A 72,089-nucleotide genomic window follows, 5' to 3' on the forward strand; every position below is an offset into this window, starting at 1 on the left:
TTGTTATGTAACCTAATACTTTAATTAATGATTTCATAATTTATTTTAGGACAGTATATTCTTGTCAAATTGCTTTTAAACATATATGGTAAACAGTAAACCTTCACATTATTATCTCAGTAAAATCTGTGACTCTTGGCTTATACAGCCCCCTACCATGACCCCACCCATCGCTGTCTTTGGGGAGGAGCGTTCCGATCCTTTTAAAAACGCTGCTCAAACGAAGACCAAGTGTATATGATTCCTTAGCCTCTGTGAAAGAAACTTCAACAGCTAGCAACATGGTTGAGTGGACAGACTTTGAGCGCGCCACCATTCAGAGCATCTTCGGGAAGATGGACTACGATGACGTGGGCCCCGCGGCTCTTTCCAGGTAGGCTACAACTTTTATACCTTACACGTATTTGATTTCAGAATGATGGTGCGTTTAACACTGTGGTCTACAAATTATTGGAATTAGTCATGTTATTATCAGATTAGTATGCGCTTGTTATTTTGATTTTCAAGAGGGATTCGTATTTGACACAGGCGTGTAATTAACGCATAATTGACATCTCCAAATGACACATTAATTGATTTCCGTAAATTGTGTGTATGCAGACATCACGTTTGTGTAATTATTGACTGTTTATTATTTCTACAGGTGTCTGGTCGTGTACCCCTGGACCCAGAGGTATTTCGGTAACTTTGGAAACCTGTACAACGCAGCTGCCATCCAGGGAAACCCCAAGGTCGCCGCTCACGGAAAGACCGTCCTGCACGGACTGGACCGGGCTGTCAAGAACATGGATGACATCAAGGCCACCTACGCCGAGCTGAGTGTGCTGCACTCCGAGAAACTGCACGTAGATCCCGACAACTTCAGGGTAAATTAGTTATAATTTTCTACTTCACACAAGGTCACATTCTACTTGCCTATCTATTACAATAGTGTGTCCATTTTCTCCTTTCTTTTGCAGCTGCTGGCTGACTGCCTGACTATTGTCGTTGCTGCGAGGATGGGTGCTGACTTCACCGCTGATGTCCAGGGCGCTTTCCAGAAGTTCCTGGCCGTCGTGGTGAGCTCCCTGGGCAGACAGTACCACTAGAGCCCCTCCGCTCAGAGACCGACGACCATCAGAGTACCAACAAGCGCTGATCATTTGTTTAGAGGCACATGTTGTTCCTTCTACTAAAGCAAATAAAATCTTCAGCAATTAATATTTTTATCTATGTCTTTTTTTTTCTTGGATGAAGATCAAGATAGTGGCACATATGGTAGACTAATGGATCTAATATGGTAATATGATAGGCTATGGGTGCGAATATTGCAAAAACCTTGTTAACCAGATATGGATCATGTGCAATATATACAAATATTTTGCAAATAATAACAATTTTTATGCAATTAACACGGACATGTTACATTAGCTGTGCATGAGCGAACCAATGCATATAATGAAGACAAACGTGTGTCCAACGATGCAGCATTGATACATTGAGTCAAATGAGAGCAGAGCTTCAATGATGAATTCCTGTTTAATTACACACAATCGTCATTCATAAAGGTTCAACATAACTTTCAGAACAGATCTGTTATTCAATGTTAGGTTGATGTATTAGTGTGGCAAGGAATTGTTGAGTGGTCGAGAGTTTAACCAGATCAAAATGACATACATTTTCATTTATTAATAATAATAAATCAATTGGTCAATAGAACCCTATAAAATGCAAGATACATTTATCAGAGGCACCTCCTGTCATGGGCCAGCTTTGGAACCATGATAACCTTACATAAAGTGTTCAGATAGGAATCTATTTAAGTCATTAATAATAGACTGATTAATCAATTAATTAATCAACCAATATTCTTAAGAAATTAAACAAGATATACTGTGTATTTCATTTTAAATAGTTTAAAATTCGTCATTTAACTGTTGACATTTTATGAAAACTGAACCACATTGATCAGCCAATCAGAATCATTAGGCTGTGTTTTACGTTTTAGTTTTATTTAGGAAATTGAATTTATAGATAATATCTGCTTATAATCCATTCACAATATTAAGAAATAATATGTTGGTAGTCTATCAAATCCTTTTTTCGATGTTGTTTATGTATTTGTATGTCAAATTGTTGGTTCAATCTTGTTTTTCAATAGCAAGTTCGAAGAGGGCTATTTGATTAATCTATTGCCGGTATTTGTACTTTGAGTTCCTCCTCACCCCTTTTATCTTTTTAGGCTACCTACGAAATCTTTTCTGCAAACCTCTTAGAGGACTGCTCATGGGCATGCGGCAATGTTTTGCATTGTCTAAATTTTCTTTATGAATACGTTTTTGCATTTCTTCAACATTTGGAGAAATATTTATTTCAGCCTTGCAAATAGCAACGTATTTCATCATATCAAGTCCATGCGCTACAACACAACTCGTTAAAAACCAAAGTAAAGACCAGATAACGTAATTATGTGCGTTTGAACATTTATTCATTTAGAACAAGACAGCGCGTTGAGCACATGTTGCCATATGTCTGGTCTGATGATGCCTTCTCTGCTCACAGCTTATAGGGGGCCCACAGTTTATCTGTACTTTTCGGCCAGAGCCAGGGCCAGGGCGGCCAGGAACTTGTCCACGGACACATGAACCTCTGGGGTGAAGTCAGCGGGGAACAAAATGCCCAGCACCACCAATATGTTGTGGGACAGAATCTACAAGAGGAAATAAATGGAAATTAGATCGTATGCATCTTTAATGTAGGGTATTTTAGCCTATGTTGTCTATTTTACTGTAAAAAGTAGCCTACTGAAATGTTACAAATGCATTTAATTTGGTGTCAACATAAAACAAATATTATGCTGTTCTCACCTTGAAGTTGGCTGGATCTATACGCAGCTGGAAGGCGTGCAGCTCGCTGAGGGTGAGGAGACCTGCGGTGAGGTCGTCGATCTTGGCCACGGCTTCACCGACGCCTCCCATGACAGTCTTACCATGCTTCCTAACCCGAGAAGAACCGGGGCTCAGGTCCGGCCAGTGGGAGAAATATGTCTTGGTTTGGGGGTACACCACCAGCATTCTGCACGGGAGGAAAAAGACATGTCGATATTTAAGGCTAGCTAACACCAAAATGTATATTCTAAAACAGCAATAGGATAGCAGTTGGATAATTCCATTACCTAGAAAGAGCATCGCATCCGATGTCCTCAGCCTTGCCGGACACCTTGGCCCAGAAGGCCCTGACCACTGCCTTGTCCTTAGCGGTGAGACTCATTGTTGTCTTTAGAGAGGATACTGAAGTAAAAGTTCAGATGAGCTATTTCAAACGAACGCTTTTTATATTAAACAAGCCGCAAGGCACACCCCAGACCCACCTCCAAGATGCGTGCCAACTTGAACGCATTCCAATTTTTGTTGAAACTGGAGTGTTGCCAATTTTCATAGATAACAAGTTGAACAACATGTATAACATGTTTAAGACACTTAGAAATTGAGATGTAAGGGGATGGGCCTCGTTTCCCAGGTGCGATGATCCTACCAGATGCATTGTTATTTACGAGCCAACTTTTTAAGTGCTTGTTCTTTTTCAAACAAGAACGTAGAGAACATTTTCGCTAAGTGCGTCGATACTGATAGGAAGCAGCGCTGCTCTAGGATCAGCTTTCCTCATTTAAATGTTACCTTAATATTAGAATTATTTCACAAGAATAATGACGACGGATCAGCTCCTAGAGAGAAATTGCCACCTGCGGCTGCAAATAGGCTATTGAGGCGGCTTATTAGCCCATGCTTACCCAATAATAATGCACTAAATTACAGATTGGGCACATCATTGCGCACATGTTGTCACACATCATGAAACACATTGAGACAAAAATTACAGACAGTAGCCTAGTCGCAAAATAGAACTCAATTGATTGAACATTACATTGATTTCAATATGATTTCAATAACCTATATAGGCCCATATAGCCTATGTGTCTTTTAATGCAGTCATCTCGGTTTTCATTTGAAGCATCACTTTATCCTTCACTTGTTTGAAACAGTACTTTGGCAACTTTGTATTTTTAGTCGACTTCGTTCTGAAGTTATCTGCAGTCTCAGTCAGACCGATAGCCTAAACATATTGATTCTATGTTTAGCGGACATCTGGGAATAAAGTGACGCGGAAGAGCAAAAAAAGCATCTAACGATGCACTTTGGCTGCTCTACGAGTGGTCTGGATCATTGGCAGATTGGGTGAAAAAAATAATACTATAATGTTACCCATTTACTTGGATAACATAATAGTTATCGAATATGAGCTCAGCATGTTTTTTATTAAATTAGTTTTCTAACCTCGTTGTTAGATCGTAAACAAAGTAATAAGTAGGTTGTGGAGAAAGTTCACATGAGGTTAGGAGGTACGTGACTTTGCAGATCTTGAATAACCTACATCGAGATCACTCAAACGTTTTTCTTTTGTTACAATCTATAGAAAAGCTTTTGCGTAAAATTACATGAAATGGAGAGAACCTAATTTAATTTAAACATATACTTTGCGACATATTATAGGTATAATTAGTAAAATAACGGATTTCTTCTTATTTTTTTCTTTTTTTTACTATGGTGTAGTTATTTATTTGGCCCTATTTGGGGACAGGCTTATGTATGATAAAGGTTTCATTTGGTGTATTTCTTATTTATTTATTTGATGCATAATGATCGTGCGCAATGGGTAATGATTGGAAAAATACTTTTTTATGACATTATTTGAGCGAGACTGATTTAGATTGACTAAAGTGAATACATTGATTTTTTATCCTGACCCCGCAATTAATTAATATAAAAAAATGATTTACTAATCAGTTAATACCATGTTGCCCAATACATTCAACGTATGGAGATGGTTGTGGCCAAGAAAGTAGGGTGTTTCTAATGGCTTATCAGAACAAGGCAACCAATTGGAGCTTTTACTCAAAGGGTGGAACTCATTCAGAATGTCAAGATAAAACTTGTGCCTATACTTCTACTGATAAACAGCCCTTTAGCTGGGACCCTTGCCGGTGTGAAACTTTTCCATAAGTCGAACTCAGTTGCCGTTTGGGCATTTGGTCGAATTATGATGATATGGTGTTGCTCGATAAGACCAGCTGGTTGGCTAGCCGTTAAGCAATGATAGATTACCATTAACCTTTTGAGGACCTTTGATGTCGTTTTTGGCATGACTCCTACAAATTTGATTCGTCCACTGGGGCGGAGGGATTACATATAAATGAAAACACCCCAGTGCCGGACACCGACAGATTTTCTCACAGGATCAGAGGACACACAACACCTTGAACATGGTTGACTGGACATTTGAAGAGCGGAAGCACATCATAGAGACCTGGGGCAAAATCAACGTCAAAGTGGTCGGACCCCTTGCTTTGAGAAGGTAGGCTGATAATAATGCAAGTAAATAAAATATATTGATAATATATAATTTGACTTTTCTAGTCTTGTTTTAGATGTGTGCGCAATTCTATGGATTCATTGAATTCAATTGATTAATTTATATGATGTATCTTATAATGTAACTTGTATTTTCCAGGTGTCTTATTGTATATCCATGGACTCAGAGGTACTTTGGAACCTTTGGAGACGTAAACAGCGCAGCGGCTATCATGGGCAATAAAAAAGTTGCCAAGCATGGCATCACTGTACTGAACGGCCTCGAGAGAGCTGTGCAGAATATGGATGACATCAAGAACACCTACGCCGAGCTGAGCGTTCTACACTCTGAGAAACTGCATGTGGATCCCGACAACTTCAGGGTAAGATTTTGGAGCTGAAAAGACATGTAATATGAGTACTAATGGGCGTGCGGAAAACAAATGAACAATATGTTTTTCCTCATTGATTTACATCCAAGAGAATACTGCTGTTGCAAATAAATGACTAACGTTTCAATCGTTGCCTTTTCTCAGCTGTTGGGCGACTGCCTCACCATTGTTCTGGCCTCCCAGATGGGGCGCGCCTTCACGCCGGACATCCAAGCGGCCTGGCAGAAGTTCCTGACCGTGGTCGTCTCTGCGCTGGGCAGACAGTACCACTAGAAACATGTTCTACAGTGGAATATACCGATATATTTTATTATAGAATACATTTTGTATGAATAATAAAATATATTTTTAAGCACACGTCCATACTCTTCACTTTATTCTGTTTGAGCCAAGCCTACTTTAACTTTAATTGAGAAGCCTCTCTTTGATGCTGGGTTCACGAGAGAGAGTAGATTGGTTAAAATATCACATGCAGCAACTAGCTCTTATCAATGGAATAATCAATATATTCATCAGTATTATGTTATTATAGCAATTACATAAAAAACATTCCTTGTTTGCTAAAACACTACCGTAGGAATAGTAAGGTATTAGAAAATATGTTGCCCAGGTTAACTTTTACTTGCCTTAGGTAGACGAAATTATAGGTGAACGTTGGCATTCAAAAAGGTAAAAAATATTGTGAACATAATAATCATTGACTCACCATTCCTCGTTATCTCTCTAGTGGAGAGAAGTGGAGGTGCTGAGGTTAGAGTAGCCTACACAGTAGTTTCACCAGCGCCACCCTTTGAAAAGCAAGTGAGATATACTTAAATCATACATGTATCCTACAGGGTGCATTAGCTTACCCAAACAGTCAATATGCTTCTTGACAAAACGTATTACTCCGATTTTGTCCACTCACCCACAAATGGTGACATGCTCTCTATAAGCTGCTACTACGAAATCAGGCTAGATATTGGTGAACAAAGCCTATGCCGGATATACAGTCGTGGTCAAAAGTTTTGAGAATGACACAAATACTAATTTTCACAAAGTCTGCTGCCTCAGTTTTGATGATGGCAATTTGCATATACTCCAGAATGTCATGAAGAGTGATCAGATGAATTGCAATTAATTGCAAAGATTGTCTTTGCCATGAAAATGAACTTAATCCTCCAAAAACATTTCCACTGCATTTCAGCCCTGCCACAAAAGGACCAGCTGACATCATGTCAGTGATTCTCTCGTTAACACAGGTGAGAGTGTTGACGAGGACAAGGCTGGAGATCACTCTGTCATGCTGATTGAGTTAGAATAACAGACCAGACGCTTTAAAAGGAGGGTGGTGCTTGAAATCATTGTTCTTCCTCTGTTAACCATGGTTACCTGCAAGGAAACAAGTGCCGCCATCATTGCGTTGCACAAAAAGGGCTTCAAAAGCAAGGATATTGCTGCTAGTAAGATTGCACCTAAATCAACCATTTATCGGATCATCAAGAACTTCATGGAGAGAGGTTCAATTGTTGTGAAGAATGTGTCAGGGCGCCCAAGAAAGGCCAGAAAGCGCCAGGACCGTCTCCTAAAGTTGATTCAGCTGTGGGATCGGGGCACCACAAGTGCAGAGCTTGCTCAGGAATGGCAGCAGGCAGGTGTGAGTGCATTTGCACGCACAGTGAGGTAAAGACTTTTGGAGGATGGCCTGGTGTCAAGAAGGGCAGCAAAGAAGCCACTTCTGTCCAGGAAAAACATCAGACACAGACTGATATTCTGCAAAAGGTACAGGGATTTGACTGCTGAGGACTGGGGTACATATTCTCTGATGAATCCCCTTTCAGATTATTTGGGGCATCCGGAAAACACCTTGTCCGGAGAAGACAAGGTGAGCGCTACCATCAGTCCTATGTCATGCCAACAGTAAAGCATCCTGAGACCATTCATGTGTGGGGTTGCTTCTCAGCCAAGGGAGTGGGCTCACTCACAATTTTGCCTAAGAACACAGCCATGAATAAAGAATGGTACCAACACATCCTCTGAGAGCAACTTCTCCCAACCATCCAAGAGCAGTTTGGTGACGACCAATGCCTTTTCCAGCATGATGGAGCACCTTGCCATAAGGCAAAAGTGATAACTAAGTGGCTCGGGGAACAAAACATCGACATTTTGGGTCCATGGCCAGGAAACTCCCCAGACCTTAATCCCATTGAGAACTTGTGGTCGATCCTCAAGAGGCGGGTGGACAAACTAAAACCCCAAAATTCTGACAAACTCCAAGCATTGATTATGCAAGAATGGGCTGCCATCAGTCAGGATGTGGCCCAGAGGTTAAATGACAGCATGCCAGGGCGGATTGCAGAGGTCTTGAAAAAGAAGGGTCAACATTGCAAATATTGACTCTTTGCATAAACTTAATGTAATTGTCAATAAAAGCCTTTGACACTTATGGAATGCTTGTAATTATACTTCAGTATACCATAGTAACATCTGACAAAAATATCTCATAACACTGACGCAGGGAACTTTGTGAAGACCAATACTTGTGTCATTCTCAAAACTTTTGACCACGACTGTACTCTCATGCAAAGCACACACATATGGATTTACCTAGTTTTAGGGAAATCTGAGTGACATCGCACGACATGGTAAGGACTATAGATGTTCAGCAGCATATTACTTACATTTTACATTTACATTTTAGTCATTTAGCAGACACTCTTATCCAGAGCGACTTACAGTTAGTAAGTGCATACATTGTCATACTTCATACAGACTTGAACAATAGACCTAGGCCTAACCATAACTATAGACCTACTGAGAAAATGTATATGAATGAACCTTCAACACACCTTACCGGATGGGGTGCGGTGTCATTGTTGCCTTGCTGTTGCAGAGATAAGAAAGCAATCTTGGCACTCAACCTTTGCCAACGAGATGTCCATTATAATTTGTCTGGTACCACCCTTGACAAAACAGGGTCAGATTAATGAGAAATATCTTCTATACACTTTGTTCATTAGAGTACGCCTATTTACTGAATTAATTAATGAATTAATGTATTATCCAATTAATTAATGAATAAATCAACGAATTAATCAGTGAATGAGTCAATAAAACAATTGAACGCCTAAATAGCCAAAATAATTGCAATCAGACATATTCCAAAGACCATTCCTTGTGCAGAAAACGTCCTTCTTCTCATGAAGAATCATAAAATACATTGTTGCATCATGCATAATGTAGCCTTTAGATTCATGACAATTTGAAGCATGATTGTTCAGTTTTTCAGCACTATCGTCATTACACTTAAACATACTGTATATCCCTGCGTAAAGGGTAACATTTGTGAGTGATCATAATGAAATAGGGTTACATTGATGATACATAACTAATGGTTATCACCAAACTCTATATTGTGTACATCCAATGACTTGCAGTTGAAGGTGGAGCTAACCCAAAGAGTTCTTTAGATACCATATAAATACTCCCAGTGTCCACTCTTATGGCACCAGCAGTATCTTGTGTCATAGAAACCGCTAGAATGAGTCTCACAGCCAAGGACAAACAGATCGTGACAGCCTTTTTTGGAAAGGTGGTGCCAGGACATCAACCTCTCCCTCAACGTGACCAAGACAAAGGAGATGATTGTGGACTACAGGAAAAAAAAGAGGACTGAGCACGCCCCCATTCTCATCGACGGGGCTGTAGTGGAACAGGTTGAGAGCTTCAAGTTCCTTGGTGTCCACATCACCAACGAACTATCATGGTCCAAACACACCAAGACAGTCGTGAAGAGGGCACGACAAAGCCTATTCCCCCTCAGGAGACTAAAAAGATTTGGCATGGGTCCTCAGATCCTCCAAAAATTCTACAGCTGCACCATCGAGAGCATCCTGACTGGTTGCATCACCGCCTGGTATGGCAACTGCTTGGCCTCCGACCGCAAGGCACTACAGAGGGTAGTGCGTACGGCCCAGTACATCACTGGGGCAAAGCTTCCTGCCATCCAGGACCTCTATACCAGGCGGTGTCAGAGGAAGGCCCTCAAAATTGTCAAAGACTCCAGCCACCCTAGTCATAGACTGTTCTCTCTGCTACCGCACGGCAAGCGGTACCGGAGTGCCAAGTCTAGGTCCAAAAGACTTCTCAACAGCTTCTACCCCCAAGCCATAAGACTCCTGAACAGCTAATCATGGCTACCCGGACTATTTGCACTGCCCCCCCACCCCATCCTTTTTACGCTGCTGCTACTCTGTTAATTATTTATGCATAGTCACTTTAACTCTACCCACATGTACATATTACCTCAACTACCTCAACTAGCCGGTGCCCCCGCACATTGACTCTGCAACGGTACCCCCCTGTATATATAGCCTCCCTACTGTCACTTTATTTTACTTCTGCTCTTTTTTTTCTCAACACTTTTTTTGTTGTTGTTTTATTTTTACTTTTTTTGTTTAAAATAAATGCACTGTTGGTTAAGGGCTGTAAGTAAGCATTTCACTGTAATGTCTACACCTGTTGTATTCGGCGCATGTGACCAATACAATTTGATTTGATTTGATTTGATTTGATTTGGCAAAGCAGAGGACATCGGAAATGAGGCTCTCTCTAGGTAATGACGTCATTATATGTTGAACGGATTGTTTTGTAACAGAGTTATGCTGTGCATTTACCCACGTTAAATCATAATACATAATCCCTTAATTTTTTTTTCAGGACCCTGGTGGTGTACCCCCAGACCAAAACCTTCTTCTCCCACTGGACGGACCTGAGCCCCGGCTCTGTTCCCGTCAAGATGCACGGTCTGACCGTCATGGGAGGCGTCCTGGATGCCGTGACCAAGATCGACGACCTGGCCGGAGGTCTTCTGACCCTCAGCGAGCTGCACGCCTTCACGCTGCGTGTGGATCCCGCCAACTTCAAGGTGACTAAATAACTTACTGAATCAATAAAACGGTTCACCCTTTCTCAGTATATCACAGCGGCAACCGTGTCCAAATGTAAGTCCTATGTATGTATTTTGTGAAAATCCAATAGAATCTTCAGAATCACTATCTTTCGCATATGGACTAGGCCTAAAACGCTTAATAATAATGACTCTATTCCCTAAAAATCCACAGATCATCAACCACAACATTCTGGTGGTGCTGGCCATGCTGTTCCCTGATGACTTTTCTCCTGAGGTGCACGTGTCTGTGGACAAGTTCCTCGCGAAGTTGGCCCTGGCCCTTTCCGAGAAGTATCGTTAAAAGACAAGAAGATAAATCCTCTCGGTTTTCTGCGTTGATCATACATTTGCACATGCTGTATGATATGAATCATGGAATAAAAATACAGCCCTCAAAAACTGTTTATCTTGATAGTTTTTTATTTAAATGGCAAGCGGATTTTGCAATGTAAACAATTGTGTGGCGAAAAGAAGCCAGGTTTAGCATTACGCATCAATTAAACATGACACAAAGGCTGCACACTTCCGCCAGTTTTCCATAATTACCACCACTGTTTGGGCCCCACAACCTGTACCCCAAACGCTATACAGCGCCTTCGGAAAGTATTCAGACCCCTTGATTTTTTCCACATTTTGTGACGTTACAGCCTTATTCTAAAATTGATTAAATAAATAAAAATCCTCAGCAATCTTCACACAATACCCCATATTAACAAAGTGCAAACAGGTTTTTAGATTTTTTTGCAAATGTATTAAAAACAAAAAACAAAAATACCTTATTTACATAAGTATTCAGACCCTTTGCTATGAGACTCGAAATTGAGCTCAGGTGCATCCTGTTTCCATTGATCATCCTTGGGATGTTTCTACAACTTGATTGGAGTCCGCCTGTGGTAAATTAAATTGATTGAACATGATTTGAAAAGGCACACACACCTGTCTATATAAGGTCCCACTGTTGACAGTACATGTCAGAGCAAAAATCATGCCATGAGGTCGAAGGAATTGTCCGTAGAGCTCAGAGACAGGATTGTGTCGAGGCACAGATCTGGGGAAATGTACCAAAAAATGTCTGCAGCATTGAAGGTCCCCAAGAACACAGTGGCCTCCATCATTCTTAAATGGAAGAAGTTTGGAACCACCAAGACTCTTCCTAGAGCTGGCCTTCGGCCAAACTGAGCAATCGGGGGGAAAGGGCCTTGGTCAGGGAGGTGACCAAGAACCTGATGGTCACTCTGACAGAGCTCTAGAGTTCCTCTGTGCAGATGGAAGAACCTTCCAGAAGGACAACCATCTCTGTAGCACTCCACCAATCAGGCATTTATGGTAGAGTGGCCAGACGGAAGCCACTCCTCAGTAAAAGCCACATGACAGCCCGCTTGGAGTTTGCCAAAAGGCACCTAAAACTCTCAGACCATGAGAAACAAGATTCTCTAGTCTGATGAAACCAAGACTGAACTCTTTGGCCTGAATGCCAAGTGTCACCTCTGGAGGAAACCTGGCACCATCCCTACGGTGAAGCATGGTGGTGGCAGCATCATGCTGTGGGGATGTTTTTCAGCGGCAGGGACTGGGAGACTAGTCAGGATCAAGGGAAAGATGAATGGAGCAAAGTACAGAGAGATCCTTGATGAAAACCTGCTCCAGAGTGCTCAGGACCTCAGACTTGGGCGAAGGTTCACCTTCTAACAAGACAAGGACCCTAAGCACACAGCCAAGACAATGCAGGAGTGGCTTCGGGACAAGTCTCTGAATGTCCTTGAGTGGCCCAGCCAGAGCCCGGACTTGAACCCGATCGAACATCTCTGGAGAGACCTGATAATAGCTGTGCAGCAATGCTCCCCATCCAACCTAACATAGTTTTGTTCCAAGATGGCGTAGCAGTGCGGTCGTGTTCTCTTGTGTGTCCATGTAAATAGCCTGTTTTTTGTATTTGTATTGTATTTCCCTATCACACTTTTCATCCTTCTACTAAATATACTTTCCTGCAACCCGCCTCACTCAATGTGGAACGGATTCTATTATTTACTCACCTTTATCTAGAATCTCCAGTTGAAACTAGCCAGCCAGCTATCTAGCTAACTAGCTACTTGCTATTAGCCACCGTTAGCGGTTTTTACCCAGAACATCAGATTTTCTGCCAGAATAACTGAATCACTGGACCTTAACACCGGATCTAGCTAGCCGCAACCGAATGGATGTCGAATGTATGTTGCTGTAGGCTAATCACCACTGCCCTCGAAGCACCAGTTAGCCTTGAGCTTTGAGACAGCCTCGAGCAGGCCCATATCCCGGCTATCTACCTCTCTGTCTACCGGACGGGAGTAGCCAGCTAACCAGCTAACTAGCTACTTGCTATTAGCCACCGTTAGCGGTTTTTCACCATTGTCCGAGGCCTGCACTACCTACCAGCCAGCTCAAGCCTGGACCATTATCGGCCAGTCTGCACTGTCTGCACAGCGCGTTATCGGTTAGCTGCTCCACCTAACTCCTAACCTTAACCCCTAACCCTAAACCGTTAGCGTTTGTCACGATCGTCAGGGAGAGACCAATGCGCAGCGTTGAAGGTGAACATATTTAATTAATTAATGATCACACGATCAAAACAACAGACGATAACGTGATGTCTACGGTTTAACACAAAACCAAATAAGAACAAGAAACCACAAACACAAAGTGAAAGACAGACAGTTAAATATGGCTCCCAATCAGAGACAACCAGCTGACACTCGTTGCCTCTGATTGGGAGTCACTCAGGCCAACATAGAAATACAACATATAGACTATCCACACCCTGGCTCAACATATAGAGTCCCAGAGCCAGGGTGTGACAGTACCCCCCCCTAAAGGCGTGGACTGCGACCACGCCTAAACGTACACAAACCAGGGGAGGGCTGGGTGGGCATTCCTCCTCGGAGGCGGTTCCGGTTCCGGGCTTGACCACCACCCTTACACCATCCCCCCGTGGCGCCCCTGGTCCGGTCTGGCCCCGCTGGCTGGAGCTGGACCGGACATCGTTGAAGCGGACCGCTTAGGCTCCGGTGTGGAGCAGCTAACCGGTACCTTACCAGGCACCGGTGACCCAGGCACGGGTTGTGCGGGACTGACAACGCGCACCCCTGGCTTGGTGCGTGGAGTTGGAACGGGCCGGACCGGGCTGACGATGCGCACCCCTGGCTTGGTGCGTGGAGTAGGAACGGGCCGGACCAGGCTGACGATGCGCACCCCTGGCTTGGTGCGTGGAGTAGGAACGGGCCGGACCGGGCTGACGATGCGCACCCCTGGCTTGGTGCGTGGAGTAGGAACGGGCCGGACCGGGTGGTCGATGCGCACCCCTAGCTTGGTGCGTGGAGTAGGAACGGGCCGGACCGGGCTGACGATGCGCACCCCTGGCTTGGTGCGTGGAGTAGGAACGGGCCGGACCGGGCTGACGATGCGCACCCCTGACTTGGTGCGGGGAGCAGGAACAGACCGGACCGTACTGGGGACACACACCACTGGCCCTACACCGGGATCTGGAACGGGCCGGACCGGACTGGCAACACACGCCAGTACCTCTCGCCGTGCCTCTACATCCTCCATCCCCTCTTCGACCAGTGGCCCCCGTAACCTGGCGGCCTCCTCTGGCAACCCGCTGGGCCGCTCTATCGCGGCCTCCTGCTGGTCCGACGTCGTGAGCCCCCCCCTAAAAAATTTCTGGGAGTCTCTCTTCCCCGTGGGCCAGGCCTCGATAATTCTCGCCCAACTCTCGCTCTTCTGCTTCCAATCTCCGCCATTCAGCTCCTCATTCGGCTTGACCCAGTCGAAGCTCTTCCTCCACTGTTGCCAAGTCCACCCACTCTGCTCCTCACTAGGCTGCTTGGTCCAGTTCTGGTGGTTTCTTCTGTCACGATCGTCAGGGAGAGACCAATGCGCAGCGTTGAAGGTGAACATATTTAATTAATTAATGATCACACGATCAAAACAACAGACGATAACGTGATGTCTACGGTTTAACACAAAACCAAATAAGAACAAGAAACCACAAACACAAAGTGAAAGACAGACAGTTAAATATGGCTCCCAATCAGAGACAACCAGCTGACACTCGTTGCCTCTGATTGGGAGTCACTCAGGCCAACATAGAAATACAACATATAGACTATCCACACCCTGGCTCAACATATAGAGTCCCAGAGCCAGGGTGTGACAGCGTTAGCCTCCTAGCTAATGTTAGCCACAACAAATTGGAATTTGTAACATATAATGTTTAGCAAATTCGTAACATATTGTACTTTTAGAAAATTCGTTACATATTCTACATCTTGCAAATTCGTAACATATTACACACATTACAAAAATTATGTGTGGCTCAGTTGGTAGAGCATGGCCCTTGCAATGCCAGACTTGTGGGTTTGATTCCCATGGGGGACCAGTACAAATGAAAATGTATGCACTCACTACTACAGTGGGGGAAAAAAGTATTTAGTCAGCCACCAATTGTGCAAGTTCTCCCACTTAAAAAGATGAGAGAGGCCTGTAATTTTCATCATAGGTACACGTCAACTATGACAGACAAAATGAGAAAAAAAATCCAGAAAATCACATTGTAGGATTTTTTATGAATTTATTTGCAAATTATGGTGGAAAATAAGTATTTGGTCAATAACAAACGTTTCTCAATACTTTGTTATATACCCTTTGTTGGCAATGACACAGGTCAAACGTTTTCTGTAAGTCTTCACAAGGTTTTCACACACTGTTGCTGGTATTTTGGCCCATTCCTCCATGCAGATCTCCTCAAGAGCAGTGATGTTTTGGGGCTGTCGCTGGGCAACACGGACTTTCAACTCCCTCCAAAGATTTTCTATGGGGTTGAGATCTGGAGACTGGCTAGGCCACTCCAGGATCTTGAAATGCTTCTTACGAAGCCACTCCTTCGTTGCCCGGGCGGTGTTTTTGGGATCATTGTCATGCTGAAAGACCCAGCCACGTTTCATCTTCAATGCCCTTGCTGATGGAAGGAGGTTTTCACTCAAAATCTCACGATACATGGCCCCATTCATTCTTTCCTTTACACGGATCAGTCGTCCTGGTCCCTTTGCAGAAAAACAGCCCCAAAGCATGATGTTTCCACCCGCATGCTTCACAGTAGGTATGGTGTTCTTTGGATGCAACTCAGCATTCTTTGTCCTCCAAACACGACGAGTTGAGTTTTTACCAAAAAGTTCTATTTTGGTTTCATCTGACCATATGACATTCTCCCAATCCTCTTCTGGATCATCCAAATGCACTCTAGCAAACTTCAGACGGGCCTGGACATGTACTGGGGACACGTCTGGCACTGCAGGATTTGAGTCCCTGGCGGCGTAGTGTGTTACTGATGGTAGGCTTTGTTACTTTGGTCCCAGCTCTCTGCAGGTCATTCACTAGGTTCCCCCCGTGTGGTTCTGGGATTTTTGCTCACCGTTCTTGTGATCATTTTGACACCACGGGGTGAGATCTTGCGTGGAGCCCCAGATCGAGGGAGATTATCAGTGGTCTTGTATGTCTTCCATTTCCTAATAATTGCTCCCACAGTTGATTTCTTCAAACCAAGCTGCTTACCTATTGCAGATTCAGTCTTCCCAGCCTGGTGCAGGTCTACAATTTTGTTTCTGAATTTTTGACAGCTCTTTGGTCTTGGCCATAGTGGAGTTTGGAGTGTGACTGTTTGAGGTTGTGGACAGGTGTCTTTTATACTGATAACAAGTTCAAACAGGTGCCATTAATACAGGTAACGAGTGGAGGACAGAGGAGCCTCTTAAAGAAGAAGTTACAGGTCTGTGAGAGCCAGAAATCTTCCTTGTTTGTAGGTGACCAAATACTTATTTTCCACCATAATTTGCAAATAAATTCATTAAAAATCCTACAATGTGATTTTCCTGATTTTTTTTCTCTCAATTTGTCTGTCATAGTAGACGTGTACCTATGATGAAAATGACAGGCCTCTCTCATCTTTTTAAGTGGGAGAACTTGCACAATTGGTGGCTGACTAAATACTTTTTTTCCCCACTGTATGTCCAGAGCGCCTGCTAAAATGTGAAAAATTAAATGGATGATGGACATCCACAAATGAATACATATAATACCTTCAGAACGTATTCACACCCCTTTACTTTTTCCACATTTTGTTGTGTTACAGCCTAAATTTAAAAATGATTAAATTGAGATTTTTTGTCACTGGCCCACATACATTACCCGACATTTTTACAAATTAATAAAAATGAAAATATGAAATGTTATGGCAAGCCTAAATAATTTCAGGAGTAAAAATGTCCTTAACAAGTCACATAATACATTGCATGGACTCACTCTCTGTGCAGTAATAGTGTGTAACATGATTTTTGAATGACTACATAATGTCTTCACCCCACACATACACATATCTGTAAGGTCCCTCATTCAAGCAGTGAATTTCAAATACAGATTCAACCCCAAAGACCAGGGATGTTTTCCAATGCCTCGCAAAGAAGGGCTCCTATTGTTAGATGGGTAAAACACAAAAATAGACATTGAATACCCCTTTGAGCATGGTGTATCAATACACCCAGTCACTACAAAGCTACAGGCGTCCTTCCTAACTCAGTTGTCGGATAGGAAGGAAACCGCTCAGGGATTTCACCATGACCAATGGTTACTTTAAAACAGATACAGAGTTTAAAGGCTGTGATAGGAGAAAACTGAGGATGGATCAACAACACTGTAGTTACTCTACAATGCTAACCTAATTGACAGAGTGAAAAGAAGGAAGCCTGTACAGAATACAAATATTCCAAAACATGCATCCTGTTTGCAATAAGACATTAAAGTAATACTGCAAAAAATGTGGCAAGGAAATAAACTTGAACACAAAGCATTATGTTAGTGGCAAATTCAACACAACACATCACTGAGTACCACTATTTTTTACAGCGCAGCAATATATCTCAGTTTATTGCATAAATCGTATATGGATTGGATTGCAATGCTGGTGCGATAAAATAATCCAGTCCAGTTTAATGAATTACAGTGTAGCCTAATCCAAGTGTAGGCTATGACACAATGTAAATGGAGAAGAATGCTAAAACGTGGTCAGCGGCAGATCAAAATAGCGGCACGAAGTCTCCGGGGTGAACGGAGTTGTCCGTGGTGCTCTCGTTCAAGGTCCTTTATTACACTGTTCGAGCATGGGACGGTTGCATTTTGGCTGCTGCTCAGATGGATGAAGCCAGCGGGGAACATGCAGCATACAGACGCCACCGGCTACATACCTACCACAGATCATACTTGCAGTGGGGTACTGCTATTTTTTTAGATGAGGAAGCGCAAACAATATGTAAAAACGTCATTATTTCCTCAATCAAAGTTTGTACCGACAGATGTAGCCTATTAAATAGCCTATCATTACAGGGCTCTAGAACCCTGTTGACAATTTTGAGGGCCTTCCTCTGACACCGCCTGATATAGAGGTCCTGGATGGCAGGAAGCTTGGCCCCAGTGATGTACTGGGCCGTACGCACTACCCTCTGTAGTGCCTTGTGGTCGGAGGCCGAGTACCAGTCAGGATGCTCTCGATGGTGCAGCTGTATAACTTTTTGAAGATCTGAGGACCCATGCCAAATCTTTTCAGTCTCCTGAGGGGGAATAGGCTTTGTCGTGCCCTCTTCACGACTGTCTTGGTGTGTTTGGACCATGATAGTTCGTTGGTGATGTGGACATCACCAGAGAGAGACCTGAGCCCTAGGACCATACGTCGGGACTACCGGCCGTGGTGACTCCTTGCTGTCCCCAGTCCGCCTGGCCTTGCTGCTATTCCAGTTTAAACTGTTCTGCCTGCGGTTATGGAACCCCTACCTGTCCCAGACCTGCTGTTTTCAAACTCTTAATGATCAGGCTATGAAAAGCCAACTGAGATTTATTCCTGATTATTATTTGACCATGCTTGTCACTTATGAACATTTTTGAACATCTTGGCATGGTTCTGTTATAATCTCCACCCGGCACAGCCAGAAGAGGACTGGCCACCCCTCATAGCCTGGTTCCTCTCTAGGTTTCTTCCTAGGTTTTCGCCTTTCTAGGGAGTTTTTCCTAGCCACCGTGCTTCTACACCTGCATTACTAGCTGTTTGGGGTTTTAGGCTGGGTTTCTGTACAGCACTTCGAGATATTAGCTGATGTAAGAAGGGCTATATAAAATAAAATTGATTGATTGATTGACATCAAGGAACTTGAAGCTCTCAACCTGTTCCACTACAGCCCCGTTGATGAGAATGGGGGCGTGCTCAGTCCTCTTTTTTTTTCTTCCTGTAGTCCACAATCATCTCCTTTGTCTTGGTCACGTTGAGGGAGAGGTTGTTATCCTGGCACCACATGGCCAGGTCTCTGACCTCCTCCCTATAGGCTGTCTCATCGTTACCACCTTCAGGATGGCAGCTCTCCAGGAGCAGGGTTGGAGAGCCCTGTTATAAAATGCGTCCTCCAATTGCAACGTCTGCCTATGCCCACACATATTGTCTCAAGACAATGTTATATTTGTAATACCCTCAAACACCAAGTTAGGCATACCTCATTTTAAAATAGGCCACCATCACTGCCAATCGTGAATCATAGTTATGTATGTTTTACCGGCGAAACTGAGTCTGCATTCCAATAATTTGATTGATCTCAATCAGTTTCATGGGAATAGCCTATGCATTTCGATCTTCTTTAATGATTGTTTCGTGAGCGAATTAGAGCAGATGGTGTTAACAAGCTATTAGCCTTTCTTGTATTTTGTTTCAATTAAAGCATATATCCTGCCTAGTGGCTATGTTGAGTTTTGGCGCATGAGACTTTTTTTTGGGACTATTCAGCTTCAGCTAACCATCCTAAAATCTCATTAGAAATGAGGAGGTGTTTTTGGTGTAACAGTAACATTAGCCTATAGGTCTACTATGCTATGCTATTATGTTTGGTTCTGTTATGTAAAATACTAATTAATCGTTATGTGATCTTGCGAGACATTGATTCAGTTTTGATCTAACTTTACTAAACGAGCACCATTGTGAGAAGTGATAATCTTCTATTTGTAGTAGTAATAATAAGTGATGAGTAGGACTATTAGGCGTAGGCAACAGATCTTGATGAGTGTTATTGTAAACGATTGGAGCGCCCTTCGAGGTTCGAAAAGGACAGCGCCAAATAAACCTTGATTTGATTAGCTTGAACACATAGTTACAATATAACCTATTGCAGAATAAAATGAAACAGAGGGGTAAACTATCAATTCATATCATCTATTTGCATACATTTAATCAATAAATCAATTGACCAAGTAGTGCTCATAAATCATTACTACGTAGAATTGCAGGAAATTCGTTTTAAAACAGCTATAAAATCAAGCTTTTGGTGTGGCGTATTCATGCATTTCAATAAACTAGAACCTAAATGCATTATTACTTCCAACTTGGTCCAATTTACATTTACATTTTCCCACCCCGACATGGCCTACCAAGCTAGAAAGTGCTCTGCGTCTCAACCAATAGCCAACATAGGCTAAATATCCCAAGCAGGGCTACAGCAACTTCCAGAGGGTCAGGCTCTTGTGCTTTGCCGTAGCCATGGTTTGGGTGTCCTCGGCGTCGCTGTAACCAAGTGGTCACATATCGTTCTGGGTTCCACTGCGAAATAGCAGGTCGTTGGAGTTTTATAAACATCATGCAGACACGGTTAATTTAGATTTTTTTCAACGTTCTGGGCCTCCGCAGTGCACACATGTAGCCTATAGTTATTCATCATTCCGCCAGAGAGAAGACAGGGAAGAAACCTTCATACCTCTAGGCTGCTGTAGCCTACATATTTATTTGGATTGTCATTCTATCGTTATTTATGGAATTTTTGTGATAGTTAAATATAGGCTAATTTATTTAGAATTGATTAGAATACATTTTCCATGTATTCTCAAATTGAAAAAAAGTGAGGGAGTGCCGCTCCCCCAGCACTACACACATGCTAACTTGTGAAGCGAAGGCAGCAGCACAGCACTATTTCATCAATACATTTGTAAACTTTTTTTTTTGCCAAAATATGTTTTCTTCTTCAAAAGAATAGTGCACTGGGCCTTTTTACTAGTACTGCATTAGCGGACTGATATAGCCTTCTGTCGTGTGGCCCCTCGGCTATGCACAAAGATAGCCTCTTCCCCAAAGGGAGAAGATAAGTTGACCCCATTCCGCCCCCTTCATGTCTGTTTTCACAGTTCATATGTGTGACATTTATTTTAGGACAATATTTGTGCTTTTGGTTGGACAGAGAATTGGATGCTTTGGAGGCGTACCAGTAGAAAAAAGTTGCACAACTTTTAGGCTTGTATAAACCACAAAAAAAATATGTAGGCCTATTGACGTGGACCTTTCATTTGTTTAAAATATATGTTAATGTAGGCTACACATGTTGACAAACGAACACATAAAGCAGTGGTGTAGTGGTGCCTGGAGAAGTGGGTATACTCTAATTTTGCCAAGAAATGTCCAAACGGCCCGCCCGGCAAAGGAAAGGCCCCCTGTGTGAAAAGTTCTATGAAAAACAGTGACATACACTCTGAATGAGTCAGAAATTCAAAGGTTTCAGATTTTCCCCCATTTTTTCAGGTTTTTGCTCTCACAGTTTTTTTTACAGAAAAAAATCACAATTGTATATTCTAAGTCCATAACAATGCTTGAACAACATCAGGAGACCACTTTTGAAGAAATTTTGATTTTTGAGTGTAGATATAATTTAATTCAAGTGTGTAGGCACTTTTGTTTGGTTAGTGGTGTTTCTGTTGCACATGAGATGGAGTAGGCAACAACAACAAAAAAGGACACTAGATTGATACAAATAATCATCATATCATTCTGACAGGTAGGCATAGGCTACTTTGTAGCTAGTTAACATTTAATAAAGGAGATTTTTGGGAAAGCCTTTCCATCTACCAGAAGACAGTTAGACCTATCATTAGCAGTGCTATATTTTTCCTCTTCCTTAATTATTTGACACATGAACGTTTTACTTCATTATGTGATGCATGTCTTACCTAGCTTCAAAGTAGTAGCCTATAGCCAAAATCCCACCATAGAAACGTGGAGGCAATTATTTTTATAAAGACGTACTCATTATGCGTTCTCCTGTTCAACTTTCTTTCATTGTCTAGCAGCCAAAGGCATAGTCATATTAGCAACACATTACAGTTGTTGCATCTTTAAATCCCCCCTCTTTCTACATTTCGAACGGATATTTCCATCTCTGTCCATGAAACCACTCGTATGTGCGGTGCGCATTTTTAGAACGGTGTTTATTCCGCAATCGCGTGTTGGAACGTTCACGCGTAGGCCTTCCGCCGTGTGCACATTGCTGCGCGTAAAATGTGGAGAAATAATAGTTTATCAACATTTTAACCTAAACATTCTGATCAGTTCCATCAGCCTTATTAATTGAGATGGCGTATACCTCCACCACACTACTTTGATACACATCAGTGGGGATTAAGAAGTGAGTGTACGAAATGCCCACTGAAAAATAAGTGGGCATACTGCGTATACCTGCGTATACCCTCCACTACACCACTGGGTATACGCAATGCTGACTGAAAAATAAGTAGGTATACGCCGTATACCAGCGTATACCCTGGACTACACCTCTGACATAAAGTAAGCGATAAAAAATATATTTTGGATTTAGCACTTTATTTGTCCTTCAGAACCGATACAGCTGTTTTGATACATTCAATGAAGGGCGCCGGAAGTTGCTCTGTTTCTGTTGACGCAAGCAACGAACGCTCTAGTGGTACTGTCTTCCCAGGGAGCTCACCACGACCGCAAGGAACTTTTGGAAAGCACCCTGGACATCAGCGGTGAAGTCAGCACCCATTCTCGCAGCAACGACAATAGTCAGGCAGTCAGCCAGCAGCTGCAAAAGAAAAAAGAAAATGGACATGTAAGAAAATGCATTCTGGCGCAGTATTGAGATAGGCAAGTAGAATATGACCTTGTGAAGTATAAAATGATAACTAATTTACCCTGAAGTTGTCGGGATCCACGTGCAATTTCTCGGAGTGCAGCACGCTAAGCTCAGCGTAGGTGGCCTTGATGTCATCCATGTTCTTGACAGCCCGGTCCAGTCCGTGCAGGACGGTCTTTCCGTGAGCGGCGACCTTGGGGTTTCCCTGGATGGCAGCGGCATTGTACAGGTTTCCGAAGTTACCGAAATACCGCTGGGTCCAGGGGTACACAACCAGACACCTGTAAGTGAATACTTGCATTATGAGTGACCGCATTAATCATATAATATGCACGATGTTCAATGTAACTGTAGGCCTATTTTTAAGGAGGTATGAAAAAGAGTGAAGACCTGGAAAGAGCCGCGGGGCCCACGTCATCATAGTCCATCTTCCCAAAAATGCTCTGGATTGTTTCGCGCTCGAAGTCTGTCCACTCAACCATATTGACGTTTATGAGGTATCACTCAAGATGATATGTACTGTTCATGTTACTGACGGGACAGCTTATATACGCGTTTTGTCTCCATACCGACAGCCAACTATTGGTTTAGCTGTTTTGAGTGGGCAGGGTTAACAATGGTTAACATTCATAGCCTACTGTAAATTACAACGACCAAAAGGTACAAATCACCAAGACAGTGACGATAGTTCTCATGTGCCCTTCATGCTCATTCAATAATGATCATCATTATTTATCACCAATTCATATTTGAAATTATTTCAGTGGTGTTGGGGGAAATGTGGACAGTTTAATGTCCCTGTGACTGCCGATGTATAGCCAAATAATTCATACTTTTGTTTTCAGAAAGTCAAATTAAGAAAAAAGTTCTGCCAAAAGCCGATAAAGAAAATATTTTGCAAGCCCTTTATTTTATTTTATTTAGGCCTAATAAAACATGCATTTTATATATATATATATTTTTTTTTAATCACTATTTAATTTTTTGTAAGAATATATTTTCCTTTTGTTAATCTACAGTTTATGATGATAAAGCTTGTTTTCATTCACAATACCTTTTTTTTTATTACACTCTTTTATTGAATCATTTGGCTTAAAATTACGACATCAAGATGTGTGTGCCTATGTTTTTTCAAGCAAGTGCAAGTTTGAGCAATTATTTAAATAATGATTGGTGTATGAAGTTGTACAATATTAAATGGTGCAAACTAAGCTATATCTATAAATTACCTCCTGTAAGAGCTGGGCCATTGTCATGTGTAGCAACACCTAACATTATCATGTAAAGATTGGGTGAAAAATCTGATCCAAGACCAGTGCTTCTGGTTTATTGATTATTTCATCAAACAATAATCTGGTCTAAATACTGGTAATGTAGGCCTCCAGAAGACAAACAGTAATGACTTATCATATAAGGGTGTAAGGTCATATAATGATGGTGATATAATAATGGTAGCCTAATAATGATGATGATAATGATGATGATGATGATGAAGGTGGTGGTGCTTACCTATTACTATAATTATTGCTATTACTATTGATGGCAATGTGGACCCACAGTGGAGTAGTGGACGTTTTCAACTTTGTGGATAGTGGATATATTTGTGAAATTATTTTACAATCAATAATCTAGGTCTATTAATGAAATAAATAAGTAACTAAACATTAAAACACATATAGCCTACAATTAATCACCAAGGACAACAACGTTTCAGATTCGATCGGTAGGATTTATTTATTGCATCTTTTCATTTCAATTGACACCCTACAAAGATTGTCAAGTGGAAATCTAGCTCCTTGCTTAACGGTACTTCTCAGACAGAGCCAGGGACAGCTGGGCCAGAAACTTGTCCGTAGCCACGTGCACCTCAGGGGTGAAGTCATCAGGGAATATCATGGCCAGCGTCACTAGCAGGTTGTGGTTGAAGATCTTGGGATGTGAAGAGAGAGCAGAAACATTATTAGCAGCATATTTCATGAGTATGTTTCTAAATATTGAAATCCATTGGGTTTTTAAGCTGCATAGCTATTACAGTATTCACGCTTGGACGGTTGCTAATGGAAAAAAAGCTACTAGTGAGAAAGAAAACACGTGCATTTTTGGCTATTTACTCACCTTGAAGTTGGCAGGATCCACTCTCAACAAGAAGGCGTGCAGCTCGCTGAGGGTGAGAAGACCAGCACTAAGGTCGTCAATCTTCTCAATGGCATCCAGGACGCCTCCCATGACGGTCCCACCGTGCTTCCTGACCGGGGCAGAGCCGAGGCTCAGGTCCTTCCAGTGGGAGAAATAGGTCTTGGTCTGGGGGTACACCACCAGCGTCCTGCGAGGGTGCAAACATACTTCGGTTAAGCGTGGCATGTTTATCGTTGTATCATATGACCCCACTCTTTTTACTTGATGTGCATTGGAAAAAGGGAGTTCCATTTACGCGCGAGATCCATTTTTACGCACTTGTATGGTAAGGAATTGTCAACCATTCATAAGTAATTCAAAGGTCTAAAATAATTGTATTGATCAATTACTTGTATTAATAATTCAATAATTGTAATTACCTGGAAAGTGCCTCGTTGCCAACATCCTCGGCCCTGCCGGCAACCTTGCCAAAAAAGGCCTTGACAATTGCCTTGTCCTTAGCGGAGAGACTCATTGTTGCTTCAACTTCTTGACTTGCTGCCAACCAACTCAGTAGAGCTCACTTTCGGGGCCCTTTTTATGTATTGTCTGATCTGCCCAAGCACAATGCTGCTGCCCAGAAACCACCTCCAAAACAGACCCATTGGTTGTCTCTTATCATAGCGTGCCATCTTAGTTGTTTACAACTCATAGCACACAGCCAAGTATAGATAAAATAAGTTATGGGCGTATGGCAGGGTTATTCAAACGTTATTTTCTTATTTCTTTTAGTGAATTTGTTACTATAATTTTAATTTTAATTTTAGGAATATCGCTAGCAACAACAAAATTAACGAATTTTGAATGACATACCGACAGTAGAAAAGAGGAGTATATCTTATTTTTAATGATGTCAACTATATTTCTCAACTCCTAATATTGAGCCAATTACACTCACTGGAGTATGTGACCTATGCTTTGAAAAAGCACCTGCTAATAGTCTAGTGCCGCAAGTGCTGCTGGCTGCTGTTACGCTTTCTTGACCTCGACATTCATTTAGCCAACCTTTGCTTAACCAGCTAAACAGCTGCTTTTAGCGAAAATGTGTTTGGAGTTACTCATGTGTTTGGAGTTTACACTTCCTCTTCCAACTATAACGAGGGAGGTCAAAATAATGATAAACGATCTACCAAATTATATATATTAATTTTAAAATGCCGATTACTTCTCCTTGCCATTTACACTACATGACCAAAAGTATGTGGCCACCTGCTCGTCGAACTTCTCATTCCCAAATCATAGGCATTAATATGGAGTTGGTCCCCTTTTGCTGCTGTAACAGCCTCCACTGTTCTGGGAAGGCCTTCCACTAGATGTTGGAACATTGCTGCGGGGACTTGCTTCCATTCAGCCACAAGAGCATTAGTGAGGTCGGGCATTGATGTTGGGCGATAAGGCCTGGCTTGCTGTCCGCATTCCAATTCATCCCAAAGCTGTTCGATGGGGTTGAGGTCAGGGCTCTGTGCAGGCCAGTCAAGTTCTTCCACACCGATCTCAACAAACCATTTCTGTATGGACCTCGCTTTGTGCACGGGGGCAATGTCATGCTGAATCAGTAAAGGGCCTTCCCCAAACTTTTGCCACAATGTTGGAAGCACAGAATTGCCTAGAAGGTCATTGTATGCTGTAGCGTTAAGATTTCCCTTCACCGGAACTAAGGGGCCTAGCCCAAACCATGAAAAACAGCCCCATACCATTATTCCTACTCCACCAAACATTACAGTTGGCACTATGCATTCAGGCAGGTAGCGTTCTCCTGGCATCTGCCAAACTCAAATTCGTATGACGGACTGCAAGACGGTGAAGCGTGATTCATCACTCCAGAGAACGCGTTTACACTGTTCCAGAGTCGGCGGGCTTTACACCACTCCAGCCGACGCTTGGCATTGCGCATGGTGATCTTAGGCTTGTGTGCGGCTGCTCGGCCATGGAAACCCATTTCATTAAGCTCCCGACAAATAGTTATTGTGCTGAAGTTGCTTCCAGAGGCAGTTTGGAACTCGGTAGTGAGTGTTGCAATAGAAGGACAGACGATTTTTACGCGTTACGAGCTTCAGCATTCGGCGGTCCCGTTCTGTGAGCTTGTGTGGCCTACCACTTCGCGGCTGAGCCATTGTTGCTGCTAGATGTTTCCACTTCACAATAACAGCACTTACAGTTGACCGGGCAGCTCTAGCAGAGCAGAAATTTGACAAACTGACTTGTTGGAAAGGTGGCATCCTATGACGGTGCCACATTGAAAGTCACTGAGCTCTTCAGTAATGCCATTCTACTGCCAATGTTTGTCTATGGAAATTGCATGGATGTGTGCTCAATTTTATACCTGTCAGCAACGGGTGTGGCTGAAATAGCCGAATCCACTAATTTGAAGGGGTGTCCACATACTTTTAGTGTACTTATGTATGTATCATTCACCTGATCATAAAACAAGACATTTTGATATTTTTGGGGGGCTAACTTACTATGGGGGTCCTTGGGCCGCCGGTTTGCCTGGGAGGGGTCCCTGGGCAAGAAAAGGTTGAAGACCCCTGGCATATGGAGATATGGATATTCAATGAAAATGGGTGAACTCACATTCTCAACAGAATGAAAGCAGCAATCCACAAAATTCCTTCTCCAATTAATTTAGAGTTGGACGCATAGTCAGTCGGGTCAAAGCCTGTGTCACAATTTAAGCTTATACTTTGTCAACATTTGGCCATACCACGACAACACGAGGATTCTCTTTCGACTGTGAATATGTGGTGCTGAAAGGACAGCTCCGCTAATCGGTCAGGTAGCAGGATAGAGATAGCGATGGTCAGGGTGAACTTGGTGGTGCTGAAGAACAGCTCCGCCAGTTAGAGAAATCTCACTGATGATGAGGGCACACTTTGTCTCAGCAGCTACTAAACATTAGCCACTGTAGTCTTTTTTGTAGTGTCATCCTAATAACTATATTTGGGATTATACCCGTCAAACATTTTTCTTGATTCATCGTCAATTATTTTATTCTTATATTAGGACATCTACGTATATGTTAGGTTTACACATGGATTTTGAGTTTTGTGTGAAGGATTATGCAAAACTGTGTTTCTGCTTTTACAATTTGTGTGATTTCTTAAAGTGTAGTAGACCTAGTTTACCAAAAACAATGAAGAGTTCTGAAGGTTAATAATGTGTTTATTTGATAGGGACATATAAAAATACAACATTGCCACAGTGAATGATCAAGAGTCCCAGCCAGCACCATCATGCGTTAGCGTGCTTTCCAGCACCAGTCCCTTAGATGTTGCAGCTATTTCTAGGCCTGTGATGTGATACTTAATTTATTATTCACTCTGCCCAAATGATGACAGGGTTGCGACATAAAATGAAAGGACCACTGACCATTAAAAACAACAGATGTTTTGCATATATGAATTCGAACCAAGTTCATCCTCAGGCAGGATCCACCCCACTGCAGCTACGCAAAACCATAGTCTTCTATATAGTTCATGAACATTTTGGATAGACATATCAATGTTGTTATCATATACCTTTTTATTTAGTATAAATTGCACGTTTAGACGTTTAGTTATTGTTTATGTTTTACTAGTCTACTCTACAATTGTGCAGAAAATGTCCCAAAATGTGAGACTGAAATACATTCCCAAAAGGTGTATATTTTACAAAATGTCGAGGTATGTCAATAACCTCTCATGTAACAACGTGATAATGCCATCATGAAAGAGTATATATAGGCCTATAAAACGAACACACAATTACAAAGGAACTGAATGCGGCTTTCAACTTGTCAAGCAATGAGCTCATATTTTGAGGATTTGGTGCTCTAACAAGAGGTGGGGGGCACATTGATAAAGGGCATCTATCTATGTCACTGCTTATCTCAAAGGAAACATGTGTCAGTTTTATCACAGTGTTCTGGTTCCACCCTAGTCGCTCAGTTAGGGTGGCACTGGCATGGTATGTATATACTTCGATAATCTTTCCGTGATAGTATGCCCTACAACATACAGTGCATTCAGAAAGTATTAAGACCCCTTCCCTTTTTCCACATTTTGTTACATTACAGCCTTATTCTAAAATTGATGAAATAAATAATAATCCTCAGTAATCTACACACAATACCCCATAATGACAAAGCGAAAACAGTTTTTTTAGAAATTTTAGCAAATGTATTAAACTTCTAAAACAGAAATACCTTATTTACATAAGTATTCAGACCCTTTGCTATGAGACTCGAAATTGAGCTCAGGTGTATCCTGTTTCCATTGATCTTCCTTGAGACGTTTCTACAACTTGATTGGAGTCCACCTGTGGGAAATTCAATTGATTGGACATGATTTGGAAAGGCACACACCTGTCTATATAAGGTCCCACAGTTGACAGTGCATGTCAGAGCAAAAACCATGCCATGAGGTCGAAGGAATTGTCCGTAGAGCTCCGAGACAGGATTGTGTCGAGGCACAGATCTGGGGAAGGGTACCAAAACATGTCTGCAGCTTTGAAAGTGGCCTCCATCATTCTTAAATGGAAGAAGTTTGGAACCACCAAGACTCTTCCTAGAGCTGGCCACCCGGCCAAACTGAACAATCAGGGGAGAAGGACCTTGGTCAGGGAGATGACCAAGAACCCGATGGTCACTCTGACAGAGCTCTAGAGTTCCTCTGTGGAGATGGGAGAAACTTCCAGAAGGACAACCATCTCTGCAGCACTCCACCAATCAGGCCTTTATGGTAAAGTAGCCAGACGGAAGGCACTCCTCAGTAAAAGCCACATGACAGCCCGCTTGGAGTTTGCCAAAAGGTACCTAAAGACTCTCAGACCATGAGAAACAAGATTCTCTGGTCTAATGAAACCAAGATTTAACTCTTTGGCCTGAATGCCAAGCGTCACGTCTGGAGGAAAACTGGCACCATCCCTACGGTGAAGCATGGGGGTGGCAGCATCATGCTGTGGGGATGTTTTTCAGCAGCAGGGACTGGGAGACTAGTCAGGATCGAGGGAAAGATGAACGGAGCAAAGTACAGAGAGATCCTTGAGCTGCAGAGCGCTCAGGACCTCAGACTGGGGCGAAGGTTCACCTTCCAACAGAACAACGCAGGAGTGGCTTCGGGACAAGTCTCTGAATGTCCTTGAGTGGCCCAGCCAGAGCCCGGACTTGAATCCAATCGAACATCTCTGGAGAGACCTGAAAATAGCTGTGCAGCAACACTCCCCATCCAACCTGACAGAGCTTGAGAGGATCTGCAGAGAAGAATGAGAGAAACTCCCCAAATACAGATGTGCCAAGCTTGTAGCGTCATACCCAAGAATACTCAATGCTGTAATTGCTGCCAAAGGTGCTTCAACAAAGTACTGAGTAAAGGGTCTGAATACTTATGTAAATGTGATATTTCTGTTTTTTATTTTTAATACATTTGCAAAAATGTCTAAAAACCAATGTTTGCTTTGTCAGTATAGGGTATTGATTAGGGGAAAAAAGAATTGAATGCATTTTAGAATAAGGCTGTAACGTAACAAAATGTGGAAAAAGTCAAGGGGTCTGAATACTTCGAAGGCACTGTAAGAGTTACTTTCCTTGTTTGAGGTCAATTGGTTATTAATATATAAGCACATTCTGAACATTTTAACTTTTTGTAAGAAAGTCATGCTGATTGTGATTATCCTGTTTGTACCAAGGGCCATACATGGGGCATATATTGGCCATACAATTTACATTTCATCAATGCTTTACTGTTTCACTTACTTATTTTACATTTTTGTGTCATGATGAAGGTACATTTTATAATTTCAGTTAACTTAAAAAAATCGACATATCAATGGACCAACAAATCAATCAATCAAAACCAATCAATCAATGGAGTCAACGGTGTCAAAATGTAAAATATGATTGATTCTTCTGAGGCAAAATCTATATTCTTCGGTGACATAACTAAATCAAGAAGAACATGTAATCAACTTTACTACTTTAGTTTACAATAGGCCTATATGTCACATACAATAGGCATACAATTGGAAATTGTAATGGAACATTTTTAATGCACGAGGTAATGATTAATAGGCCAGATTCAAGTGTTTATAATGTTGATGAAATTGGCAGCAGGCTATTTGATTTTGGGAAGGGATTTATATGCAGTCTAAGCATTGCATTGCGCAGTGGATTTGGGTTATTTGCCAAAGTGGAAGTCTGCATTTTTTCTGGTTTTCTTTTTGTTGTTTTTGAGGGAAAAATATTGTGCAGAAAAAGGTCCATATAGCCTATCAATTGGGGGAAACCATAGGTTGGTCTCCAACACAAATACAGTCTACCAGTGTCCTCTGCTGGTCTGCTGCAGACATGACAGCGTGCGCGGCGTGCCAATGAAATCTACTACACTAAATGCAACAGCGCACTCCGTTGGTCAAATCATGCACAATTAAGCTACAGCTGGCTCGAGAGAAATGCTCTATTCAAACTCCTTGCCAAACGTTAATTGCGTGCAAGGTCCTGCACAATACCCACTGCAGAGTACAGTCGTGGTCAAAAGTATTGAGAATGACACAAGTATTGGTCTTCACAAAGTTCGCTGCTTCAGTGTTATGAGATATTTTTGTTGTTGATGTTACTATGGTATGCTGAAGTATAATTACAAGCATTCCATAAGTGTCAAAGGCTTTTATTGATAATTACATTAAGTTTATGCAAAGAGTCAATATTTGCAGTGTTGACCCTTCTTTTTCAAGACCTCTGCAATCCGCCCCTGGCATGCTGTCAATTAGCTTCTGGGCCACATCCTGACTGATGGCAGCCCATTCTTGCATAATCAATGCTTGGAGTTTGTGGGTTTTTGTTTGTCCACCCGCCTCTTGAGGATCGACCACAAGTTCTCAATGGGATTAAGGTCTGGGGAGTTTCCTGGCCATGGACCCAACATTTCAATGTTTTGTTCCCCGAACCACTTAGTTATCACTTTTGCCTTATGGCAAGGTGCTCCATCATGCTGGAAAAGGCATTGGTCATCGCCAAACTGTTCTTGGAAGGTTGGGGGAAGTTGCTCTCAGAGGATGTGTTGGTACCATTCTTTATTCATGGCTGTGTTCTTATGCAAAATTGTGAGTGAGCCCACTCCCTTGGCTGACAAGCAACCCCACACATGAATGGTCTCAGGATGCTTTACTGTTGGCATGACACAGGACTGATGGTAGCGCTCACCTTGTCTTCTCCGGACAAGGTGTTTTCCAGATGCCCCAAACAATCGGAAAGGGGATTCATCAGAGAAAATGACTTTACCCCAGTCCTCAGCAGTCCAATCCCTGTACCTTTTGCAGAATATCAGTCTGTCCCTGATGTTTTTCCTGGAGAGAAGTGGCTTCTTTGCTACCCTTCTTGACACCAGGCCATCCTCCAAAAGTCTTTGCCTCACTGTGCATGCAGATGCACTCACACCTGCCTTCTGCCATTCCTGAGCAAGCTCTGTACTGGTGATGCCCCGATCCCGCAGCTGAATCAACTTTAGGAGACGGTCCTGGCGCTTGCTGGACTTTCTTGGGCGCCCTGACGCCTTCTTCACAACAACTGAACCTCTCTCCTTGAAGTTCTTGATGATCCGATAAATGGTTGATTTCGGTGCAATCTTACTAGCAGCAATATCCTTGCCTGTGAAGCACTTTTTGTGCAAAGCAATGATGACGGCACTTGTTTCCTTGCAGGTAACCATGGTTAACAGAGGAAGAACAATGATTTCAAGCACCACCCTCCTTTTAAAGCTTCCAGTCTGTTATTCTAACTCAATCAGCATGACAGAGTGATCTCCAGCCTTGTCCTCGTCAACACTCTCACCTGTGTTAACGAGAGAATCACTGACATGATGGCAGCTGGTCCTTTTGTGGCAGGGCTGAAATGCAGTGTAAATATTTTTTGGGGATTAAGTTCATTTTCATAGCAAAGAGGGACTTTGCAATTAATTGCAATTCATCTGATCACTCTTCATGACATTCTGGAGTATATGCAAATTGCCATCATCAAAACTGAGGCAGCAGACTATTTTTTTAAATTGTTATTTCTTTATTTTTTTTTGGGGGTAGATCAGCTTAATATTGCAGATAGATTGTAACTTCCATCAATGTAATTGTCTGCATCACTTCCAATCCCCCATGTTTATTTTTATTTTATATATATACACATATATATATACACACACATACATACATATATATATATATATATATATATATATATATATATATATATATATATACATACATACATATATATATATATATATATATATATATATATATATATATATATATATATATATATACACATACACATACACACATACATACACATATACATATACATATACATATACACACATACACACCCACATACATACATACATACATACACATACATATCCTTTAAAAATATATATATATTCCCCTTTATTACTTTCCTACCCCGCCACCCTTTCCCCACTTGGAGTAAACTAGTGAACAACAACGCCTAGGCCTCTACTTCCAGCCCATACCCACTATCTACATTTTATGGACACAGTCAATTTTACAATAATTACATTTTGTTTGTTCTTTCTCCTGAACTTCTTCTAGTCTCAACCTCTCCGATCATTTTCATGATGTGCATCCGGTTTGCTTCTATATGCCATATCTTTCTAACTGTGCTCCTTCACAAAAGCTCCCAACCTACAACCCATACACTTATTATGGACACAGTGTGCCTACATTATTAGTTATCTTGTTATTGTTTGTTGTTAGTTGTTATTAGTCCCATCCTTCAATCCCATTCAACACCTCCCATCTATCTTTTAACACCATCCATATAGGATTTCTATTTGCCATATGTATTTCAACTGTACTGTGATGTCTTACAAAAGTTCTGAACCTTTCTATTCTCATTGTTTCTACAGATTGTAAATTGAAAATAAACCTTTTTGCTAATAGTATTATTATGTTATTGATCGATTGACTATGACTTTTCAGATCACCCAGTAGTGCCATCTGCAGGGTTAGCTCCAGGTAAATATTGCAATCCTTTAGCCATTCCTGGACCTGTGTCCAAAAACAAGCTACAAATGGACAGTACCAAAACAAATGATCTAATGATTCTGTCTCTTCGCAGCAAAATCTGCAGAGCTGGGAAGATTGTATCCCCCATATAAATAACATTCTATTGGTAGCAAGAATTTTATATAATAATTTAAATTGAAAGATTCTAAGTTTTGAATCCAGTGTCGTTTTGCGTATCAGTTCATAAACACTATGCCATGGGATCGGTACGTCAAAAATCTCTTCCCAACTATTTTGCAATCTATATGGGACGGCTGTCAATCCTTTGGTCCTTAAATCAAACTGATATACTTTTGTATTTATCACAGTTTTCCTTAACCAATTATGTTCTTTAATGCAAGGCCGACAGACAAGTTCCTTACTTTCTCCTCCTTCCACTTTCCTCTTCCATTTTTGCGGTAAGGCTGCAATTATTTGGTTGTAATTTTGGGTAGAGCAGACATTTCCATATGTTTTTGTTAGCTGCATGTGCGACATAACTCCACCAGTCCTACCGATGATATCATTTACAAAGATTATAATTTTTTTAAAAAGATTTGTCAAAAAAAAAAGTTTTTTTGTCAATTAGTATATTTGAGTTTAACCACTATTTGTTGCATTATTTGTTCTGTCGTTTCTGGAGGATTAAATTGAAATTGCAACCAACTTTCTATGGCTTGTTTTAGAAATAGTGATATCTGGGAGATGATTTCCTTTTCAAATAACTGAAAGTGAGTGGTTGTAATCTGAATAAAGGGAAAAAGGCCATTCTTGAACATTGGGTGAAACCATCTTACTAATTTGCTAGTGAACCAGTTCGGATTTAAGTATAACTTTTGTATGACTGAAGCTTTTAGTGATAGGTCTAATGCTTTAATATTTAATAATTTCTGTCCTCCGAATTCATATTCATTATATAAATAGGCCCGTTTAATTTTGTCTGGCTTGCCGTTCCAAATAAAATGGAATATTTTTTTCTCATATAATTTAAAAAACTGTTCGCTAGGCGTAGGCAAGACCATAAGCAAATAGGTAAACTGGGATAATACTAAAGAGTTAATCAGGGTGATTTTTCCACAAATTGACAGGCACCCACCTTTCCATGGTAGCAAGATCTTATCTATTTTTGCTAACTTTCTATCATAATTTATTGAAGTGAGATCATTTATTTCCTTTGGGATATGTATTCCGAGTATATCCACATCACCATCAGACCATTTTATTGGTAAACTACATGGCAATGTAAAAATTGTATTTTTTATTGATCCAATACGTAATATAGTAAATTTGTCATAATTTGGTTGTAATCCAGAGAGGTTAGAAAATGTATCTAGATCCTCTATGAGGCTGTGGAGCGATTCTAGTTGTGGATTTAAAAGAAAACATGAATCATCAGCGTACAATGACACCTTTGTTTTTAAACCCTGGATTTCTAATCCCCTGATATTATTGTTGGATCTGATTTTAATAGCTAACATCTCGATGGCCACAATAAATAGATATGCTGATAGTGGGCAACCTTGTTTCACTCCTCTTGACAGTTTAAAACTTTTCGGAGAAATAGCCATTATTTACTAATTTACACCTAGGGTTACTAAACATGATTTTGACCCATTTTATAAGAGATTCACCGAAATGTAAATGCTCCAGGCATTTATATATAAACCCCAGTCGTACTTTATCAAATGCCTTTTCGAAGTCTGCTATGAATAGCAGGCCTGGTTTCTCAGATTTTCCATAATGTTCTATTGTTTCCAATACTTGCCTTATATTATCTCCAATGTATCTTCCATGTAAAAAACCTGTCTGATTAGAATGAATAATATCCGACAATACGTTTGTGAAAATTAGTATTTGTGTCATTCTCAAAACTTTTGACCACGACTGTAGACTAATAGCCAGCTTTTATTATTATGATTATGATGATTAGTTTCACTGATTAGGCTAATAGCCTACGTAAGGGCAGAGGAACATTGTCTTGGAATGTATTATAATTACAGTATCATCCACAATGTATTGAAGATTCAAGAAAGCCTAATCAGAGAAATTGGTCCAGTTTCTGCTGTTACTAGAAACACACACAGAGATGATTTACGATCAAGGCTTATTTATTATTATTTTTCCAAAAACCCATAAAACCAAATGGCGAAAAATACAAACGGAGCATTTTACATAAGGCAAAAAAATAAGTAGGTAAACCTATAGTTGTGAACAAGTAATACAAATATAAATGTATAAAAAAGAAAGTTAAACAAATATAAAACGTTATAAAATCCAATTTCTCAGAAAATCCTATATTAAAGGTGGGGGGGGAATTGATGTAAAAAGAGAAATACAAATTGAGACACCAATGAGTATACAAAACATTAAGAACACCTGCTCTTTCCATGACATAGACTGACCAGGTGAATCCAGCTGAAAGCTCTGAGCCCTTATTGATGTCACTTGTTAAATCCACTTCAATCAGTGTAGATGAAGGGGAGGAGACAGGTTCAAGAAGGATTTTCAAGCCTTGAGACAATTGATACATGTATTGTGTATGTGTGCCATTCAGAGGGTGAGGCAACTCAATATTAAGAAGCTTTCCCTATTGTTTGGTATACTCAGTGTATTTTTATATTCTGGACTTCACAAAAATGTTACATCATTTTATGCATCACTACTACTGTAGAATAATGTCATATAGTATTATCATTTTGATATACCTATATTACAATGCAAATTCTTCATCAGATCCATAGTCCATTCTGTCACTTTCTAGTTACCAACCAATCCAAAAAGGGTGACCACTGAACAGGCATTTTCTCCTTGCCTACCACCGTACACACCCTAGTCAGTACCTAACCACCCCACGTCATTCCTTCCCTCAGTAAAACCACTCATAAAACCTTTATTCAAGAAAATAAACAATCTTTCATTTCAGAAATGTAGTACCTTTATTGGATAGTTAGAGTAGCTACCATTTATAGTTACCTTCTCATAAACATTACAACTGTTATTGACCTCAACGATAATGTTGCTGTTACCAAATTTTTTGTTCAGAATTATCTGTCTGGTCAATACATATTACTATCTTTACACTCAAAATGATCACCACAACATACAGTGTAACAAACAAGTTGTTATGAGGGAAACATCTTTGGATAACAATTCGGAACAAATTGTTAACTGTTAACACATTACTAAAATCTGGTTGGAAGTTAGCCAGTATGACCATAATTTAAAACAACAGTATCCTGATAAGGGTGCTGTAGGCCTAGTCACAGCTAGGTGTCTGACGTCTAATGTATCAATGTTGTGTGTCAAGTCGGTCATCTGTTAAGAGTGTTGAGATCCATACCGTTATCTGTTAACAGTGTTGAGATCCATACCGTTATCTATGTGAAAACTACAGAAATTTGAATTGAATAAAAAGACACTATCAAAAATACTCTAGCGTAAATAAAGGTTGTGTAGAAATCTTGATCTATAGTACTGAATTAAACTGGAGTCCTGTATCAGAATAGTTTTAGCACCAATCAGCTGACTGATACAATTGATAAAGGACACTTCAGAGAGATAAGTGTATTTTAGAATGAAATGGGTGATTTTGTAGTTTTAGAATGATATGGGTGAATTAATCATTTTACAGTGATATGGGGGACTTTTGGCATTTCATAAATGATTGTGATGAGACAACATATTCCTACTGTGTCACTGCAACTGATCGATTATCAATGATATATAGAATGACATATATTGCTTGTACAGTAATAAGTAACAAATGCATATGAACAAAAAATAAGCTACAATAATGAACTACGGTAAAGTAATACACTCTTGCTTATCTAGTGGCAATAAAATACACAAAATGAATGGAAGTGGGTTTATTGCTGAGTTGGGTTTGTGTATTGAGCTTTACAATGGGAATTGCTTATTCTGTCATGTGAATATTATCTGAGATTGATTTCAACCAACACTAAGAAAAAAAACTGACTCTTGTGCGTAAAGAACTATATGTGAGTATAGCATCACAATGAATTCCTTTTTGTTTCAAGAAAAGATGCATTAGGATTGTGACAAGTGCTGGGTTTCATGCCGACATGTGCACATACAGTACATACAGAGAGAACATTACAATCACTCTCTCACACACAAATACACACAGACAGACTCACACACACACACACACGAACACACACATATACACAGATATCAACACTTGTGGTGGAATGGCTGAGGAGCTGGTTGAAGCGGTGCTGCTAAATTCGCCAAAAGTATCTAACAGTGTGGTCACTTTGTTTCACCAGAGGGGGGAGAGGATCCCAAAAGAGAAGACTTTGGTGATACCTTGAGGGTAAAACAATATTGTAAATCATCACCTGATGCACCCACACGTGAGTGTGTGTTGTGTGTTTGTTTTTGATCAAATGTGTACAGAAATTCTCTGTTTGACAACACTTACAGGGGAAGGAGGCTTGGCGAAGTTGAGGTGAGCGTAGAGAAGCACAGCGATGTCATTCTGACTGGCCTCAAGGGCTATGGACAGGGCTGAACTGCCATCCTAGTGGAGAGAGAGATCGATAATAACCAGAGGTTGGTTGCCAAAGAGAGAGAGAGTGAGAAAGGCAAGATAAAGTATTTCAGGCTGAGGGAGGGATGAGAGACAGGGTTGGGAACTGGTTCACGGAGCTGCACCACAGAGAGAGAGCAAATTAGAGAGTGCAGAGAGACAAAGACAGAGGAGAAAGTAAAAACAAACCGTCAAAGACACTGTATAGACATGGGAGACAGACTCACAGACACTGTATAGACATGGGAGACAGACTCACAGACACTGTATAGACATGGGAGACAGACTCACAGACACTGTATAGACATGGGAGACAGACTCACAGATACTGTATAGACATGGGAGACAGACTCACAGACACTGTATAGACATGGGAGACAGACTCACAGATACTGTATAGACATGGGAGACAGACTCACAGACACTGTATAGACATGGGAGACAGACTCACAGATACTGTATAGACATGGGAGACAGACTCACAGACACTGTATAGACATGGGAGACAGACTCACAGATACTGTATAGACATGGGAGACAGACTCACAGACACTGTATAGACATGGGAGACAGACTCACAGATACTGTATAGACATGGGAGACAGACTCACAGACACTGTATAGACATGGGAGACAGACTCACAGATACTGTATAGACATGGGAGACAGACTCACAGACACTGTATAGACATGGGAGACAGACTCACAGACACTGTATAGACATGGGAGACAGACTCACAGATACTGTATAGACATGGGAGACAGACTCACAGACACTGTATAGACATGGGAGACAGACTCACAGATACTGTATAGACATGGGAGACAGACTCACAGACACTGTATAGACATGGGAGACAGACTCACAGACACTGTATAGACATGGGAGACAGACTCACAGATACTGTATAGACATGGGAGACAGACTCACAGATACTGTATAGACATGGGAGACAGACTCACAGACACTGTATAGACATGGGAGACAGACTCACAGATACTGTATAGACATGAGAGACAGACTCACAGACACTGTATAGACATGGGAGACAGACTCACAGATACTGTATAGACATGGGAGACAGACTCACAGACACTGTATAGACATGGGAGACAGACTCACAGACACTGTTAGACATGGGAGACAGACTCACAGATACTGTATAGACATGGGAGACAGACTCACAGATACTGTATAGACATGGGAGACAGACTCACAGACACAGTATAGACATGGGAGACAGACTCACAGACACTGTATAGACATAGGAGACAGACTCACAGACACTGTATAGACATGGGAGACAGACTCACGGACACTGTATAGACATGGGAGACAGACTCACAGATACTGTTAGACATGGGAGACAGACTCACAGATACTGTTAGACAGGGAGTAGGGAAAACGGGGTGGGAAAACAACCAAATAAAATGCTATGTAAAATCCTAGAAGCTTGGGAGTAGATTTGTTGACTTACGTTATCAGTGAGGGTGACATCACAGCCTGGCACAGACAGCAGCTGACGAACGATGTCGACGTGGCCGTGCTCGCAGGCACACATGAGCGCCGTGGAGCCGTCGTCGTCGCGGATGTTGACCTGTGCCCCGCAGGAGAGCAGCGCCCGTACCATGTCCCCTCGCCCGTGACTCACCGCCAACATCAACGCCGTCTGTCCCGCCTAACAACACACAACAGTTACCTGTTAGGAGGGCCACGAGTTTTACCAATCTCCTGACCATGTGACCTTCTGACCTGGAAAAACTCCAGGCAGTCGTTATAAGAGCTGGCCGAACACCCAGTCAGCTTTTCTTACACAAAATGACAAAACCATTGGATGTTAAAAAAAAGACATGTCCTGGCCCAACATAACCAATTGTGAATTTTCATTCCATCAAAACATTGATACAATGTGGAGCTATCAACAACATACATGCAAATGAGCTATCTAACTGAAGTAGCTCAAATAGCCATTTTGTCAGGGGCTTGGGAGGGACGTCATTGGTTTGCCTGAGCTTGGCTGTGTGCAGGGAGGCCTGCTGTCCAGCAGGGGGCATAGTGTACCTGGCTGGCTTTGGCATTCACGTCCCCTGTTCGCAGCAGCTGCAGGACGGTGTGAAGGTCACTGTCAGAGTGGAAGGCAGCCAGAGCTGTCAGCATGATGGCTGTGTAGCCTGCCTTGTTCTGCTTGTCAGAGTTGCACAGGCCTGACAGGGAGAGAGAGAGAGAGAGAGAGAGAGAAAGAGAGAGAGAGAGAGAGAGAGAGAGAGAGAGAGAGAGAGAGAGAGAGAGAGAGAGAGAGAGAGAGAGAGAGAGAGAGAGAGAGCAGGACACATTTATTATGGGAATGATATTCCTAAACCATTCCACAAACAGTCATGCAGTACATAAAGGTTATACATACAGTCAAATGTATCTATGGCCCTGTGGCTATATACATTCATACAGTGCTGATCAATGTACTGTACAAACAAACCAAACACTTACTTGCCCACCATTCAAACCACCATTCCCTGTCTGTAAACACTCACATCCCCAGTCACTCACCAGTGTCCAGCAGCAGCTTGACCACAGGGAAGTTGGAGTGGGAGACGGTGTAGTGCAGGGCCGTGTTGCCGTTGCCGTCGGCCATATTGACCACAAACTTCAGCAGCTGTGGGGAGACGGAGGAGAAGGAGTCCATATAGGCCCTGACAGCGGCAGTGTCAGCTGCCTTGTGACAGGACACACGCAGCCACTCCTGGAGCACTGTGGTGTAGGCTGTCCTCTGGGGAGGGAAAACACAGACTGGTCTCAGACTAACAACCAGACAGGACTGGTCAATGACTAACTCACACTGTTTATGATACACTTACAGTACCAGTCAAAAGTTTGGACACACCTACTCATTCCAGGGTTTTTCTTTATTTTTACTATTTTCTACATTGTATAATAATAGTGAAGACATCAAAACTATGAAATAACACATATGGAATCATGTAGTAACCAAAAAAGTGTTAAACAAATCAAAATATATTATATATTTGAGATTCTTCAAAGTAGCCACCATTTGCCTTGATGACAGCTTTGCACAATCTTGGCATTCTCTCAACCAGCTTCATGAGGTATTCACCTGGAATGCATTTCAATTAACAGGTGTGACTTGTTAAAAGTTATCCAACATGGCTACCACAGCATTCTGCAGCGATACGCCATCCCATCTGGTTTGCGCTTAGTGGGACTATCATTTCCTTTTCAACAGGACAATGACCCAACACACATCCAGGCTGTGTAAGGGCTATTTGACCAAGAAGGAGAGTGATGGAGTGCTGCATCAGATGACCTGGCCTCCACAATCACCCGACCTCAACCCAATTGAGATGGTTTGGGATCAGTTGGACCGCAGAGTGAAGGAAAAGCAGCCAACAAGTGCTCAGCATATGTGGGAACTCCTTCAAGACTGTTGGAAAAGCATTCCAGGTGAAGCTGGTTGAGAGAATGCCAAGAGTGTGCAAAGTTGTCATCAAGGCAAAGGGTGGCTACTTTGAAGAATCTAAAATCTAAAATAGATTTTGATTTGTTTAACACTTTTTTGGTTACTACATGATTCCATATGTGTTATTTCATAGTTTTGATGTCTTCACTATTATTCTACAATGTAGAAAATAGTAAAAAATAAAGAAAAACCCTTGAATGAATAGGTGTGTCCAAACTTCTGACTGGTACTGTATGAATGTAGGCCTAACAGCTTTAGCTTAATGGGATAACCCAGTTTTGTTCAAATCCCTGTCGGTTACATGAACACAATCATGTAGAAAGTGACTATATGAAATGGCTAGTCACAGATTAAGTAATCTAAACTGGCATGGTGGGCAGAGTAAAAGAGAATAGCATACCGCTCCTTGCTGGCTGAAAGCATTTGGTTCACCCAGGGCTTTCTGCAGGGCATGGAGAGATGCCATCAGGCTCTCACTCAACTCCAGTCTGACAGAGATGAAAGAAAACACAGCAAATTCAAGCACACACATACAAACACAATATCATACTGCACATGAGATCACTGATGGAATGACAAATCTACAGATATTGGTTTTTAAATGGTTATGCTGGTTTACCTGGTTTCTTGATTGGCTAATGAAGTAGCATTTGGGGCGTTTTCAGGTGCTGGCGTCGAGGCTGATGATTGGATTATCCTCTGCTGGGAGCTTTGTTCAGTGGCTGAGGATTCGGTAGCCCCATGCTGAGGGGCGAGGTCAGTAGTTTGTGATTTGATGGCATATAGTTGAACGGTGACATCAGTGGTACTTGATTGGGTGACACCCTGCTTTACTTCCGGGTTAGTGGCTTCTGGTTGGCATCTGGGGGGCTTGGGGGGTGCAGAACAAGTAGGTGCTGATTGGACGGTGCACTGCTTAGGTGTAGTGGGTTCAGTGCTTGTATTTATGGAGGTACTCTCCTGAGGGATGGGGTCTGGGACCGATGATTGGACAATACTCTCCTGACGGACACAGTCATTGGCTGGAGATGGGTAGGTACTCTCAGTGGGGGCAGAGTCAGAGTCTGGTGGCTGAGAGGCACATTGCTGCATGGCAGTGTTCAAGGCTGGTGATAAGGTGGTTACATGCTGTAGTCCTATGCTTATGGCTGCTGATTGGCTGGTGCTCTGCTCAGAGGCAGGTTTGCAGGCTGGTGGTTGGATGGTAGTGGCTGGGAGCGGGGTGGCCTGCTCTACCTTTGTGGAGGAGACTGGGACTGCTGCTGCTTGCTGGTGCTGTCCTGCTGCACCCTCTGCTGCTGCTGCTGGTAGTTTATCTGTGGTCTCATGGTATTCACTGGCATCACTCTCCTCTGAACTCTCACTGCTACTGTCGTCTGAGGAGGTGGACTCATACCTGCAGGACAGGACAGGGGGAACTCATCTATCACACACATCAACTCACAATCTCTGTAGTGTAACATGAATACACTGTTACACATAAACAATGTCATACACTATCAACAACACACATACCCTCCATTGACTCCAATGAACTGCAGGTTCTTCTTGGTGGATGGAGAGCCATGTTCTACCTCTGCCTTATGTTTCATAATGGACCTCAGGGCGGTCTGGGGAGAGGCTGCTGCAGCTGGAGAGGACACCCAATGTTGCCACAATGTTATGTTATGTCAGGGACAGTTATCGGGAGGGTTAAGGTAAGGAGTTGTACTAATGGTCCATAGTTACCTGGCTTTGATGGGTCTTCTTGAGACTGGACTGTGTTTATGGCAGTGTGCTGGGGTGTCTCTCCTTCCTTCAGATGCAGTAAAGCCATCTGATTACCAATGGTATCAATGGCGATGGCAGGATTAGTGACAGGCACTGAGGTGGACAGCTCACTTCTTAGGACCTCTCGGACCTGTTTGGATGAGATGGCGATGGGCAGCTCAACAGGTGCATCTGGAGGAATGGAAATGAAGAGGACAAAAGATGGAAGGGATCAACAATCAAAGAAAACTCATGGTTTTTCAACCAAACAACTTATTGTTATAGAAAACATTTTTACATTTAGAAGACACTCTTATCCAGAGCGACTTACATGAGCAATTAGGGTTAACTGCCTTGCTCAAGGGCACAGACAGAGTTTTTACCTAGTCGTGTCAAGGATTCGTACCAGTGACCTTTCGGTTACTGGCCCAACGCTTTTAACCACTAGACTACCTGCCGCCCCATTTAAACCTACTTAATTTAATTTGATATCACTTGTAACTTATCACTGAAGTCAGACCTACCCTCTGGGCCCAGGGCCTGTGCATGTCCTCTGTGAGTTCCCTCCAGGACTGTACCACCTGGAGGGAGGGAGGGGGAGCTGCACCCCTCTGCTCGGAGCAACGTGCCCACCCCCACCACAGTGGCTGGTTGCTCCAGCGTGTACACCTGGATTCCCACAGTCCTCTGCGCCCGGTGATAGGGCTGCTGGGTAAAGCTGACTACCGTCTGCAGGCTGCTTCCCTGCTGCTCCTGCCAGCTAAGACTGGTAGCCCTGACCGAGTGGTTTGCCTGAGGGGCCTGAGCTGCCTGAGCCTGCCTCTCCCTCTGAGCTGCCTGCACCTCCTGGATCATCCTCTTCAGCTGGCCCTCCAGCTGGCCCACCTGGCTCTTCAGGGCCTCTGTCTCCGGCACCAGCCCCAGGTCCTGCTCCTGCACCCCAACGCCCACATCCACCTGCCGGCTGCCCCTCGCCTCCTCTGGTCCAACCCCAATGGTACGCACTTCCCTCCGCCCAGCCGGCCGAGCTCCACCCACGATCACTGTGTCCTCGATCTCACAGCCTGAGTCTGCCTGCGGCCTGGAGCCCTCAGGGGTGGTGGGGGTGGTGGGGGACAGAGGCCCTCCAGCAGCCCTGGTGGTGGCTCCAGCTCCAGAGCTCACCTCCTCCTCTGGGATGTCAATGTATAGCTCCCCTCGGGGCCGGCCCACTCTGCCGAAGCCCAGGGTGTGTCCCAGGAACTTCTGGCTCTTCAGCTGGACACTTAGCTGTCTCTTCTCCTCCTGCAGCACAGAAATCTTCACCTGGAGCACGGGGATGGTCTTCACCTGCTCCTCCAGCTCTCGGATCTTCCTGAGAGCCACCGCCATCTGCTCTCTCACATGCTGCAGGTGGGCCGGGGTGGGCGACACGGGTGTGGAGAGGCCTGAGCTCATGGGGGTGAAGGAGCCCGTTCCTCCTCCATGGGTGCGGTTGTAGCTGTGGGCGCTGCTCAGGGAGGTGGTGGATCCGGCCATGCTGTTGTGCATGCTACCCAGTGTGCTGGAGAACCTCCTGGGGGCGCCTTCTTTCTCTTCCTCCAACTTCCTGCGGGCGTCCAGCAGGGTCTTCTCCACCCGGGCTGTGCTGAAGCTGGGCCTCTGGGAGTGGGAGCTATGTGGGTGGTAGCCTGGGGCGCAGTAGGAGAAGGATGATTGCCGGCTGTCCTGGCTGGTGTTGGAGCACAGGGACTCTGTGGAGGTCCACCAGGAGCCTGTGTAGCCGTACCCCCGGGGGAGAGACCCGTAGCGGGGCCGGCGCTGGACGGGCACCTTCTTGATGGTGTTGCCCTTCTCAATGTCGTTGACATACTTGAGGAAGTCCAGGTCCAGACGGTAGCCGTAGGGGGTCTCCACAGAGTAGGGCGCCTCCTGCTCCTTCCCGTGCAGGGAGGGGGGAGCGGATGGGGTAAGCTTCCCTGCAGGCAACAGGAAATAGAGTTAAAACAAGCGGAAATCTGCCGTCTAATCTTGGACTCAGACTTCAGAAAATAGCATTATCTCTCAGGGATACTGAGTGTTTGGGTATGTACTCTAATAGTAGGTCCACAAAGTATGATACATCTAGTAGTAGGTTATAGCCAGTCCTTGATGGATTTAAGATATCTAAAGTCCTTAGGTTGATCTAAGTTATTTTGGATGTTAAACACTTTAGGCCAAGGCCGATTAAGTTAAATCCTGGACTAAAAAGTATGCCCAATGGAGAATCTCAGTTGAAATGACTTTTTAGTCTTAATCTGTGTCTGGGAAAGAGTCCCTACATGAGAAATGGATTATCCACTCACATGATAGTTTGTGGGAGATGATTCAGTATTATGATGTTAAGAAATAGAAAGAGTAATGTTAGGACCATACCTCCTGGGAAGCTGGGGTCCATGTGCAGCACCTGAGCCATGATGTCACACGTTTACCCACAAAACCTCACCTGGGGGAGAGAAAGACACATTAAAACAAACCTATCAAACACTTCCACAACACAGTCAGAAGAACTACTCCTAATGAAGCACACTACAAGATGGTTGCCAATACCGTAAACACAAAGGGGGGGATTCCATAGATACACCAACAGGGGAAAGGCCAGTGAGTACACTCTTTGAAAAAAAGGTCATATCTAGAACCTTAAAGGGTTCTTCGGCTGTCCCCATAGGGAAACCCTTTGAATAACCCTTTTTGGCTACAGGTAGAACCCTTTTCATTCCAGGTGGAATCCTTTCTATAGAGGGTTCTACATGGAATCCAAAAGGGTTATACCTGGAACCGAAAAGGATTCTACCTGGAACCAAAAAGGGTTCTCCTATGGGGACAGCTGAACAACACTTTTGGAACCCTTTTTTCTAAGTGTAGGGCCACAATGATAACCCTTGTAGTTGAAGAGTCTCTCTTTCTCATGGGGGTGGAGAGTATAAGCTGGGTTTGTATTGGTCAATATACTGCTTCTTTGTTGGGATGGCCTGAGAGTTTAATTGGTCATACTGTAGGATGGCCATATGGTGGTTTGGCTATATCTAACATCTTGTTTATGTCCCTAAGAATCTCTCTGTTTGATATATTTAGCCTCAATCAATTTGCCATTTCTCTGCTTTTCTGTCTGCTTGTTTTCAGTGTTTCTTTCTGCTTGATAGTACATATTTTATTTGTTTCTGGTTCTAATATTCTGAGGAGAAGAGTTAGAAGGGGAAAGTTTCCTGGCAGCTTATTCCAGGAGAGAGACGTTGGAGGCTGCCAGTTACAGCCTTATTAGGAATCATTTGTGAACACTAACAGAGGTTCTCGATTTAGGGTTTACTTACACTCTCGCCCTTTCTTTCTCTCCCACTCTTTTTCCATTTATTTCCCCCTCTCTGTTCCCTCTCTCTGTCTCTCCCTCCCTCCTCTTTCATTCTTTCTCTCCCCCTGTACTCGTCAGCTGATGATAAAGAGATTTCAGCTGACCACGGTCTCCCCCCTTCCCTCTCCTCTTGCTCCCATACACGCAACACAGGATAGTACATTCATCACATTAAACACAATCAAAACAATGACCAAATGCACATTGGGATCGACACTGAGAAATCCAATGCATATTTCATGTTGTTGTGAATTTTCTTGCTGTTAGCCTACTAGATATCTTGCTATTGGCGTACTAGCAGTACTGGAAGTTAATAGTGATGACCAAGCCATTTGTCAGACACACTTTGCTGTTTCTGTCCACTTGTGGCAAGCAGAAAGTGACATGCTGCCAGCGATGACATACTGCCCACAACGACGGGGTCTCTGATTCTGTGTGTCTCCCCGGCCGCTAAATATTAACTTTCTAGGTCATTCATTTGTGGGAACTGGGGATGTACTGTTTAGCCACTGGAGCTTCACCAGCTGAATCTGTAAAATAGACATCAAAAGTTTGGACCTGAATTGATTTTGTTCTCAGGGCATACTTAGTTCGTCTTAGTTCATGCCCAGTTTTCTGTTCTGTTCCATCAGCAGGAAATGAGTCTCTCTCTGCTCATTTCAATTTCTGTCTCTCCCCTCACTCGTCCTCTCCCTCTCTCTAATCTCATGACTCTCGTCAGTGCCTGTTAATGCTCTTGCCCATTTCAGGGAAAGTAGGGCACTTGGAAACATTGACTAAATTGACTTGGTATTTTTGAAGCCTGAATATCTCTGTATACTGTAGCTCTCCCTATCTCTGTCTTTCTCACACTGATATGGCCACACACACAGACATGCACGCCCATGTAAACACACACACACACACAGATATGCACACGTGCCTACACAACCCCCCCCACACACACATATGATCAAAGAAACTTTGATAAGATCAAACGTGACCTCTGCAAAATGATGGCAGGACATGTAGTGTTAGTATCAAAGTAGTTGCAACAAATCAAATGCCTTCTTAGGTGTATTGTGTAATGTGAATTGCCTGGTATGAGTACAGAATAAATGCTTATGTGAGCGTATCTGAAATATGGAATGTGAGTGTGTCAGATGTCTGTGTGTGTCTGTGAGAAAGAACAGGAAGGTGGTGTGTGTGTGTGTGTGTCTGTGAGAAATAACAGGAAGGTGGAGGTCTGGTTGACAAGGGGACAGTTGATGAGATAGAATTAGAATGTTCAGTTTAGATACACAGCGTGACAAACATCCCAGCCCTCAGCAACGACGACGGCCAAAACTGTCCTCTCCTCTCTACACGCTCCTTCTCTCTCTCTTTCTCCTTCTCATCCTAACTCTCAATTTTGTTTAATATTCCTTTCTTTTCCTACTCACATCAAGTGAACACGTACTCTGTTACGAGCCGCTCTCTCCTCTCTCTATTTAATGCTTTGCCTGGTGCTCCAATTCCTCCCCTCCCCCAAACCTTCTGCATCTGCCTCTACAGTCGTGGTCAAAAGTTTTGAGAATGACACAAATATTAATTTTCACAAAGTCTGCTGCCTCAGTTTTTATGATGGCGATTTGCATATACTCCAGAATGTTATGAAGAGTGATCAGATTAATTGCAATTAATTGCAAAGTCCCTCTTTGCCATGAAAATGAACTTAATCCCCCAAAAACATTTCCACTGCATTTCAGCCCTGCCACAAAAGGACCAGCTGACATCATGTCAGTGATTCTCTCGTTAACACAGGTGAGAGTGTTGACAAGGACAAGGCTGGAGATCACTCTGTCATGCTGATTGAGTTAGAATAACAGACTGGAAGCTTTAAAAGGAGGGTGTTGCTTGAAATCATTGTTCTTCCTCTGTTAACCATGGTTACCTGCAAGGAAACAAGTGCCGTCATCATTGCTTTGCACAAAAAGGGCTTCACAGGCAAGGATATTGCTGCTACTAAGTTTGCACCTAAATCAACCATTTATCAGATTATCAAGAACTTCAAGGAGAGAGGTTCAATTGTTGTGAAGAAGGCTTCAGGGCGCCCAAGAAAATCCAGCAAGCATCTCCTAAAGTTGATTCAGCTGCGGGATCGGGGCACCACCAGTGCAGAGCTTGCTCAGGAATGGCAGAAGGCAGGTGTGAGTGCATCTGAACACAGAGTGAGGCGAAGACATTTGGAGGATGGCCTGGTGTCAAGAAGGGCAGCGAGGAAGCCACTTCTTTCCAGGAAAAACATCAGGGACAGACTGATATTCTGCAAAAGGTACAGGGATTGGACTGCTGAGGACTGGGGTAAAGTCATTTTCTCTGATGAATCCCCTTTCCGATTGTTTGGGGCATCTGGAAAAAAGCTTGTCCGGAGAAGAGAAGGTGAGCGCTACCATCAGTCCTGTGTCATGCCAACAGTAAAGCATCCTGAGACCATTTATGTGTGGGGTTGCTTCTCAGCCAAAGGAGTGAGCTCACTCACAATTTTGCCTAAGAACACAGCCATGAATAAAGAATGGTACCAACACATCCTCTGAGAGCAACTTCTCCCAACCATCCAAGAGCAGTTTGGTGACGAACAATGCCTTTTCCAGCATGATGGAGCACCTTGCCATAAGGCAAAAGTGATAACTAAGTGGCTCGGGGAACAAAACATCGACATTTTGGGTCCATGGCCAGGAAACTCCCCAGACCGTAATCCCATTGAGAACTTGTGGTCGATCCTCAAGAGGCGGGTGGACAAACAAAAACCCACAAATTCTGACAAACTCCAAGCATTGATTATGCAAGAATGGGCTGCCATCAGTCAGGATGTGGCCCAGAGGTTAATTGACAGCATGCCAGGGCGGATTGCAGAGGTCTTGAAAAAGAAGGGTCAACACTGCAAATATTGACTCTTTGCATAAACTTAATGTAATTGTCAATAAAAGCCTTTGACACTTATGGAATGCTTGTAATTATACTTCAGTATACCATAGTAACATCTGACAAAAATATCTAAAAACACTGAAGCAGCAAACTTTGTGAAAACCAATACTTGTGTCATTCTCAAAACCTTTGACCACGACTGTACAACAGTGCCTCATTGGGTGTTTGTGTGTGTGTGCACATATGCGTGTGTGTGTGAGCGTCTGTGCCCACCCGTAAGTGTGTGTCTGCCGTGTCTGTTTGCTCCACCATGTATGTGGGTGACCTTACTCAAAAAATCTAATCAAATCAAATTGTATTGGTCACATACACATATTTAGCAGATGTTATTGCGGATGTAGCGAAATACTTGTGTTCCTAGCTCCAACAGTGCAGTAGTATCTAACTCCCTCTCTCTCTTGGCTGTAAACAGTGTTCCATTGAGATGATATTGAACAGAATCCAGTGTACCCCCCACTCCTCCTCAGCAGCACCAGCACAGCCAACCAACCATTCTTCAGTGATACACTCCCAGACCCAGACCTTAACCTCCTCCAGGAGGAATGCGTTGCCCCAGACTGATGCCCCCTCCCCTCCTCCCCACATTCCAGACCAGCGGAAGTTAACATTGCCCGCCTCCAGGGTCCCCACTCCGACTATTAAGATTAGAAATCAAGGGGAGAAAAACTCAGATCCTTCAAGCACAAAATAAGATGTCTCTGAGACTCCTGATGTCCTGTTGGATGCCAGTGTGGCTACGTGATTGCTGCTTTGCTACTTTTAATCATTGTGACTTGTTGCAACATTGATACACCGAAGCTGTTTCAGAATGTGCTAATATACCGCTACATTGTTATTACACAGTCCCTCAATAAAAGCTACAGAAGTGCCTCACCTGTATCAAAACTACATACCACACTTCTTACAACACATACACAAATCTTTGTGATCAGAGGAGTAGGTAAGTAGGTAAGATACAGTAGGTTTAGTTCTGGGAGAAAACTCTCAGGGCTAGTCCTTCAACTTCAGTCAGGTGATAAAGATGAGCAAAAAAGACTGTATAAAATGAATAATACAAATACTGAGTTATATTGTATGCAGATGTTTTTTGGGAAAAATGATATTTTATATTAATACAATTGCTCAGAGAAAGAGAGGGTTCAAAAATTATTGGCACCCCCGTTTTCAATTGCTTTCAATACCTCACCTTGCGAGGATAATGGCACTGAGTCTTTTTCTAAAACGTTTTATGAGATCGGAGAACACATTGGGAGGGATCTTAGACCCTTCTTCCATAACTACTTTTTCCAGATCCTTTATCTGCTCTTATGGATTGCCCTCTTCAATTCAAACCACAGGTTTTCAATGGGGTTCAAGTCCGGAGACTGACTTTGTGGTCAATTAACCATTTCTTTGTGGCTTTTGATGTGTGCTTGGGGTTATTGTTTTGCTGGAAGATCAACTTGCGGCCAAGTTTCTGCCTCCTGGCAGAGGCAACCAGTTTTGTGGCCAAAATGTCCTGGTACTGGGTAAAGTTATTTTGGATCTCAGTGCCGAGTTTGATACTATTGATCATAACATCCCAGCTGGATAGGTGGGGGTAATTTCCGGCTTTGCCCTCGCCTATTTCAGGTCATATCTATGAGGCAGATGTTTCTCAGTGAGCATGGGTGATTCAGTATCATCCCTAGCACCTATTCACTATGGTGTCACTCAGGGGTCAATTCTGGGCCCCATCCTTTTTTCCCTGTACATGCTTCCCTTTGGTGACATAATCCGTAATAATAACATTCAGTTTCACTGCTATGCAGATGACACAAAGCTTTATTTACCTATCAGACCAAGTGACCAAGCTAGCGTAGCTACCCTTTACAAGTGTCTTGCTGACATGAGATGTTGTACGTCTGACAATTTTCGCTTTCTGCCAATGCCGGCAAGGGTGGCTAGCTAGCTACCGAGCTACCTAGCTCGGTAGCTAGCCAGCCCATAGAGAGAGCATTGCATTGTGGGTTCTGTAGTCGACTTGAGATGCATCAGATTTCCACAACGATTTTCACATTTCATGTTGCTAACAACCGTATTATAACGACAATCTCAGATATTTTATCTCCCTGCGAGCCAGGACGCAGCCTAAGATCCTCTGGCAGGCACTGTTGGCCTTTCCAAAGTCTAGGTTGAAAACGAAAGGAGACCGGGCATTTGCCATTGGGGCCCCTAGACTTTGGAATGGCCTTCCAGAGAAGATCAGGCTTGCAGATTCTGTGCTTCTTTTTAAATCCCTGCTGAAGACACACTTTTATAAAGATGTATGATTTCAATGTATGATTTTAATTAGCTATATATTTTCAACAGTGGTCAAAGAGCTCTATTTTCATGTCATGCAACAAAAGTAAACGCCTGGAGTTTGCTAAACTTGGATTGGAACCGGTGCTATGGTCAGATGACATGAAAATAGAGCTCTTTAGCCATGCACACCAGTGGTGGGTTTTACATCTAAAGAAATATGCATATGCAGAAAATAACCCCATACCTACTGTAAAATATGGTGATGGATCTTTGATGTTATGTGGCTATTTTTCTTCCACTGGTCCTGGGGCTCTTGTTAAGGTCAATGGCATTATTAATTTTACCCAGTACTAGGACCCTCCGATGAACCATCAAACAGGCAAAGAGTCAATACAGGACTAAGATTGAATCGTACTACACTGGCTCTGACGCTCGTCGGATGTGGCAGGGCTTGAAAACGATTACAGACTACAAAGGGAAGCACAGCCGCGAGCTGCCCAGTGACACAAGCCTACCAGACGAGCTAAACCACTTCTATGCTCGCTTCGAGGCAAGCAACACTGAAGCATGCATGAGAGCACCAGCTGTTCCGGATGACTATGTGATCACGCTCTCCGTAGCCGATGTGAGTAAGACTTTTAAGCAGGTCAACATTCACAAGGCCGCAGGGCCAGACGGATTACCAGGACGTGTACTCCGAGCATGTGCTGACCAACTGGCAAGTGTCTTCACTGACATTTTCAACATGTCCCTGACTGAGTCTGTAATACCAACATGTTTCAAGCAGACCACCATAGTCCCCGTGCCCAAGGACTCTAAGATAACCTGCCTAAATGACTACCGACCCGTAGCACTGACGTCTGTAGCCATGAAGTGCTTTGAAAGGCTGGTCATGGCTCACATCAACAGCATTATCCCAGAAACCCTAGACCCACTCCAATTTGCATACCGCCCCAACAGATCCACAGATGATGCAATCTCTATTGCACTCCACACTGCCCTTTCCCACCTGGACAAGAGGAACACCTACGTGAGAATGCTATTCATTGACTACAGCTCAGCATTCAACACCATAGTGCCCTCTAAGCTCATCACTAAGCTAAGGATCCTGGGACTAAACACCTCCCTCTGCAACTGGATCCTGGACTTCCTGACGGGCCGCCCCCAGGTGGTAAGGGTAGGTAACAACACATCTGCCACACTGATCCTCAACACGGGGGCCCCTCAGGGGTGCGTGCTCAGTCCCCTCCTGTACTCTCTGTTCACCCATGACTGCATGGCCAGGCACGACTCCAACACCATCATTAAGTTTGCCGACGACACAACAGTGGTAGGCCTGATCACCGACAACGATGAGACAGCCTATAGGGAGGAGGTCAGAGACCTGGCCGTGTGGTGCCAGGACAACAACCTCTCCCTCAACGTGACCAAGACAAAGGAGATGATTGTGGACTATAGGAAAAAAAAGAGGACTGAGCACGACCCCATTCTCATCGACGGGGCTGTAGTGGAACAGGTTGAGAGCTTCAAGTTCCTTGGTGTCCACATCACCAACGAACTATCATGGTCCAAACACACCAAGACAGTCGTGAAGAGGACACGACAAAGCCTATTCCCCCTCAGGAGACTGAAAAGATTTGGCATGGGTCCTCAGATCCTCAAAAAATTCTACAGCTGCACCATCGAGAGCATCCTGACTGGTTGCATCACCGCCTGGTATGGCAACTGCTTGGCCTCCGACTGCAAGGCACTACAGAGGGTAGTGCGTACGGCCCAGTACATCACTGGGGCCAAGCTTCCTGCCATCCAGGACCTCTATACCAGGCGGTGTCAGAGGAAGGCCCTCAAAATTGTCAAAGACTCCAGCCACCCTAGTCATAGACTGTTCTCTCTGCTACCGCACGGCAAGCGGTACCGGAGTGCCAAGTCTAGGTCCAAAAGACTTCTCAACAGCTTCTACCCCCAAGCCATAAGACTCCTGAACAGCTAATCATGGCTACCCGGACTATTTGCACTGCCCCCCCACCCCATCCTTTTTACGCTGCTGCTACTCTGTTAATTATTTATGCATAGTCACTTTAACTCTACCCACATGTACATATTACTTCAACTACCTCAACTAGCCGGTGCCCCCGCACATTGACTCTGCACTGGTACCCCCCTGTATATATAGCCTCCCTACTGTTATTTTATTTTACTTTTTTTGTTGTTGTTTTATTTTTACTTTCTTTGTTAAAAATAAATGCACTGTTGGTTAAGGGCTGTAAGTAAGCATTTCACTGTAATGTTTGCACCTGTTCTATTCGGCGCATGTGACCAATAAAATTTGATTTGATTTGATTTGACTTGAACCCCATTGAAAACCTGTGGTTTGAATTGAAGAGGGCAGTCCATAAGCCCAGACGAAGAATATCAAGGATCTGGAAGGATTCTGTATGAAGGAATGGCCTAAGATCCCTCCCAATGTGTTCTCCAACTCATATTATTTTTAACAACTCAGTGTCGCTATCCTTGCAAGGTGAGGTATTGAAAGGTATTGAAAACAGGGGTGCCAATCATTTTGACCCCTATCTTTTTTAGAAAATTAAACAAAATATTTTTCTCTGAGCAATTGTATTAGTATAAAATAATATAATTTCCCAATTTTTTGGAGCATACAATATCGCTCAGTATTTATACAGTCTTTTTTGTTCCTTTTTATCAAGGGTGTCAATTATTTTGGACCTGACTGTATGTCCAACACATTGTCTTTATTCACTGTTTCACCTCCTTTTTATTGCCACGACAAGGGATTAAGCTTTGCTTAGAGCAAAGTAAGAAATACCTTGGTTCCCACTACCCAGAGAAAATCTTTATGGAATTTTCCACCCACGTCTTAAATAGCAACCTTTTGTGTGATTGCTATTCTGCACAAGGTTGGGAATGGGAATGGTTTATGAATTAGGAAAAGAGGGATTTATTTTCTGCTCCTTACCAGCTGCTCAGAGTGCTGCAACGATGGTCTCTCCTCTTCCTCCCCAATCTCCTCACTCTGGCTTCTCTTCTCTCCTCTTTTTCTTCTCTCCCCTCTTTCTCACGGCCAGCACCTGAGCACAGCATGGAGGAAAAGAATGGGAAGATATTAACATTTATATTAAGAAATCTTAACATCCATTTCATAGTCCTACTGAGATAGAGATCAGAAAACAGAAAATACTCTAACTGGTCCATCACAGCCTCTCCAGAGGGCTACAAACAGGCTTCTCTTACAAAACAGGGATTAGCCAATGTTTAGGCAGGTTACCAAGGACTGGTTACTGTAACACTAAACCACCCAGGTCTGCGTTGGAAAACCAACCTCAGAAACACATTCCACCACCTTAGAGTGACAGCTCCTCACATGAAAAACATCATTTTCATCTCACTACAACATGCCAATCAAACTCACCTCCCTATAGAGCGAGGAACGAGTAGATGGACCTACTGTAATTTCAGAGCAACAACAGACCTCCACGCAGCTAATGCCTTTAGAAACCTTCTCATCCCTCTGAGTCTGAACCACAACAACACAGACTGCTGTGTGGCTAATCAATCCAAGGCTGGCTGGGGCTGGGAACCTCCCTGCCATGCATGACATTGAGCAATGTTTTCAGTTTTCAGGCAGTTCTTGACTCACATTCTTGAACCCGGTGCCATGTAACACACCCCTCTGGTTTCACAGGAACACCCCAATATCTTGCCAAGGCATCTCCACGACATTACCTATACTTACAGTGGGGGAAAAAAGTATTTAGTCAGCCACCAATTGTGCAAGTTCTCCCACTTAAAAAGACGAGAGAGGCCTGTAATTTTCATCATAGGTACACGGCAACTATGACAGACAAAATGAGAAAAGAAATCCAGAAAATCACATTGTAGGATTTTTAATGAATTTATTTGCAAATTATTGCGGAAAATAAGTATTTGGTCAATAACAAAAGTTTCTCAATACTTTGTTATATACCCTTTGTTGGCAATGACACAGGTCAAACGTTTTCTGTAAGTCTTCACAAGGTTTTCACACACTGTTGCTGGTATTTTGGCCCATTCCTCCATGCAGATCTCCTCTAGAGCAGTGATGTTTTGGGGCTGTCGCTGGGCAACATGGACTTTCAACTCCCTCCAAAGATTTTCTATGGGGTTGAGATCTGGAGACTGGCTAGGCCACTCCAGGACCTTGAAATGCTTCTTACGAAGCCACTCCTTCGTTGCCCGGGCGGTGTTTTTGGGATCATTGTCATGCTGAAAGACCCAGCCACGTTTCATCTTCAATGCCCTTGCTGATGGAAGGAGGTTTTCACTCAAAATCTCACGATACATGGCCCCATTCATTCTTTCCTTTACACGGATCAGTCGTCCCTTTGCAGAAAAACAGCCCCAAAGCATGATGTTTCCACCCCCATGCTTCACAGTAGGTATGGTGTTCTTTGGATGCAACTCAGCATTCTTTGTCTTCCAAACACGACGAGTTGAGTTTTTACCAAAAAGTTCTATTTTGGTTTCATCTGACCATATGACATTCTCCCAATCCTCTTCTGGATCATCCAAATGCACTCTAGCAAACTTCAGACGGGCCTGGACATGTACTGGCTTAAGCAGGGGGACACGTCTGGCACTGCAGGATTTGAGTCCCTGGCGGCGTAGTGTGTTACTGATGGTAGGCTTTGTTACTTTGGTCCCAGCTCTCTGCAGGTCATTCACTAGGTCCCCCCGTGTGGTTCTGGGATTTTTGCTCACCGTTCTTGTGATCATTTTGACCCCACGGGTGAGATCTTGCGTGGAGCCCCAGATCGAGGGAGATATCAGTGGTCTTGTATGTCTTCCATTTCCTAATAATTGCTCCTACAGTTGATTTATTCAAACCAAGCTGCTTACCTATTGCAGATTCAGTCTTCCCAGCCTGGTGCAGGTCTACAATTTTGTTTCTGGTATCCTTTGACAGCTATTTGGTCTTGGCCATTGTGGAGTTTGGAGTGTGACTGTTTGTGGTTGTGGACAGGTGTCTTTTATACTGATAACAAGTTCAAACAGGTGCCATTAATACAGGTAACGAGTGGAGGACAGAGGAGCCTCTTAAAGAAGAAGTTACAGGTCTGTGAGAGCCAGAAATCTTGCTTGTTTGTAGGTGACCAAATACTTATTTTCCACCATAATTTGCAAATAAATTCATAAAAAATCCTACAATGTGCTTTTCTGGATTTTTTTTCCTCAATTTGTCTGTCATAGTTGACGTGTAGCTATGATGAAAATTACAGGCCTCTCTCATCTTTTTAAGTGGGAGAACTTGCACAATTGGTGGCTGACTAAATGCTTTTTCCCCCACTGTACGTGTGATTTGCAAGGAATACAGCCAATATTCCCTATCTGCAAATGCATGTGATTTCAGATTCGTCCTGTGACAAATGCATGCAAGTTCCAGGAGATAAGCTGCATGATAATGGAGGCTCTTTATTTTTCTCATACCTTGGCTTTCACTGCAAAGTCTGGTACCTAGCTAGTACATTCCACTGTGGAGTTGTTGCCAAATGACATAGGTGATTTCCATTTACAGAATGTCACATTATGAACTTTTATCTTACTCAGTCCATTGTTGAATACTTTTGTCATGGGACAGAGGGAGGGAAGGAGAGAGAGAGAGAGAGAAACAGAGCCTTATAGAGGAACGACAGCCAAATCACAAAGAGCCATTCATTCAGTCCCTAGTTCCACAGCTGGTTCTAATATAGAGCTAGGAGGGGCAGAGAGAGAGAGAGAGAGAGAGAGCCTACAATGATCACCCCATATTTACATACACAAATAAGAGAGAGAGAGAGAGAGAGAGAGAGATAAATAGACCATTAGATTTTTAGATTTTAGTCATTTAACAGACGCTCTTATCCAGAGCAATTAGGGTTAAGTGCCTTGCTCAAGGGCACATCGACAGATTTTTCACCTAGTCGGCTCGGGGATTAGAACCAGCGACCTTTCGGTTACTGGCACAACGCTCTTAACCACTAAGCTAACTGGACAATAGTACAGCATTTACTTAAGCATGTATTGTGAAAAGTCATTGATTCCAATGCAAAAAGTTGGCTTTTTACAAAAGATTACTTCAAAGTGAATGAATCACTGCACCTGAAGTGGTTAAAAAACTCCAAACAGTATCCAACTCCACAACAAAAACAACATAATGGCAGTTAAGAAAGATGTCAAACCTTTAAGAATACTTTGATATATATAAATATATATACACCCGCTCAAAAGTTTGGGGTCACTTAGAAATTCTTGTTTTAATGTGTCCATTAAAATAACACCAAATTGATCAGAAATACATTGTAGACATTGTTTATGTTGTAAATGGTTATTGTAGCTGGAAACGGCTGATAAAAAAAAAAAAAAATGAATATCTACATAGGCGTACAGAGGCCCATTATCAGCAACCATCAGTCCTGTGTTCCAATGGCACGTTGTGTTTGCTAATCCAAGTTTATCATTTTAAAAGGCTAACACTTTTGAACGGTAGTGTATATATAAACAGTTTCTGGAAGACTGGTTTCAGTCTCCACTATAACCAACAGCATTTGACAAACTCCACAACAAAAATAAACATTTACCACAAGGGAAGTTAACAGCCACATCAAAACTTTACAATGAAATACAATTTCTTGTAGTATAAATAGTAGTTTTAGGAGGACGGCTTGAGTAAGTCCTCTGGTTTCAGTCTCAGTATTATAACCAACAGCAGCGTTGTGGACCCTTAGGATCCAGCTCTAGCTTAAGATCTTTTTGGTTATGCCTTTAGGAGTATCTCGTCTTCTTTCAAACTCTGGTCAAGTTGATACGTTACAGCCAAGAAAATAAGCCTAAAAACAAACATAATGGTGTCTGAGGCCCTGTTGTGGATCCAGACACTGTCAGAGAGCAGAAATACAAACAGGCAGGCCCAGTGATGATAAGCGACCAATGTCTGGAAGTCTGTGTACATGTCTTAGTCTCCTACTCTTATCAGTCATCACAAATCTATAAAAATGTGATTATATCATACTAGAAAGCATCAGTAAATATCACAATAGAGTATAATAACAGTGTAATAACTAGTCTATACAGATTATAAAATGTCATCACTAAACTAAAAGACAGTATATACCAATGTGTATGTAGTGCCCAGTGTTATGAGGTAGGAGGTAGGCTATGCAAACTTTTGTGTACATTCTTGTTTTTGTGAAAGAGTCAAACAGTTCTGAAGAGATAGGTTAACACACACTCCCACGTCTGCACCCGCTACCCTTTCATCGCACAGCTGAAAACACACAGACACACACGGGCACAGATGCACGCACACACACACATACACACACACGCACACACTCCAGGATCCTTTGAGCCCATGGGACTCCCACAGATCCACAAACACAGCTGAATCATTTCAGTTCATTGTTTCAGGTATAAGCTCTGAAGAAACAAATATGGAGGGCATACAGTAACTCTGTTCTCATCTTCCATCTAAACATGCTGGGAAATTGTAGGGGTGAGTACCAAATCCACCATGACAGTAGTAACCTTTCAACAGCAGCAGTGAGATGAAAACATGCACCCACTCAAAATATAAAATTACCCTGCAAAGGCACCCAACACCACAACCCCTCAACACTAGACCCCAGACTGGAAGAGGGCACATCATGGGTAACACTTTTTCACTGTACATTATAAAGGATATACACTACCGTTCAAAAGTTTGGGGTCACTTAGAAATGTCCTTGTTTTCGATTTTTTTTTTTTTTTTTTTGTCCATTAAAATAACATCAAATTGATCAGAAATACAGTGTAGACATTGTTAATGTTGTAAATGGCTATTGTAGCTGAAAACGGCTGATTTTTTATGGAATATCTACATAGGCATACAGAGGCCCATTATCAGAGAAAAAGCCATATCTCAGACTAGCCAATAAAAAGAAAAGATTAAGATGGGCAGTCTGAGATATGGCTTTTTCTTTGCAACTCTGCCTAGAAGGTCAACATCCCGGATTCGCCTCTTCACTGTTGATGTTGAGACTGGTGTTTTGCGGGTACTATTTAATGAAGCTGCCAGTTGAGGACCTGTGAGGCGTCTGTTTCTCAAACTAGACACTCTAATGTATTTGTCCTCTTGCTCAGTTGTGCACCGGGGCCTCCCACTCCTCTTTCTATTCTGGTTAGAGCCAGTTTGCGCTGTTCTGTGAAGGGAGTAGTACACAGCGTTGTACGAGATCTTCAGTTTCTTGGCAATTTCTCACATGGAATAGCCTTCATTTCTCAGAACAAGAATAGACTGACGAGTTTCCGAAGAAAGTTCTTTGTTTCTGGCCATTTTGAGCCTGTAATGGAACCCACAATTGCTGATGCTCCAGATACTCAACTAGTCTCAAGAAGGCCAGTTTTATTGCTTCTTTAATCAGCACAACAGTTTTCAGCTGTGCTAACATAATTGCAAAAGGGTTTTCTAATGATCAATTAGCCTTTTAAAATTACATTTACATTTTACATTTTAGTCATTTAGTAGACGCTCTTATCCAGAGCGACTTACAGTTAGGGAGTGCATACATTTTTCATACTGGCCCCCCGTGGGAATCGAACCCACAACCCTGCCGTTGCAAGCGCCATGCTCTACCAACTGAGCTACAGGAAAATGATAAACTTGGATTAGCAAACACAACGTGCCATTGGAACACAGGACTGATGGTTGCTGATAATGGGCCTCTGTACGCCTATGTAGATATTTCATTAAAAAGCAGCCGTTTCCAGCTACATTAGCCATTTACAATATGAACAATGTCTACACTGTATTTCTGATCAATTTGATGTTATTTTAATGGACAAAAAATTGTGACCCCAAACTTTTGAACGGTAGTGTATATCATTGATGTGGCATTAAAATGGCTTATTGTGTGATTGCCTGAGGTCTGATGAAGAAAGGGTTACAGGAAAAGCAGCTCCATCTCTGTATTCCCTCAGGACCCAGAAACAACCCAGTCACTTCCTCCAAGCCCAGGAGAAAAAGTAACAAGGAAAGGGAGAGGGAAAATGAGACAGAGAGGGAGAAAGAATGAGGGAGTAAAGTAAAGAGAGAGGAGGAGGAGAGTGGGGGTACAGTATGTGAGTGAAAGAGGGGTGGGGGTGTGTGTGAACAACAAGAGTGGCGAGACTGGAGTGGGGGAGAGAAAGAAAAGAGGGAGGGAGAGGAGAATAACTTCTAGATGGAAACTTCTAGAATGGGAACAGCATGACTGTTCTAAGATTTAGAATCCACCAGTATGAATCATTGAAACGCCCAGCGGCCACACCATAACGTGCCAAAACAGGGCTGACCTCACAGGGATTCAAGAGGGTTTAGAGGAGCTCTTGACCAAGGGTGAATTATGTTTCAAAAGATCTTTCCTCATCATCTGAACTGGTTCCGCCTATAAGATTACGATCATATTTTGAACATTCCACTACTGGTTTAAGGATGAAAAGAGCCTCACAATAGAAACACAACATACAAAGAGGCAGTACTTTTAGTTACTAAATTAAGCTGAATGCTATTTTGTCAGCATCTAGGCTACTTATGATTGACCTCAGTCCAATGTGTATAATACTGTGTAAAAAAAACTGGAACAAAACATGGGAAAAGAGGAACTATTATGAAAACTCTTTTAGAAAACAATAAATACATACATCATGCTGGTGTTACATCATTTGCAGGAGGAGAATCCTTCATTGCTCTTTCTGTATCTGCTGGAGACTGTTGTATGTGACCCTAACTCTCATTCTAACAGATGGCTTAATTTAGCCAACCGGTCATGAATTAGTAATTCACAAATGAATTACTGGTCTCTACTCAGAAGTGGCAAATATGGAAGCCATTTATCATCATGTGGTTACTTTACAAGTAAAGCACTCTTTTTAGAACAAATGTTGTGCAACATTCACATGATAAACAAGACTTTCACATGTGCATATGGAGGACAGATGCTCTCATATGACCAGGGTACAACAAATGACTGTGAGGGCGATGTGCTTCTGAATGACTAATAGTGGGTTTGAACTAGGAACAGTGAAGCCAAATCAAATTTTTCTAATCAAATCGAATTGTATTTGTGAAATGCTTCATAACATTTACATTTAAGTCATTTAGCAGACGCTCTTATCCAGAGCGACTTACAAATTGGTGCATTCAACTTAGGATAACCAGTGGGACAACCACATCTTGATCACAGTAAGTACACTTCTTCAAACAAGCAGCTGTGAGCAAAGTCAGTGCAATCAGGGATAACTACATCTCGATCACAATAAGTACATTAAGTACATAAATAGGTATAAACAGGTATTGATGAACAGTGAAATGCATACTTACAGGCCCTTCCCAACAATGTAGAGAAAAAGAAAGATAAATAATAGAAAAGTAATAACACATAATAATAAAAGTAATAATAAATACACAATGAGTAACGTTAACTTGGCTATATAGACGGGGTACCAGTACTGAGTCGATGTGCAGGGGTACGAGGTAATTGAGGTAGATATGTACATATAACTAGGAATAAAATGACTAGGCAACAGGATAGATAATAAACAGTAGCAAGCAGCAGCATATGTTACGAGTCAAAAAAAGTTTGTGCAAAAAGGGTCAATGCAGATAGTTAAATGGTTAACCAAATAGCTACCCGGACTAACTATTTAGCAGTCTTATGGCTTGGGGGTAGAAGCTGTTCAGGGTCCTATTGTTTCCAGACTTGGTGCATCGGTACCGCTTGCCACGCGGTACCAGAGAGAACAGTCTATGACTTGGATGGCTGGAGTCGTATACATTTTTTAGGGCCTTCCTCTGACACCGCCTGGTATAGTGGTCCTGGATGGCAGAGAGCTCGGCCCCAGTGATGTACTACCCTCTTTAGCGCTTTGCGATCGGATGTCAAGCAGTTGCCATACCAAGCGATGACGCAGCCAGTCAAGATGCTTTCAATGGTGCAGCTGTAGAACTTTTTGAAGATCTAAGGGCTCATGCCAAATCTTTTCAGCCTCCTGAGGGTTAAAAGGTGTTGTCGTGCTCTCTTCACGACTGTGTTGGTGTGTTTGGACCATGATAGATCCTTAGTGATGTGGACACCGAGGAACTTGAAGCTCTTGACCTGCTCCACTACAGCCCCGTCGATGTGAATGGGGGCGTGCTCGGCCCTCTGTTTCCTGTAGTCCACGATCAGCTCTTTTGTCTTGCTGACGTTGAGAGGTTGTTGTCCTGGCACCACACTGCCAGGTCTCTGACCTGCTTCCTATGGGCTGTCTCATCCTTTCAAAGCATTTAATGGCTACAGATGTGAGTGCTACTGGGTAATAGTCATTTAGACAGGTCACCTTGGCGTTCTTGGGCTGCTTGAAGCATGTACAGTTGAAGTCGGAAGTTTACATACACCTTAGCCAAATACATTTAAACTCAGTTTTTCACAATTCCTGACATTTAATCCTAGTAAAAAGTCCCTGTCTTAGGTCAGTTAGGATCACCACTTTATTTTAAGAATGTGAAATGTCAGAATAATAGTAGAGAGAATTATTTATTTCAGCTTTTATTTCTTTGGGGGTCAGAAGTGGGTCAGAAGTTTACATACACTCAATTAGTATTTGGTAGCATTGCCTTTAAATTGTTTAACTTGGGTCAAACGTTTCGGGTAGCCTTCCACAAGCTTCCCACAATAAGTTGGGTGAATTTTGGCCCATTCCTCCTGACAGAGCTGGTGTAACTGAGTCAGGCTTGTAGGCCTCCTTGCTAGTACATGCTTTTTCAGTTCTGCCCACAAATGTTCTATAGGATTGAGGTTAGGGCTTTGTGATGGCCACTCCAATACCTTGACTTTGGTGTCCTTAAGCCATTTTGCCACAACTTTGGAAGTATGCTTGGGGTCATTGTCCATTTGAAGACCCATTTGCGACCAAGCTTTAACTTCCTGACTGATGTCTTGAGATTTTGCTTCAATATATCCACATAATTTTCCTTCCTCATGATGCCATCTATTTTGTGAAGTGCACCAGTCCCTCCTGCAGCAAAGCACCCCCACAGCATGATGTTGCCACCCCCGTGCTTCATAGTTGGGATGGTGTTCTTTGGCTTGCAAGCCGCCCCCTTTTTCCTCCAAACATAACGATGGTCATTACGGCCAAACAGTTCTATTTTTGTTTCATCAGACCAGAGTCCATTTCTCCAAAAAGTATGATCTTTGTCCCCATGTGCAGTTGCAAACCGTAGTCTGTCTTTTTTATGGCGGTTTTGGCTTCTTCCTTGCTGAGCACGTTTTACTGTGGATATAGATCATTTTGTCCCTGTTTCCTCCAGCATCTTCACAAGGTCCTTTGCTGTTGTTCTGGGATTGATTTGCACTTTTCGCACCAAAGTACGTTCATCTCTAGGAGACAGAACGCGTCTCCTTCCTGAGCAGAATGATGGCTGCGTGGTCCCATGGTGTTTATACTTGCGTACTATTGTTTGTACAGATGAACGTGGTACCTTCAGGCATTTGGAAATTGCTCCCGAGGATGAACCAGACTTGTGGAGGTCTATAATTTTTTTTCTGAGGTCTTGGCTGATTTCTTTTGATTTTCCCATGATGTCAAGCAAAGAGACACTGAGTTTGAAGGTAGGCCTTGAAATACATCCACAGGTACACCTCCAATTGACTCAAATTATGTCAATTGGCCTATCAGAAGCTTCTAAAGCCATGACATCATTTTCTGGAATTTTCCAAGCTGTTTAAAGGCTTAGTGTATGTAAACTTCTGACCCACTGGAATTGTGATACAGTGAATTATAAGTGAAATAATCTGTCTGTAAACAATTGTTGGAAAAATTACTTGTGTCATGTACAAAGTAGATGTCCTCATCGACTTGTCAAAACTATAGTTTGTTAACAAGAAATGGTTGAGTGGTTGAAAAACAAGTTTTAATGACTCCAACCTAAGTGTATGTAAAATTCCGACTTCAACTGTAGGTATTACAGACTGGGTCAGGGAGAGGTTGAAAATGTCAGTGAAGCAATAACCCAGCCAGTGCTGACACTACGGCCACTCTCCAAGTTGTGTAGCCTATGCCCTGTTACTGCAAGCAAATAGGACGACTGTTTTTAACATTAAGGAGGGGTGGTATTGAGAAAGAAAGACGGCATGCTGCAGAAATAGTCTGGCCTATACAGCCATGGAGTGGCCTTACTGCCTGGCCTCAGCCCTGCCTGCCTGCTCACATTACGTCTGGAACAGGAGAAGAATAAACATCAGCATCACAGCTGCCATTGGTCATTGTGTTGACCCCTCCAAAAGGAAACTGCCTGGCCAAGGGTGGGGCCCAGGGACAGGAATTGCAACAGAAACAAAAAAAGAAAAAACATGCGCATTAGAGAGAGAGTGAGAGAGAGAGATGGAAGGAATGGGAGAGAGACAGAGTGTGAGAGACAGAGTGAGAGAAAGAGAGAGAGGGAGAGAGAGAATTCCTGGGCAGAGCGGGACGTAGAGGGATTAGGATTGACGGAGGCCAGAGCCAGTGTTCTGGAATGATTTCGGGAAGGTTCAGGGGGAGACTGAGACGAAGACCAGAGCAGAGCTGTTAGTCCGGTCACGCAGGAGAAAGCTGGTCAGATTTACAGCAGTGTTGGGGTTAAAACCTCAGGTCAGTGGAGTGAGTCAGTGGTGGTCACATGCAGCACAGTGGGGCAACGGAAGGAAGTAGTCAAGCACTGAAGCACTGTTGATGTGTCTAAGTGATCAGTTCACTGGGATCCTCATTGGTTGTTTCCTGACTGACTCAATGAGTGAAGTAAATTAGATAACAGCAAGCAGATAATGATTTCATGCTTCCTAGGACTCTACATGCATGATCAAGGCATATGTTGACTGAAAACATTACAGGATTGGTCTCTGCCTGTAGGTCTGGATAAATAAGTAGCGGTATTAACCTTCAATGGCCAAATCCCCCAATCTGGCCCCATTCTAATATCAGAGCTATGTAATCATCCCCTGCTAAAGCTAAATACATCTGCACCTCTACACAGCAATGACTGATTAGCACAGTCATAAGCAAGGCACTATAGCCTACATGCTTCACCAAAACAGTTATTAATACTGATGGAGAATTTGATGATAAGTTACTCTCATATTAATGTAAAAAATATTGATATTCTATCAATAAAAGGTGCACAAACTGATCAATTTTTCCATCAAAACTTATGTTTGTGTGAAATTTGCATAAAACTATACATTATGTCCAAATGAGTGTGTATTTGAGCTGTAGCCCATTACACCTCCTGTGGCAGTAGTGTAATGCTCAAGTATAACATGCCTTTCTGTGCAGAAGTAAAAGGCTTTCGGCTCACTGAATCAGTAACAATTGTTCATTGACTGAGGCGATAGGACTAGTGTCCAGACTCCACATGAGGACATGTAAAATGGCACAGAGTGAAATATAACTTGACGGCCTACACCTATTAACTCTGTAATGATATTCCACAACCTAATTCAAAGTGATAGGCAACTCAAAAAAAATTGATTCAGCTGAACAGAGGGGTGTCAGCAAGGGGACAGTCTGGCCTGCTGTGACCTGTCCGCAAATTCGAATAAATCCAGACAATCACAGACATGTAGCTTCATGCAGGTTCAGGGCGTAATTCCATTAGTCTATCTAAACCATTTAAATGCCCAGCATGTGGTCCATCGCTACAAATGGGCTTTATAACCTTGCATTCCTCCATTTGGAATTCCACTACAGCACCCCTCGTTCCAAACGTTGTAATCGGGAATGTGGTCCTGGTCAGTGAGACAGTAGGCTACACATTCCATCCCTGCTGCTGCTGGCAGGAGCATGGGATAACTCCAACTGGGCACCTTAAATTCTAGGACACCTATGGAGACCTGTGTTGGTCACCTATAAGTAGGCCTAGTCTGTGTGAAAGTAGACCGCTATCAAGTGACCAATGATTGATCAAAGGACCCCATAAAATGATATGGGCCTATCTAGACTGTAGCCTATTCCCACAAAAGGACACTTGGGTTGTGCCCATCTTCTTCAAAGTTCAACAGTTTAATAATGACCAATAGACAAACCGTGAAAATCATTAGTAGGCTATTAGGCCTACAGGCGTTAAATGTTCTTCCAGACACTGCTTCTTCTAGAGAGGAGGAAAAACCTATAGAATGAATTCAACTTTTTGTTGAGGCATTCCTCACTTAGGCGCTGTAGCTTTTGAGACAGACATCCGTTCACTGAACTGATCACTCTGACCACCAGTCACGGACAGGCGGTTAAACCAGACCAAAGTTTAGGGCAGAGCCGCAATGAGAAAGTGATGAACATCTGGAAGTAGGCTAATGAAAAGTGGAAGAATGGAAGGACCCCACCCTCTCCCTGGAGTCACGGCAATCACGGAGTTTTCTTTTAATGAGGTAATCATCTTAAAGTATTCAGGAATTCAACTTCAAAACTACCTTTGATTGAAGAAAGAACCTAATCGAAAAAACTTTTAGTTGAAGTTCCACATTTAAAAAAGTTTAGCCTAAAAAGTGAGTGTGGCAAGTTTCCAAAATGTTCCAGAATGCAAATATTAACTAAAAACCTTCCTCCAATTTGAACAATAACCTCAGTGAAAAAGTGAGACCGCTCTCTCAGCCGTCAATTAAATTCAGCCAACATGACCTATTAACACAAAACGTCTCAGGGATAACACACGCGCCAGTACCCAATGCATTGTGTGCGCTACCTCGAGGAGCGCATTATCGCCAATGATGCTCAGCCAAATAGCCTACTAGGCACGAGAAGAAAACCACTCATTAGGTCATTAATACTTATAGAAATATGTAGGGAAAAGTGCACACCAATTCATACAAACATATCACAGTTAAATAGGTGGAGAATGGGCAATAAGAGACCCGTTACTTCTAGAAGTAAGACAAAAACCGGGGAATGGATAGGACAAAAGAAATCTTATGCAAGACACCATTTTGGACTTATTAATTGAGCAAATCTTAACATACAGGCTGCAGGGAATTAAGAATATATTATCTTATCAAAAGGCTGTTGTCCTTACCTATCCTTATAAATCCGTTCAGACGTCTTGGGCCAGGAGCGCTCACTGACATGGAGACAAAAACACTGCAGCCAAGCGGTTCAGAACCCCCTCCCTCCGCTCTTAAAGGGCCAGGAGCGCCTTTAGACCGGATTAGTACCTTAGGCTAGAAACCCCATTCCACTCAGACATCTCTGCATATTCATTCAAAATGGTAAAATGTAAGAGTTGGAATAAGAGAGTCGTCGTATTAATGGCTCAGTGTGTAACTTATAAAATATAGCCTAATGCACGAGTATAAGCTAAAGTCCGTCAGCATTGCTCTTTCTTTCCATATATTTTTATTTATTGGTTACTGTATGGAGAATATGGTTCCCGTAACATGACGTCATAATTTAGTCTCCCCTGGAATCAACCCCTGTCTTACAGAAGACTACATAGTCGATTGAGGGACGTAAATACGTGGTTACTGTTTTACAGAAAATGGATACACCACAGCTATATCACTGATTGATTCATGCGTAAAATGTGTGTGTGTGTGTGTTTATTGAAGTGGTAATGTATAACGTGTTACTTATCAATAACACACACTACATCCATATGGTGGGCGTTTGCTTTGGCAGACAAACATTATGGCTACGATGTGAGGCACACCGGCACAGGAAATTAATTGCACGTGAAAAATAACAGAAAGGGACGCATACTCCGGCTTGAGCCGACATCAGGATCAAATAGAGATCTGAGGGGTCCGCTCTGCATCGTCTGGCCAATACTTAGGGTGGTTCATGGCTGCAAAGATGCGTCCTGAGAGCCAGATGACTATACCCTTTCAATTGCTCCAGGATAACCCATCCATAGCCTATTCATAACCCATCTCTTTGTCCTCTACATCATTTTTTAAATTAATCAATAATATGCCATATGTCGACAAACATATAAATTAGATACCCAACTGCATTATTAACACAATATATAGCCTATCAATTAATAAACTAAGGTGTTTAAACATTTAGTTGTGTAATATTTCCCCTGCTGGCTAAATCCAGTCCAGGGACTCATATTCCCAGGGTAGTGAAACCATGTGTCTAGAATGACAGACCCTCTCAAGGTCATATACAGTGTCAAGGTTACATACAGTGCATTCGGAAAGTGCTCAGACCCCTTGACTTTTTCCACATTTAGTTACATTACAGCCTTATTCTAAAAATTTTTTTTTTTTTAATCCTCAATATACACACAATACCCGATAAAGACAAAGCGAAAACAAGTTTTTTGAAATGTTTGCAAATGTATTTAAAGTAAAAACAGAAATACCTTATTTACATAAGTATTCAGACAATTTGCTATGAGACTCGAAAATGAGCTCAGGTGCATCCTGTTTCCATTGATCATCCTTGAGACGTTTCTACAACTTGATTGGAGTCCACCTGTGGTAAATTAAATTGATTGGACATGATTTGGAAAGGCACACAACTGTCTATATAAGGTCCCACAGTTGACAGCGCATGTCAGAGCAAAAACCAAGGCATGAGGTCGAAGGAATTGTCTGTAGAGCTCCGAGACAGAATTGTGTCGAGGCACAGATCTGGGGCAGTGTACCAAAACATTTATGCAGCATTGAAAGTCCCCAAGAACACAGTGGCCTCCATCATTCTTAAATGGAAGAAGTTTGGAACCACCAAGACGCTTCCTAGAGCTGGCTGCCCGGCCAAACTGAGCAATCGGGAAGAAGGGCCTTGGTCAGGGAGGTGACCAAGAACCCGATGGTCACTCTGACAGATCTCAAGAGTTCCTTTGTGGAGATGGGAAAAAACCTTCCAGAAGGACAACCATCTCTGCAGCACTCCACTAAATCAGGCCTTTATGGTAGAGTGGCCAGACGTAAGCCACTCAGGAGTGGCTTCTGGACAAGTCTCTGAATGTCCTTGAGTGGCCCAGCCAGAGCCCGGACTTGAACCCAATCTAACATCTCTGGAGAGACCTGAAAATAGCTGTGCAGCGATGCAAACTCCCCAAATACAGGTGTGCCAAGCTTGTACCGTCATACCCAAGAAGACTCAAGGCTGTAATTGCTGCCAAAGGTGCTTCAACAAAGTACTGAGTAAAGGGTTTGAATAATTATGTAAATTTGATGTTTTTTATTTTTAATACATTTGCTAAAATTTCTTAACCAGTTTTTGCTTTTGTCATTATGGGGTATTGTGTGTAGGTTGATAAGGGAAAAAAACAATTTAATCTATTTTAGAATAAGGTTGTAGCGTAACAAAATGTGGAAGAGTCAAGGGGTCTGAATACTTTCCGAATGCACTAATAAAAGCAGACTGTTAAGATTGAAAGCCGACCTCTTAAGATTGAGAGAACATTTTAATACAAAGCAGTACAAAAAAACAGAATAAGTGAATAAATAAAAATAGTCGTTCTTTTCCTGACTGGTAAAAATGCAGTTTTAGACAAGCCTTGTGAAAATACAACAAGCAGAGAAAATAGAGTAGTTACAGACAGTGGTACGCAGTTGTGGCAGTGTGAATACAGTATAGTGCAATACAATAAAGGAGACACAGTCCAATACAGTAGTTAAAATTACCTACATTATATATTTCCACCAACCACAGCGTTGAGGATGAATTCCAGAACATGTGGAGTGTTTCTGTCAGCACATCACATCCAGGCAGGAGGAGAACAGTTCAGGACATGAAACATAGCCGATAATAATGACAATGTGTGATCTACTGCATATCTACGTCAGTACATAGTTGTGTGTGTGTGAGAGTGAATGTCATTGCCAGACTGGCAGTGCTTACTATGTGAACATCAGTGATGCGACAGTGTTTTTGGTCAGTGCAGTAAAAATTTCAGTGTCACCAGAGGCCATTTTTAACGCTCCCTCTCTTCCCAAAGCCAAATCTTCTCTCTAACCTACAATGTGTCCATTGTATGCTTATCTAGAGCGGTGGGGCCTCTAATGATCAAAATGTCATACTTCTTCATAATGAATTCCTGTCCTGATACAGGGTATATGAAAAGGAGAACTCAGTAGTTAAAGAATGTCAGTTATTTGGTATGAGGATCGTTGAGTACAGAACGACTCCCTGGGACCATTTAATGACTACGTCTGGCAGCAACTGGTCACACACAAATTCATTAAGGCCATTCCACAGCAAACATGACACATACACAAGCAAATGGAAAGAAGCCTAGATCCTGTGCAGTTGGGGCAAGACACACTCAAACACAAACTTCCAAGCGCACACATTCAAACGCAGCCCAAAACAAACACACAATTAAGGAAGCGCCTAGGAGTTGTTTGAACTCTCCAGTTCTGGAAAAGCTACAATTAAACTGAGCGGAGATGAACAGAGAGGGAGAGGCATCATTCTGGGTCCTCTTCAATGCAGAGAGACTCCTCCTGAAAGCTGGTCTCTGTAAAAGCCCAGGAGAAAGAGACATGGTCCAAATGACTATGTTTACAGTGCAGATAAACTTCCAGTATAAACAGAGGGAGCTTTTCCTATAGGAGTGTGAGAGACAGAGAGGAGAGGAAGACCAGAAAGGAGTGAGTGAGGCGGGAGAGAGGTGGTATGGCCTGACGGGAGAGAGGTGGTATGGCCTGACGGGAGGAGAGGTGGTATGGCCTGACGGGAGAGAGGTGGTATGGCCTGACGGGAGAGAGGTGGTATGGCCTGACGGGAGAGAGGTGGTATGGCCTGACGGGAGAGAGGTGGTATGGCCTGGCGGGAGAGAGGTGGTATGGCCTGACGGGAGAGAGGTGGTATGGCCTGACGGGAGAGAGGTGG

At 42.7% G+C, this 72,089-nt stretch overlaps 8 protein-coding genes across 8 annotated transcripts in view; 3 read left to right on the forward strand and 5 right to left on the reverse strand.

Moving 5' to 3' along the window:
- Positions 1–281: 281 nt before the first annotated feature.
- On the forward strand, positions 282–1,088 carry LOC311103990 (hemoglobin subunit beta-like; the record flags this gene model as incomplete). Its single annotated transcript, XM_084145628.1, has 3 exons — positions 282–373; positions 644–866; positions 960–1,088. The coding sequence occupies 3 exons, from the start codon at positions 282–284 to the stop codon at positions 1,086–1,088; spliced, it is 444 nt and encodes a 147-aa protein (XP_084001754.1).
- Positions 1,089–2,560: 1,472 nt separating this feature from the next.
- LOC311103993 (hemoglobin embryonic subunit alpha-like) lies at positions 2,561–3,249 on the reverse strand (the record flags this gene model as incomplete). The annotated part of the gene is made up of 3 exons (XM_084145631.1): positions 2,561–2,689; positions 2,847–3,054; positions 3,155–3,249. The coding sequence occupies 3 exons, from the start codon at positions 3,247–3,249 to the stop codon at positions 2,561–2,563; spliced, it is 432 nt and encodes a 143-aa protein (XP_084001757.1).
- A 2,050-nt stretch (positions 3,250–5,299) lies between these two features.
- On the forward strand, positions 5,300–6,052 carry LOC311103894 (hemoglobin subunit beta-like; the record flags this gene model as incomplete). The annotated part of the gene is made up of 3 exons (XM_084145524.1): positions 5,300–5,391; positions 5,548–5,770; positions 5,924–6,052. The coding sequence occupies 3 exons, from the start codon at positions 5,300–5,302 to the stop codon at positions 6,050–6,052; spliced, it is 444 nt and encodes a 147-aa protein (XP_084001650.1).
- Positions 6,053–9,260: 3,208 nt separating this feature from the next.
- On the forward strand, positions 9,261–11,010 carry LOC311103989 (hemoglobin subunit alpha-1-like; the record flags this gene model as incomplete). Its single annotated transcript, XM_084145627.1, has 4 exons — positions 9,261–9,353; positions 10,333–10,373; positions 10,478–10,685; positions 10,882–11,010. 4 exons carry the CDS (start codon positions 9,261–9,263, stop codon positions 11,008–11,010), a joined length of 471 nt encoding a protein of 156 aa, XP_084001753.1.
- An 11,494-nt stretch (positions 11,011–22,504) lies between these two features.
- LOC311103992 (hemoglobin subunit beta-like) lies at positions 22,505–23,166 on the reverse strand (the record flags this gene model as incomplete). The annotated part of the gene is made up of 3 exons (XM_084145630.1): positions 22,505–22,633; positions 22,743–22,965; positions 23,075–23,166. The coding sequence occupies 3 exons, from the start codon at positions 23,164–23,166 to the stop codon at positions 22,505–22,507; spliced, it is 444 nt and encodes a 147-aa protein (XP_084001756.1).
- A 1,318-nt stretch (positions 23,167–24,484) lies between these two features.
- On the reverse strand, positions 24,485–25,334 carry LOC311103995 (hemoglobin embryonic subunit alpha-like; the record flags this gene model as incomplete). Its single annotated transcript, XM_084145633.1, has 3 exons — positions 24,485–24,613; positions 24,800–25,007; positions 25,240–25,334. 3 exons carry the CDS (start codon positions 25,332–25,334, stop codon positions 24,485–24,487), a joined length of 432 nt encoding a protein of 143 aa, XP_084001759.1.
- Positions 25,335–35,991: 10,657 nt separating this feature from the next.
- LOC311104279 (KN motif and ankyrin repeat domain-containing protein 2-like) lies at positions 35,992–68,364 on the reverse strand. The gene is made up of 13 exons (XM_084146069.1): positions 68,317–68,364; positions 55,219–55,330; positions 46,061–46,130; positions 44,191–45,624; positions 43,646–43,858; positions 43,433–43,547; positions 42,537–43,313; positions 42,318–42,405; positions 40,990–41,209; positions 40,507–40,649; positions 39,923–40,123; positions 38,337–38,435; positions 35,992–38,221 (listed from the first exon to the last, which is right to left on the reverse strand). Exons 3-13 carry the CDS (start codon positions 46,098–46,100, stop codon positions 38,165–38,167), a joined length of 3,387 nt encoding a protein of 1,128 aa, XP_084002195.1. The 5' UTR covers positions 46,101–46,130; positions 55,219–55,330; positions 68,317–68,364; the 3' UTR covers positions 35,992–38,164.
- A 2,282-nt stretch (positions 68,365–70,646) lies between these two features.
- Positions 70,647–72,089, reverse strand: part of LOC311104366 (dedicator of cytokinesis protein 7-like) — a 49,654-nt gene continuing 48,211 nt past the window's right edge. Inside the window, exon 45 of the mRNA XM_084146182.1 lies at positions 70,647–72,089. This exon is cut by the window's right edge and continues 445 nt beyond it. The gene's annotated coding sequence lies outside the window, so the exon portion shown is untranslated.

This window comes from Coregonus lavaretus (genome assembly GCF_964263955.1).
Source record: "Coregonus lavaretus genome assembly, chromosome: 28".
NCBI classification, from domain to species: Eukaryota; Metazoa; Chordata; class Actinopteri; order Salmoniformes; family Salmonidae; genus Coregonus; species Coregonus lavaretus.

Excerpts from the sequence above, each read along its gene's own strand:
- LOC311104279 (XM_084146069.1), bottom strand. The coding sequence starts at position 46,100 with ATGGCTCAGGTGCTGCACATGGACCCCAGCTTCCCAGGAG. Across the intron at positions 42,406-42,536 it reads TTAGCCAATCAAGAAACCAG|ACTGGAGTTGAGTGAGAGCC; the intron begins GTAAACCAGCAT and ends CATCTCTGTCAG. Across the intron at positions 40,650-40,989 it reads CAAGCTGCTGCTGGACACTG|GCCTGTGCAACTCTGACAAG; the intron begins GTGAGTGACTGG and ends TCTCCCTGTCAG.